Genomic DNA, 72089 nt, shown 5'->3' on the forward strand with positions numbered 1-72089 from the left:
ACTTCTTCTGCGTCGGCAGCTTCTTCTTCGTGACCAAGAAGGATGGGGGTTTGCATCCCTGCATCGATTACAACGGTCTCAATTCCATCACCACTAAGTACCACTACCCTCTCCCGTTGGTACTGGCCGCCATTGAACAGCTCCGTAGGGCCCTGTTTTTTTTACGAAGTTGGACCTGCGAAGCGCCTACAATCTTATCCGCATCAGAGAGGGGGATGAGTGGAAAACGGCCTTCAGCACCACGTCTGGGCACTACGAGTACTCCGTCAGTGTTTCAGTCGTTTGTGAGCGAGGTGTTTCGGGACATGATCTGGCACCAGGTGGTCGTGTATATCGACGACATCCTGGTCTACTCGGCCACCTTGGAGGATCACATCGCTCACGTCCGACTAGTCCTGAAACACCTAATGGATAACTTTAAGTTAAAGCGGAGAAGTGCCAGTTCCATTAGGTCGATGTCTCCTTCTTGGGATACCGGATCAGCCCGCAGGGGGTGAGTATGGATTAAAGGAAGGTTGAAGCAGTCAGGTCATGGCCAGTCCCAACCACCATAAAGGGGCTCCAACGGTTTCTGGGGTTTGCCAACTTCTACCACCGCTTCATTAAGAACTTCAGCTCCATCGCCTCTCCTCTCACCTCTCTCCTCAAAGGTGGTCCTTGTAAGTTGGTGTGGAGTCCCGCAGCCGATGAGGCCTTCCGCCTACTGAAGGGGCGTTTCACCTCCGCCCCGTTGCTGAAACACCCAGATTCTATGCTGCCCTTCGTGATGGAGGTGAATGCCTCAGAAGTGGGCATGGGAGCCATCCTGTCCCAACGCCAAGGTAACCCACAGAAATTGTATCCATGTGCATACCACTCAAAGAAACTGTCTCCTACAGAGAGGAACTATGACGTCGGCGACTGGAAGCTCCAGGAACCGCCATATGTGCTCCAGGAACCCGCGCCAAGCAAGGTGGGCCCTTTTCTTCACTAGATTCAACTTCACCCTGTCATATCGCCCAGGTTCTAAGAACATAAAAGGCGATGCCCTGTCCCACCTCTACGATTCGAGAAAGGTTCCGATCCTGAGTGCGCCAGTCATTCCACCCTCTCGAATCGTTGCTCCCGTGCTTTGGGACGGGGACATCCGCCAGGCTCTGGAGCGCACCTACGTCCCTACGGTAAGGGATCGGCTGTTGGCCTGGACACACACAACCCTCACCACTGGACACCCAGGAATCACCCACACCATCCAATCTCTCTCCGCTTAGTACTGATAGCGGGCGACCTCCTGCGCCAAGGTGGGCTATGTCAACTCCTGCTACGTATGTGCCCAAACCAAATTTCCCCAGCATGCTCCAGCAGGGAAACTCCTTCCCCTTCCCGTGCCTCAGCGGCCTTGGTCCCATCTGTCCATAGACTTCATCACTGGTCTCCCCCTTTCTGATGGTTTTACCACTATTATGGTTGTTGTTGACAGATTCTCTAAATCTTGCAGTTTTATCCCTCTCTCTGGTCTACCTATCGCTCTCCAGGTCGCTGAGGCACTATTCCAGCAGGTCTTCCGGCGCAATGGCCTTCCGGAGGACATCGTTTCCGACCGTGGTCCCCAATTCACGTCCGGGTATGGAGAGCCTTTATGGAGAAGCTGGGGGCTATGGTCAACCTCACATCCGGGTACTGACCTCAGTCCAACAGGCAGGTGGAGAGGATCAACCAGGAGCTGGGGAGGTTCCTTAGGAGTCAATGCCAGGACCGACAGGGGGAGTGGGCCCGGTTCTTTCCCTGGGCAGAGTACGCCCAGAACTCACTTCGTCACTCCTCCACAGGGCTGACTCCCTTCCAGTGCATCCTGGGATATCAGCCGTCCCTGGCTCCGTGGACTATGAGCCAGACCGAGGCCCCTGCAGTGAAAGTGTGGAGGTGTGGAACGCCGCCCACGTGAGGCTCCAGCATGCCGTCCGCCGTCAGAAGGATTAGGCGGGCCACCACAGTGAGGCTCCCATGTTCCATCCTGGTGATTGCATCTGGCTCTCCACCAAACCTCCCGCTCCGGCCTGCCCTGCCGGAAGCTGAGCCCCCAGTTTGTGGGGCCCTTCAAGGTCCTCCGAAGGGTCAATGAGGTAGCTTATCGTCTACAACTCCCTACCAACTACCGGATCTCACCCTCTTTTCATGTTTCCCTCTTCAGGCCGGTGGTTCCTGGTCCCCTGGCTGACGCCAGTCCCCCGAAACACCCCTCCACCTCCCCTGGACATCGATGGGACCCCCACCTATGCTGTTAGGTCCCTCCTGGACACCCAACGTCGTGGGGGTCGGCTCCAGTACCTGATGGACTGGGAGGGGTACGGTCCTGAGGAGCGCTGTTATGTCCCAGTGGCCGACATCCTGGACCCCAACATCGTCCGGGGTTTCCATCTCCGCCATCCGGACCGGCCCGCTCCTCGCCCTCGGGGCCGTCCTCCTGGCCGGCTTTGTCCTCCAGCTGGATCCGCGCGTCGGGGGGGGGGAGGGGTTTGGTACTGTCACGCCTACTCCCGCTCCCCCTGCTGCGGTGCTCGACATCGCCGGTCTACTAACCACCGGCCCTGGCAACCATCATTGCACACACCTGGACATCATTATTTCCTTGATTACTCTCCCTTTATTTATCCCTCAGTAGCCATCAGTCACTAGGTAGTATTGTTTTTATTCACGTTCTGTATGCTTCTCATGTTTTGTTTATCTGCATTTATCATTAACAAACTCACCTTCTGCACCTGCTTCTTGACTCCCTGGGTATACGTAACAAGTATAGGCTACATAGGCCTATACTGTATAATTCAATAATATTGAAATCAATTTCATGTTCATTCAATTGAGTTCTTTTTTGCTAATTGTAGGCTATGGTCTGTAATTTTGCCTCAATATATTTCATAATGTGTAACAACGTGCGCAATGATGTGCCAAATTTTGATTTAGTGCATTATTATAGGGTAAGCATTAGAATAAACGGCCTCAATATTTGCAGCCATAGGTGATGATATCTTTTTAGGAGCTGATCCATCATCAGTATTGTGGAATAATTATAATGTTATTTCTTTATAGTCTAAGATGTTGGAATTATTTTAAGATGGTCATACTATGGATCATTTAGCTATTTGATTTGGAATTTTAGAACCCCAAGGTTTTGAAGTGTCTGTCGTAAATCTAGGAGATATTTTTTTTAACTCAGGAAATATATATTTTTAACACATATTACCCCTTTTTGGGGTAGGCACAAAACTACCTCCATACTTCCATTAGGTTTTTAAAACCGGTACTGGTTACCTTCAGACGAGTCCCGTGACACTTGTGGGGGTCCTAGAGACATCTCCACTTTCCACAGTGGTGTCACATTAGTTTGTAGCCCTAACAGTTCAGACGCTAGCAGACAGAAGTTGGCACATCGACGGTACTGACTTCATACGACACTCCTGACACTTGTGGGGGTCGTAGAGCAAAACAGAGAACACCATCGTGTGAAGCGAGTCTCCCTTTCCATAATAATATAGGTCAAATCGTTCGGACACTACAGATGTTTACGTGAGAAGACCGATTTGGGGGATGTCTCATGGTCTGACAAACACTGCTCTAGCTTTGCCACCTTTCACCGCAGATGTGGAAGTGTGACACTGGCGGATGCGGTGGCTTGAGACACATCCAATGCAAAAACTGATATCTCTAGCTTAAACTGACAGATTTTTATGGGGATTTTTTTATCATGTAACTTAGATTGATGCACCGGTGCTTCAATCAATTCCATGGGGTTTTAAGGTAAGATGTGAATGGAGAAAGTTGATCCGAGAGTCAGTAGGCTATCGACACATGCCTCAACGTACCCTATGTGTAGTGTTTTGGGAAACGTACACTACCGTTCAAAACTTTGGGGTCACTTAGAAATTTCAATATCAACAGTGAAGAGACGACTCCGGAATGCTGACATTCTAGGCAGAGTTGCAAAGAAAAAGCCATATCTCAGACTGGCCAATAAAAATAAAAGATTAAGATGGGCAAAAGAACACAGACAGGATTACTGTTATACTATTCCAGGTATTCCTTAAAGAGGTAGGGTTTCAAGTGTCTCCGGAAGGTGGTCAGTGACTCCGCTGTCCTGGCGTCGTGGGGGAGCTTGTTCTACCATTGGGGTGCCAGAGCAGCGAATAGCTTTGACTGGGCTGAGCGGGAACTGTGCTTCCGTAGAGGTAGGGGGGCTAGCAGGCCAGAGGTGGATGAACGTAGTGCCATCGTTTGGGTGTAGGGTCTGATCAGAGCCTGAAGGTAAGGAGGTGCCGTTCCCCTCACAGCTCCGTAGGCAAGCACCTGATAATGGGCCTCTGTACGGCTATGTAGATGTTCCATTAAAAATCAGCCGTTTCCAGCTACAATAGCCATTTACAACATTAACAAATGTCTACAGTACACTGTATTTCTGATCAATTTGATGTTATTTTAATGGACAAAAAATGCTTTTCTTTTGAAAACAAGGAAATTACTAAGAGACCCCAGACTTTGGAACGGTAGTGTATGTTACATCTTCGGACGTTGTAGGAAAGATGCATCATTATAACACTCGTAAACCTAAATTCCATTGCTATTGGGAAACCAGGCCCTGGTCGAAACTCCTGGTTTGCAGACTACATCAGACATGCACGTCACATTATGCTGGCTTGCAAGTGATGTGTTATTTCTATTTGAATTCCAGCCAGAGTGAGGATATTCAACAATTTGAACTTTTAATCACACACAACCTGCATTTGGAATGACTGCAAAGGTAGGGAAGATTGATAAACGAGATCTAAACCATCTAAACTGGAACAACCGTCTCACTAACGGGTGCAGTAAGTCCAACTACTAACAGATTGGATGGATCAGTGGCTTGCGAAAATATTCACCCCCCTTGGCATTTTTCCTATTTTGTTGCCTTACAACCTGGAATTAAAAAATATTTTTTGGGGGGGTTTGTATCATTTGATTTACACAACATGCCTACCACTTTGAAGATGCAAAATATTTTTTTTGCAAAATATTTTTTCTTGTGAAATAAGACAAAAACAACAGAAAACTGGAGCGGGCATAACTATTCACCCCCCCAAAGTCAATACTTTGTAGAGCCACCTTTTGCAGCAATTACAGCTGCAAGTCTTTTGGGGTATGTCTCTATAAGCTTGGCACATCTAGCCACTGGGAATTTTGCCCATTCTTCAAGGTGAAACTGCTCCAGTTCCTTCAAGTTGGATGGGTTCCGCTGGTGTACAGCAATCTTTAAGTCATACCACAGATTCTCAATTGGCTTTGACTAGGTCATTCCAAGACATTTCAATGTTTCCCCTTAAACCACTTGAGTGTTGCTTTAGCAGTATGTTTAGGTTCATTGTCTTGCTGGAAGGTGAACCTCCGTCCCAGTCTCAAATCTCTGGAAGACTGAAACAGGTTTCCCCTCAAGAATTTCCCTCTATTTAGCGCCATCCATCATTCCTTCAATTCTGACCAGTTTCCCAGTCCCTGCCGATGAAAAACATCCCCACAGGTTGGTGTTCTCAGGGTGATGAGAGGTGTTGGGTTTGCGCCAGACATAGCGTTTTCGTTGTTGGCCAAAAAGCTCAATTTTAGTCTCATCTGACCAGAGTACCTTCTTCCATATGTTTGGGGAGTCTCCCACATGCCTTTTGGCGAACACCAAACGTGTCATCATCTCATCACCACCACTATATAGCCCTGGACTGTTCAGTCATTGTTGTGTGTAATGGTTAGCGTCGTTTTGTTTATTCGCTCCTTGTTATTCTCTTTCTCATTGTTAAGTAAACCTTTACCTTGTTGATTCCTGCGTCTGTGTCCTGCCTCTTCGTATCCTCAGTACTCGTCACAGAATTACAGACCACTCACGAAAATGGATGCAGCAGGTAATCCTCCTGGAGTTTCCCAGCACCTCGAGCAGCACCAGCAGCAGCTTGCCCAGTTGAACGCCGCCATGCAGGAAGTGCTACAAACTCTGCATAATCTGCCCAGCGCTCCGGTTCCACCTCAGGGAGTGGCGAGTGCACCCAGTCCACCTGTTCCCGTGCTATCAACAACTTCTGAGGGACCCCTCGCCCTACCGGAGCGCTATGATGATAAAACTACTAAATGGAGTGGCTTTCTGCTACAGGTTTCACTTTGTCTGGCACGTCAGCCTGGGGCATATCCATCTGACCAAGCCAGGATAGCGCTGGTGATTTCGCTACTTAAAGGAAAGGCACTGGATTGGGACATGGCAATCTGGGAAGGAGGTGAGGCCGCAGCGCTTCCCTACTCCACCTTCCTCGCTCGGTTCAGTGCGGTGTTTGATCATCCCACGGAGGGAAAGGACAGGGGTGAGCGTCTCCTCCAGCTACAGGGGGCCCGCGTCCGAATACGCTCTGAGCTTTCGCACGGTAGCGGCGTCTTCTTGCTGGAATGAGCGTGCTCTGCACACGGCCTTCAGGAGAGGCTTACGGGAGGACATCAAGATGGGAACTTGCATGTCGGGACGATGAGATGGACCTTGATACCCTCATCGCCACGTCCATCCATTTTGACGACATGTTGAGAGACAGACGGCGTTCCCAACACATCCCGGAGCCTCGACGCTCACGCCATCTGAGCTATGGAAGCCGCCCTGTTTCCGAGTCCTCACCCATGGAGGTGGGCAGCACCCCCTACACCACCACAGACCACAGATCTCCTGGCGGCTCCCAATCTAGGCGGTATAACTCCCGTCGCCGCTCCGTGAGTGTTACGTCATCTCCTATCACAAAACCATAGTTTTTAGTTCCCATAACGGTGACTGGTTATTCCTTCTCTTCCATTTCCACTGCAATGATAGATTCCGGATCAGCGGGGAACCTTATAGATAGGGAGCTGGTCTCTGAATGGGGGTTGCCCACCATGCCACTGCCTTCTCCACTACACGTCACCTCGCTGGACAATAAACCACTTGGATCAGGCACCATTACGCACGTCACTCTCCCCATCACCATCACTATTCCCACACTACCGGAGCACCACAAGGAGCTGTCATTCCACATCGTCACGTCACTACTTCACCGGATCGTCTTGGGATTGCCCTGGCTCAGACTACACAACCCCACTATCAATTAGATCACCAAGAGGATCACAGCCTGGACCACCTCATGCCGGAAGACCTGCCTGCCGGTGGTTTGTTGTTCCACGTCAGTGGAAAGTCCGGATTCCGCCCTCCAGCCCAACATTCCACGTGAGTACGCAGATCTCTCTGATGTCTTCTCTTCATCAAAGGCTATGTGTCTCCCTCCTCACAGGCCCTGGGACTGTGCCATTGACCTGCTGGAGGGACAACACCCCCGCACTTACTCCCTTTCCATGGCGGAGACTGAGGCCATGGAGAAGTATGTGGCGGAGACCCTGAAACAGGAGTTCATCAGACGCTCTACCTCTCCTGCCTCCGCCAGCTTCTTCTTCGTGGCCAAAAAAGACGGAGGCCGTGCATTGACTACAGGGTGTTGAACGAAGTCACCACAAAGTACCGGTACCCCTTCCCTCTGGTTCCGTCGGCCATTGAGCAGCTACGAGGGGCCCGGTACTTTACCAAGTTGGACCTGAGGAGTGCCTACAACATGATCCGAATCCGGGAAGGAGACGAGTGGAAGACGGCATTCAGCACTACCTCAGGCCACTATGAATACTGCGTCATGCCCTATGGACTCGTCAACGCACCTTCTGTGTTCCAGTCCTTCGTCAATGACGTGTTCCGAGACATGCTGAGTAGACAGGTGGTGGTGTACATCGACGATATCCTGATCTACTCGGCTACGTTCGAGGAGCACGTCAGGGACGTCAGAACTGTCCTACTCCGCCTCCGGGAACACAGCCTGTTGGTGAAGGGGGATAAATGCGAATTCCACCAACAGGCCATCTCCTTCCTGGGATACAGTATCAGTCCTCAGGGGGTGATCATGGAAAGAGAGAAGACGGACGCCGTCAAGTCATGGCCAGTCCACACCACCATCAAGGGCCTACAGAGCTTAATGGGCTTCACCAATTTCTACCGGCGTTTCATCAGGTCCTTCAACTCAATAGCCGCCCCACTCACCTCTCTCCTTAAGGGTGAGCCTCAGAAGCTGGCCTGGAACCCTGAGGCTGACGCTGCCTTCAAGAGGCTGAAGGAGAGGTTCACCACAGCTCCCATCCTAAAACACCCAGATCCATCTTGTCCTTTCATCCTGGAGGTGGACGCATCTGAGGAGGGCGTGGGTGCGGTCCTCTCCCAGCGGCAAGGTAAGCCAGAGAAAATGTATCCCTGTGCCTTTTTCTCTAAAAACTTACCCCCGCAGAGAGGAACTATGGCGTTGGAGACAGGGAGCTGTTGGCGGTGGTCCTCACTCTGGAGGAATGGAGACACTGGCTGGAAGGCACAGTCCATCCAATTCCGGATTCTTATTGACCACCGGAATTTGGAGCACATACGGGCAGCGAAACGGATGAACTCTCGTCAAGCCAGGTGGGCCCAATTTCTTACTCGCTTTCAGTTCATTCTGTCCTACCGCCCATGATCCCATAATGTGAAAGCTGACGCACTCTCCAAGATGCACCATACCGGAGAAAGGAAGGATCTGGGGGGACCTATCCTGCCCCCGTCTCTCATCGTTGCACCTGTCGTTTGGGATGTGGACGAAGACATCCGCCTGGCGGCTCAGGAGGACCCAGCGCCTGCCAACCCCCCTCTGGGGCACGTGTATGTACCCACCAGTGTCCGTGACCACCTGCTGATCTGGGCGCACACCACCCTTATGGCAGGGAACTCCGGTATTACGCACACCCTGAATTCTCTATCACAAAAATACTGGTGGCCCACCTTGGCTACTGATGTCTCTTGCTATGTCAACTCCTGTTTCGTATGTGCCCAAACGAAGACACCACGGAACGTCCTGGAAGGCAAACTAATTCCTCTACCAGTGCCTCAGTGACCTTGGTCACACCTGTCCATAGACTTTGTCACCGACCTCCCACGTTCTGACGGCTTCACCACAGTGATGGTAGTCATAGATCGGTTCTCAAAATCATGCCGTTTTTTGCCACTAACTGGTCTTCCTTCTGCTCTCCAGGTCGCTGAGGTCCTGTTCCAACAGGTCTTCCAGCACTATGGACTTCCGGAGGACATCGTCTCGGACCGTGGCCCCCAATTCACCTCCCGAGTGTGGAAGGCTTTCCTGGAGAAGATCGGGGCCACGGCCAGCCTCACTTTCGGGTATAGGCCTCAGTCAAATGGGCAGGTGGAGCGCATGAACCAGGAGCTGGGGAGGTTTCTTCGTTACCACTGTCAGGACCGGAAGGGTGAGTGGGCGAGGTTTCTTCCCTGGGCAGAATATGCCCAGAACTCCCTTGTTCACTCCTCCACAGTGCTCACTCCCTTCCAATACGTCCTGGAGTACCAGCCGGCCTTGGCCCCTTGGACACCCAGCCAGACCGATGCGCCCGCTGTCGACGAGTGGTTCCGCAGGGCCGGACAGGTCTGGGACGCCGCCCATGACCGTCTCCAGAGGGCCATTCGTCAGCAGAAGGACCAAGCTGACCGCCACCGCAGTGAGGCTCCCGTATTCCAGCATGGTGATCGTGTCTGGCTGTCCACTCGACACCTCCCTGCAAGAAACTAAGCCCCCGGTTTGTGGGGCCATTTAAGGTCCTCTGGCGGATTAATGAGGTGTCTTACCGGCAGCTCCTTCCCAGTGTCTCACCTACTTTTCATGTGTCTCTCCTCAGGCCGGTGGTTCCTGGTCCTCTGGGGGATGCCGTCCCCCGGGGTACGCCCCCTCCACCCCTGGACATTGACGGGAGTCCGGCATATGCTGTGAGGGACCTGCTGGACTCCAGGTTCCGTAGGGGATGGCTCCGTTACCTGGTGGACTGGGAGGGGTATGGCCCTGAGGAAAGGAGCTGGGTTCCGGCTGAGGACGTTCTGGACCCCAACCTATTTCGGGACTTCCACCGTCACCGTCCTGACTGGCCCGCTCCTCGTCCTCGAGGTCGTCCTCATGGCCGTCGACGTCCTTCGGCGGGAGCCGCGTGTCCAGGGGGGAAGGGTACTGTCACGCCTCCTCCCGTTGCTCCCCTCCGGCGCTATGATTTGCCGGTCTACTGAGCCACCGGTCTGAGTGCACCACCTCGGCAACACAGGAATGGAAACCCAATGCACCCTAATCACCTCCAGCGCACCTGCACCTCATCATCTCATCACCACCACTATGTAGCCCTGGACTGTTCAGTCATTGTTGTGTGTAATTGTTAGCGTCATGTCGTTTCCTCGCTCCTTGTAATTTTCTTTCTCATTGTTAAGTAAACCTTTACCTTGTTGATTCCTGCGTCTACGTCCTGGCTCTTCGTATCCTCAGAACTCGTAACATGGACAGATACTCCAATCTCCGCTGTGGAGCTTTGCAGCTCCTTCAGGGTTATCTTTGGTCTCTTTGTTGCCTCTCTGATTAATGCCCTCCTTACCTGGTCCGTGAGTTTTGGTGGGCGGCCCTCTCTTGGCAGGTTTGTTGTGGTGCCATATTCTTTCAATTTTTTAATACTGGATTTAATGGTGCTCCGTGGGATGTTAAAAGTTTCTGATATTTTTTTATAACCCAACCCTTCTCCACAACTTTGTCACTGACCTGTTTAGAGAGCTCCTTGGTCTTCATGGTGCCGCTTGCTTGGTGGTGCCCCTTGCTTAGTGGTGTTGCAGACTCTGGGGCCTTTCAGATCAGGTGTATATTATTATTATTATTATTTAATTTTTTTAACCTTTATTTAATTAGGCAAGTCAGTTAAGAACAAATTCTTATTTACAATGACGGCCTACACCGGCCAAACCCGGACGACACTGGGCCAATTGTGCGCCGCCCTATGGGACTCCCAATCACGGCCGGTTGTGATACAGCCTGGAATCGAACCAGGGGGTCTGTAGTGACGCCTCAAGCACTGAGATGCAGTGCCTTAGACCGCTGCGCCACTCGGGAGCCCAAATATACTGAGATCATGTGACAGATCATGTGACACTTAGATTGCACACACATATTTCCTGGAAATCCTATATGGCATAGAGAACATTTTATATTAGGTAAGCCAGTTGAGAACAAGTTCTCATTTACAACTGCGACATTGCTGTAAACCTGCTCAACTCTCAGTATATCACAGCATTATACGGGTCGTTCCACAAATAGTGCCTTTTATGTACACTCAATTTAACAGTTGGATCACGTACATCTACGCTCTAACTAAACCATGTTAAAAATTCCTATATTAGTATTTTTGTTTTGGGTCGTTTTCACTAGAAACTCCCATTTTGGAATGTCCCACTTAGTTTGTCCGACTTCTAGGAAGATTTTAACCCATGTAACTTCAGACTTTCCCCATGTTTTCACCATGTAAAGTTAGTTTACATGGTTATTGTGTTGCTTGGACATAGTATTTTCTGAAGATTATTAATTATTTCATGTGATAAGTGATTCATTTACATTTGTCCCTCAGGTTTAAGGTCAACCCTGTTACAGTACGTAAACTGAACTTGTATTTTTTAAATTATTCTTTCAAAAGAAACATTGAACATCTAATAGTCAAATTATAGTGTTAAAGCAGGTGAATTTATTCTACTATTTTTGGCCTTTTTCTGGTATTTTGTGGTGGAAAACTGAGCGTGTCGAGCATAACACGTCAACCCTGTTACCCATAAATAGAAAGTCTAGAAATGTTTTTACACATTAAATGTTTTTGTTGACCCTCCCTATTGCACACAACAAGCTTCCATTCCCCCTTTCACAAGGGAAGGTATGGCTAATTTAAGATGAAATCGTCAACCTGTTACGGTCAACCCTGTTACTTTGTCACCTTTTATAGTCATTGAACAATTGCTAGTTTCCCGGAAAACGGCCCTTTTCATCCTCATGCTAGGTAGCAGAAGCTACAGCAGCCATTTTGGAATGTCAGTGTCAGCCATTCAGCTCCTTTGTTGTTCAAGGCAACGTGCCATTCCATTATGGCTGCTGTGGCTACTGCTAGCTATTATGAGGACAAAAACGGCACTAGCAGTCTTTCAATCCTCTCGGTGTAACAGTTGGGATAATGGGACAATTCAGAGTACAACGCATTTCTCATCCCTGGATTGGGCTACATTTTCATAGCTATATCTCTCGCCGGCTCTGCAGCCTTAATCTACACAGGAAGCCTGTCTAACCGTAGTGCAGATGTTAGCAAGCAGGTCGAATCTGTTGACTAATAAATAACCTGCTTTTATGTTTTTCCAGAATATTTAAAGGGAGAGTTGCTCACCCAATTATTACGTTTTACATTTTAGTCATTTAGCAGACGCTCTTATCCAGAGCGACTTACAGTTAGTGAGTGCATACATTTTCAAGTTTGATCATTGTCTTCAAGAGCATGAAACATAATGGACACCAAAAATAACTTTGTCAAACAGTAAACATTGATGATTAGGAAGTTGTGCTTACCTCTCTATTCCAGTCGACAAAAGGGTGGAAATGAGCCTAGGTACCTCAAGTCAAGAGATGAGACACAAACCCCAAACCTGATCACACACTGTTTTATATTTTCTTTATTGCTGTTTAAATGCCAAAGACAGATCTTTCTACACTGCAGCAATGCCTTCTTCAGTAGGATGTTGCTTTGGTTGGACATTGAATAGGTACAGAAAGAGGCTGGACATAGCTTCAAGAGTACAAACTAGAGGATAAAGGCTAACAATTATGAAGGATGGTTTAATGTAATTTATTTTCATTTATACAACAGGTGGGTCTAATCCTGAATGCGTATTGGTTAAAACCGCATTCCAGCCGGTGTCTATTCCACAAGTTACCACCGGCTAAATCGATGACGTTAAAATGCCTATTTACTCTGTTCCATCTGACTGGGCAAACCACTGTCTCATCAGCCCAGCCAGGCACTTTATAAACTTGATCTCCACTATAAAAAGTATATAGACATTATCTCACATTTCTTTTAGACTAACATTTAGTTTTCAACAGCAGAGATTTGTATAAACCTTGCTGTCTGTCTCTCTGACATTTGCAACATTGTTAAAATATTGAAATTCAATCACCTCCTGTCCCATAGTAATGAACGTGTCGGGACGAGACAGACAGGCAGGCAGCGTTTTTCAGCCAGTCGAAATCATGAATCAGCTGGCATCATATTTATGGATATATACAAAAAAATGTCAATTGAAAAAAGGTACAACGAAACGCAGCTAATTTGCTGTCTTTCCAGCTTCAGTTTGAAGTGATTGTGTTACTGTAGCTGTGTTGTTGGCTAGCTCCCCTGAACAACAGTGTCCTGATGAGTGAACACATTTTCTATGCCAGGCGAAATTGCGCCTCATTAGCTCATTGTTATGGATGAATCCAAATAAATGTCACAGTTATATAAAAATAGGTTTAAAATAATGTTATGCGTGTAGCATTTAACAGAGTCAGTTGCAAGAGGAGTGCATTGGGTCGTTATTAATAACTGTGTAACTCAAATAAATGATTAGACAGACATTATTTTAGCTGCTTTTTGACGTAACTAAGTTAGTAGTCGGCTAGCTAGCACGCAAGAGATAAGAACGTTGCCAGCCAGTATGGCAATGGAACACTTAGAACTAACGATACAGAACAAAATAGATTCAGAACAAAAAGACTGAACGACTGGGTCACAAAAAGACTGAACAACAGTGTCCTGACGAGTAAGCACGAAATCGCGCCTCATTAGCTCATTGCACTTTTTGATGTGAACGTAAGTTAGCCGTAGTTGGCTAGCTGGCAAGCAAGGGATAAGAACGTTGCCAGCCAGTATGGCAATGGAACATTTAGAACGAACGACTGGGTCACTTCCATAGATACAGAACAAAAAGACTGAACGACTGGGTCGTGTCCATTGATACAGAACAAAAAGACAGTAAGACTGGGTCGCGTCTCTAGGAACCCTAGATTTGTGTCGGGACTATATCTTGTGGAAGGATGAAATAGTATGAATAAATTCATCAAAATAACATTTTTAATGAAAATATGTAAATAATTATTTGAATATGTTGGTAACCCGTTGTATAAAAGTGATAATGCCCTCGAAGCCGGTGTTTGGAGGATATATTGGCACGATTTTCTGGCCCGAGACGAATGCCAATATATCCTCCAAACACTGGCTTCTCGTGCATTATCACTTAATTTACCTTTATTTAAGCAGGGAGTCCCGTTGAGCTCCAATGTATATTTCTCAAGGGAGCCTTTGAGAAATTTACATACACTACCAGTCAAAAGTTTGGACACACCTACTCATTCAAGGGTTTTTCTTTATTTTTACATTGTAGAATAATAGTGAAGACATCAAAACTATGACATAACACATATGGAATCATGTAGTAACCAAATAAGTGTTAAACAAATCAAAATATATTTTATATTTGAGATTCTTCAAATAGCCACCCTTTGCCTTGATGACAGCTTTGCACACTTTTGGCATTCTCTCAACCAGCTTCATGAGGTAGTCACCTGGAATGCATTTCAATTAACAGGTGTGCCTTCTTAAAAGTGAATTTGTGGAATTTATTTCCTCCTTAATGCGTTTGAGCCAATCAGTTGTGCTGTGACAAGGTGGGTGGGGGGGGGGGGTTCAAGTCAGAAACACAGAGTTCAAGTCACAGACACATCTCAACATCAACTGTTCAGAGGGGACTGTGTGAATCAGGCCTTCATGGTCAAATTGCTGCAAAGATACCACTACTAAAGGACACCAATAAGAAGAAGAGACCTGCTTGGGCCAAGAAACACGAGCAATGGACATTAGACCGGTGGAAATGTGTCCTTTGGTCTGGAGTCCAAATCAGAGATTTTTGGTTCCAACCGCCGTGTCTTTGTGAGATGCGGTGTGTGTGAACGGATGATCTCTGCAGGTGTAGTTCCCACCGTAAAGTATGGAAGAGGAGGTGTTATGGTGTGGGGGTGCTTTGCTGGTGACACTGTCTGTGATTTATTTAGAATTCAAGACACACTTAACCAGCATGGCTACCACAGCATTCTGCAGCGATACGCCATCCCATCTGGTTTGGGCTTAGTGGGACTATCATTTGTTTTTCAACAGGACAATGACCCAACACACCTCCAGGCTGTGTAAGGGCTATTTTACCAAGAAGGAGAGTGATGGAGTGCTGCATCAGATGACCTGGCCTCCACAATCTCCCGATCTCAACCCAATTGAGATGGTTTGGGATGAGTCGGACGGCAGAGTGAAGGAAAAGCAGCCAACAAGTGCTCAGCATATGTGGGAACTCCAAGACTGTTGGAAAAGCATTCCAGGTGAAGCTGGTTGAGAGAATGCCAAGAGTGTGCAAAGCTGTCATCAAGGCAAAGGGTGGCTATTTGAAGAATCTCAAATATTACATTTTGATTTGTTTAACACTTTTTTTGGTTACTACATGATTCCATATGCGTTTTTTCATAGTTTTGATGTCTTCACTATTATTCTACATTGTCAAACATAGTAAAAATAAAGAAAAACCCTTGAATGAGTAGGTGTGTCCAAACTTTTGACTGGTACTGTACATTTAAAAACATTAACGTGTGTGTGTGTGTGTGTCAATCATAGACGTCTATGCTTCACAAGTTTGGACAGCACAGTTCAGTACAGTGAAACACAGTACAGTAGAGCAGTGGTTCCCAAACTGTGGGTCGCGGCAAGGGTCCAGGTGGGTCGCGGGATTACATTTTTTCTGCATTGCAATTTTAAAAATGTTTTATATATTTTTCGGGATGGAAAAACACCTTTAGTGTAAACCTAAATGACTAAAACCAAATAGAAAGTATGTAGAAAAGATAATGGACCTATATATATATATATATTTTTTTAAATACCCTATAATCTTTGAGAATTTACATTCAACAAGGTAAAAGCTAGACAATCAGGCCCTCGTTGATTTTGTTATGATAATTTAGCATAAGAACACATTTACATTTACATTTTAGTCATTTAGCAGACGCTCTTATCCAGAGCGACTTACAGTTAGTGAATACATATTTTTTTATACTGGCCCCCCGTGGGAATCGAACCCACAACCCTGGCGTTGCAAACGCCATGCTCTATCAACTGAGCTACATCCCTGCCGGCAATTCCCTCCCCTACCCTGGACGACGCTGGGCCAATTGCGCGCCGCCCCATGGGTCTCCCGGTCGCGGCCGCCTGCGACAGAGCCTGGATTCGAACCGGGATCTCTAGTGGCACAGTTAGCACTGCGATGCAGTGCCTTAGACCACTGCATTAGCCATGTCAAAATACTTAGAATTGTAGGAAAGTTGCTTAAAAACAGATTTTTTTCTCTCTCATTATGGTAAAATATATAGAATTGCAGGAAATTGGCTTTAAAAATGCAAAATTTTATTTCAGCTCCATGACAGGATGTGTGGAATTGCAGGAGATTAGCTTTGAAACTGCAACATTTTCTCTCCGCTGCAAGGATGATATTGTTTACTTGTTCTTTGGTCTGTGGTGCGATGTGGGTTCGTTTCCCACGGGGGGCCAGTATGAAAAAATAATAAAATAATAATAACATGTATACATTCACTAACTGTAAGTCGCTCTGGATAAGAGCGTCTGCTAAATGACTAAAATGTAAATGTCTGTGTATGTTTCTTCACCGCTCAACGCATATGGTGGGTCGCTACTCAAAAGACACCTCAATTGGTGGGTCACAAAGCAAAAAAGTTTGGGAACCCCTGTAGTAGAGTACAGTACAGTAAAGAAAAGTAAAGTTGAGTATAGTTCCATACAGTAGGCCTACAGTCGAGTAGAGTTCAGTACAGTACAGAACACCAGAGTACAGTATAATGTATTGTACTATACTCTACTGTAATTAACTATAGTTTACTGTACAATACTGTACTGAACTCTACTGTGATGTATTGTACTCTACTGTGCTGTACTGTGATGTCCAAACTTGTGAAACATAGACGTCTATGATTGGTTCAGATTTGGTCTGGTCCGGACCAACCAAATGTGGTCTTGTTTGGGGCAGAGCTCATTAGAATAATAGCCAGTGTGTAGAATAATACCCATATTATATTGCATATTTCTACCTGTGTACCTGTTTAGGATACATCACCATGAAGAGAATGACATTCATCCATAATTATGCATTTCTGTGTAGTATAGGGGACCTACAGTGAGGGGAAGTATTTGATCCCCTGCTGATTTTGTACGTTTGCCCACTGACAAAGAAATGATCAGTCTATAATTTTAGGTTTATTTGAACAGTGAGAGACATAATAACAACAAAAAATCCAGAAAAACGCACGTCAAAAATGTTATAAATTGATTTGCATTTTAATGAGGGAAATAAGTATTTGACCCCCTCTCAATCAGAAAGATTTCTAGCTCCCAGGTGTCTTTTATACAGGTAATGAGCTGAGATTAAGAGCACACTCTTAAAGGGAGTGCTCCTAATCTCAGCTTGTTACCTGTATAAAAGACACCTGTCCACAGAAGCAATCAATCAGATTCCAAACTCTCCACCATGGCCAAGACCAAAGAGCTCTCCAAGGATGTCAGGGACAAGATTGTAGACCTACACGAGGCTGGAATGGGCTACAAGACCATCGCCAAGCAGCTTGGTGAGAAGGTGACAACAGTTGGTGCGATTATTACGGAAGAAACACAAAATAACTGTCAATCTCCCTCGGCCTTGGACTCCATGCAAGATCTCACCTCGTGGAGTTGCAATGATCATGAGAACGGTGAGGAATCAGCCCAGAACTACACGGGAGGATCTTGTCAATGATCTCAAGGCAGCTGGGACCATAGTCACCACGAAAACAATTGGTAACACACTACGCCGTGAAGGACTGAAATCCTGCAGCGCCCGCAAGGTCCCCCTGCTCAAGAAAGCACATATACATGCCCGTCTGAAGTTTGCCAATGAACATCTGAATGATTCAGAGGAGAACTGGGTGAAAGTGTTGTGGTCAGATGAGACCAAAATTGAGCTCTTTGGCATCAACTCAACTCGCCGTGTTTGGAGGTGGAGGAATGCTGCCTATGACCCCAAGAACACCATTCCCACGTCAAACATGGAGGTGGAAACATTATGCTTTGGGGGTGTTTTTCTGCTAAGGGGACAGGACAACTTTACCACATCAAAGGGACGATGGACGGGGCCATGTACCGTCAAATCATGGGTGAGAACCTCCTTCCCTCAGCCAGGGCATTGAAAATGGGTCGTTGGGTATTCCAGCATGACAATGACCCAAAACACACGGCCAAGGCAACAAAGGAGTGGCTCAAGAAGAAGCACATTAAGGTCCTGGAGTGGCCTAGCCAGTCTCCAGACCTTAATCCCATAGAAATGATGTGGAGGGAGCTGAAGGTTCGAGTTGCCAAACGTCAGCCTCGAAACCTTAAAGACTTGGAGAAGATCTGCAAAGAGGAGTGGGACAAAATCCCTCCTGAGATGTGCGCAAACCTGGTGGCCAACTACAAGAAACGTCTGACCTCTGTGATTGCCAACAAGGGTTATGCCACCAAGTACTAAGTCATGTTTTGCAGAGGGGTCAAATACTTATTTCCCTCATTAAAATGTGTTTTTCTGGATTTTTTTGTTGTTATTCTGTCTCTCACTGTTAAAATAAACCTACCATTAAAATTATAGACTGATCATTTCTTTGTCAGTGGGCAAACATACAAAATCAGCAGGGGATCAAATACTTTTTTCCCTCACTGTATGATGTAATGTGTAAATCCACTTCTTACTGGAGTTCAATAACCAAAATATTTTAGGGAAACTCAAGGTGTCATGTTATAGCTGACACCCCATTATTTCTGCAGACATCTTTGAATCTTAATTTGGAGCAGATATTTATCATATTTATTTATATACAGTCATGGCCAAAATTGTTGGCACCCCTGAAATTTTTCCAGAAAATGAAGTATTTCTCACAGAAAAGTATTGAAATTACACATGTTTTGCTATGCACATGTTTATTTCCTTTGTGTGTATTGGAATAACACAAAAAAAAACAGGAAAAAAGCAAATTTGACATAATTTCACACAAAACTAAAAAAATGGGCCGGACAAAGTTATTGGCACCCTTTCAAAATTGTGGATAAATAAGTTTGTTCCAAGCATGTGATGCTCCTTTAAACTCACCTGGGGCAAGTAACAGGTGTGGGCAATCTAAAAATCACACCTGAAAGCAGATAAAAAGGAGAGAAGTTGACTCAGTCTTTGCATTGTGTTTCTGTGTGTGCCACACTAAGCATGGAGAACAGAAAGAGGAAAAGAGAACTGTCTGAGGACTTGAGAACCAAAATTGTGGAAAAATATCAACAATCTCAAGGTTACAAGTCCATCTCCAGAGATCTAGATGTTCCTTTGTCCACAGTGCGCAACATGATCAAGAAGTTTGCAACCCATGGCACTGTAGCTAATCTCCCCTGGACGTGGACGGAAGAGAAAAATTGATGAAAGGTTGCAACGCAGGATAGTCCGGATGGTGGATAAGCAGCCCCAAACAAGTTCCAAAGAAATTCAAGCTGTCCTGCAGGCTCAGGGTGCATCAGTGTCAGCGCGAACTATACGTCGAAATTTGAATGAAATGAAACGCTATGGCAGGAGACCCAGGAGGACCCCACTGCTGACACAGAGACATAAAAAAGCAAGACTACAGTTTGCCAAAATGTACATGAGTAAGCCAAATTCCTTCTGGGAGAACGTCTTATGGACAGATGAGACCAAGATAGAGCTTTTTGGTAAAGCACATCGTTCTACTGTTTACCGAAAATGTAATGAAGCCTTCAAAGAAAAGAACACAGTACCTACAGTCAAATATGGTGGAGGTTCAAAGATGTTTTGGGGTTGTTTTGCTGCCTCTGGCACTGGGTGCCTTGACTGTGTGCAAGGCATCATGAAATCTGAGGATTACCAAAGGATTTTGGGTCGCAATGTAGGGCCCAGTGTCAGAAAGCTGGGTTTGCGTCCGAGATCATGGGTCTTCCAGCAGGACAATGACCCCAAACATACTTCAAAAAGCACCCAGAAATGGATGGCAACAAAGCGCTGGAGAGTTCTGAAGTGGCCAGCAATGAGTCCAGATCTTAATCCCATTGAACACCTGTGGAGAGATCTTAAAATTGCTGTTGGGAAAAGGCACCCATCCAATATGAGAGACCTGGAGCAGTTTGCAAAAGAAGAGTGGTCCAAAATTCCGGGTGAGAGGTGTAAGAAGCTTATTGATGGTTATAGGAAGCGACTGATTTCAGTTATTTTTTCCAAAGGGTGTGCAACTAAATATTAAGTTAAGGGTGCCAATCATTTTGTCCGGCCCATTTTTTGAGTTTTGTGTGAAATTATGTCAAATTTGCTTTTTTCCTGTTTTTTTTGTGTTATTCCAATACACACAAAGGAAATAAACATGTGCATAGCAAAACATGTGTAATTTCAATACTTTTCTGTGAGAAATACTTCATTTTCTGGAAAAATTTCAGGGGTGCCAACAATTTTGGCCATGACTGTATTTATCAACAAAACAAAATCTCAATCACGCTAAGTCGGGGCAGTCTGCACATTTTAAAGTTGGTTTCATGTTAATAGCTTAAGCATTTTAAGCGCTAGAGCTTGCAGAAGAAATTAAATAAGAGTACGAGTGGTCTTGCTTTCAGCAAGCACACCATAGAGTGTTTTTTGTAAGACAATGAAAGCAGTCTGTTAGGTCAGATACAGCCTAACCTAACGAGAAGAAAAAAAAACAGTTGGGGTAGGTTATTTTCTGCACTGTTCAACCAATCCAGTAAATGTGGAGGAGGAGTTAAGATGGAGTGTCGACTTGTTAATGTCCAAAAGTGGAAGTCCCGTCTCAGGCTCTCTTTCCATTTCCCCTGAAAACCGGAACGTCCAGTTGTTGTGGACTTGGCAGAGGCTAGATAGAGCCTGGTCCATATTGGAGGCTATAGAGTATTATTGTTGATCCTAGATCTGTTCCTATATAGGCTGTTTCTACTCCGAGCCCCCCAGTAGTGCTGAGAGCCAGTCCGGCAGGTGAGCTGGGTCCTGTAGTAGGTCCTGTAGAGCTGAGGTCAGTTTACACTGGGAGAGGACCACAGCTAGCATCACAGCTCCCCCGGACAGGGTGATCAGCCAGGGGGACAGAAGGACCCGGGGCCTGGGGGGCTCTGGCTCCAGCCTGCAATAGAATAAAAAAATAAAAAATAAGAGATGATATTCTATTGATTCCCAAGGGGAAATTAATCTGCCCTTCTACCCTTTGGGCTACCTACCTGGTTCTGAAGGGCTGGGCTACGCGCTCCCACTGAGTGAGGATTGCCTGTCGGGCCCCGTCCCACTTTCCTGGCCCTCTCAGACGGTACTGGTAAGGGGTGCAGGGCCCCAGCAGCACACGCAGCCCCACACCAGGCTCCCTCAGCAGCAGCCCTAGGATGTTGGGACGAACCCCCACCTGCTCAGCCAGGGAGTCCAGGTATGGTATATAATCCACCTGGAGAGCTGCCTGTCTGGGACACGGGTAACTGAGAGAGAGAAGGGGAGAGGACGGAGGAGAGGGAGAAAGAGAGAGAAGTTGGGAGGAGAGAGAAGGCGTTTGTGACCTCTAGGCCTTAATTTCACGCTGAACAAAAGCCTAGGCCCTAGATTTGGGAATTGACAAGTCTGCAGGTCACAGCAAAGGTAATCACTCATGACAAAGCAAGGCTAATGGCTACTGGTATTGAGGCAGCTCTTCTTCATGTTGTTTACCTCTTCATGTTCCTCTTTGTCTCCATCTCGATTTTGGACAGCATCGTTTTCTGTGGTGGGAGCTGGGTCAACCCTTCAACAAACAACCATGAAGAATTCTAACTTTGCTGTGTTTGCCAGGTGTGTGTATTCAGACAGGTCTGTGTCGTTCCAATGTGTGTGTGTGTTTAGACCTAATCTCTTGTGGACAGACTATGTAAGATAAATGGTATTGTAGTTTGTAAGATTTTCGTGTTTGGGTTGCCAAGATTAGTTTAGACCAGGTATGTGTGTACCTGCGATGACCCTTGCGACCCAGCGGGCCTGCATCTCCACTGCAGGAAAGATGGGTCCTTTAGTCTGGAACAGACCCATGATGGCCAGCGTGGGGCGCTCGAGAGCTGGAGGGAACACCCGTCTGGAATAAAATAACACAACCACTTTTACCTAAAGCAATTTACAGTTAATTATACAGTATGACACCATTTCCCCTCTTGGATCTATCAAGTGTTGATCTATCTTCTGTATCTTAAAGGAGCAAATCCTAACATTCACTTAGGGACAGTTCAAAATTTACTGGGAGGGGGAGGGAGGGGATGGGTGGGCTGGTCCAAATCAAAGTGTCATAAAAGAAATGCACCCCCCTCCCCAACATAGAAAATATATTCATATGACCCTCTCCTTGTACTGTAAAATAAATTGCACACCCTCCCCCCTCATACTCATTAACCTCTACGGGATTGGCGTCCCGTGTACGGGACGGTTGAGCTAACGTGCGCTAATGTGATTAGCATGACTGTTGTAAGTAACAGCAAACTTTCCAGGACATAGACATGTCTTATATGGGCAGAAAGCTCAAATTCTTGTTAATCTAACAGCACTGTCCAATTCACAGTAGCTATTACAGTGAAAAACTACCATGCTATTGTTTGAGGAGAGTGCACAACAACAAAAAACTCATCAGGGCAACTGGTTTGATACATTAACCTCTGAAGGTAAATAATGTACTTACATTCAGTAATCTTGCTCTGATTTGTCATCCTAAGGGTCCCAGAGATAAAATGTAGCATAGTTTTGTTTGATAAAATCCATTTTTATATTCAAATGTAGGAACTGGGTTCTACAGTTTGAACCCCTGCTGTCTCTGGCTCCACACCTACCCCGCCCGGCCATCTAGATGTGTGAAAGTTAGTGAATAAGCAAATGATCCATCATGTATGACATTCCTGGGAGTGTGTAAACTTATATTTTGTATTACCATATCATTGTTGTATGTTCTCTATAGTTATGTATTTGAAAATGTATCAATTGACCAATTCGGCACATTTGGGCAGACAAAATAGTCCAGTATTGCAATGTTTCACTGGATCAATCTGAAACTTTGCACACATGCTGCTGCCATCTAGTGGCCAGAATCTAAATTGCACCTAAACTGCAATATTATAATGTGGCCTTTCTATTGCATTTCAAAGATGATGGAACAAAAAAATAAATAGAAAACGCATGTTTTTTTGTTTGTATTATCTTTTACCAGATCTAATGTGTTATATTCTTCTACATTAATTTCACATTTCCACAACCTTCAAAGTGTTTCCTTTCAAATGGTATCAGGAATATGCATATCCTTGCTTCAGGTCCTGAGCTACAGGCAGTTAGATTTGGGTATGTCATTTTAGGCGAAAATTGAAAAAAAAGAGTCTGATCCTTAAGAGGTTAAGCTCAGCGCTAGTTCATACAGGGAACCCAAGTATAGGCTTCAGCGATGCATCAGCTGACGTTGCACTAATCATATTCTACAAACACTTCCTACCTTAATATGGCGGTCTAATAAGCTTATCAGTTTTACTCACTCATTCTCTGCTATCTCTCCTGCTGTTGGTTGCTGGATAGTATGCAGTTGCATTTTCTTGCACGCACCCACCCATCACCCTAGCCTCCACCTGTGTGGTTCTGTGTTTCCTTCCTGCACGGAGATTGGTACAGCGTACCTTGCTCACTGCCTGAAATTATTATTAACTTAACATGATGCATACTCTGGAGGTGAGCTATTGATTGTGATTTTTCTGTAAACTATGAGATAAACAAAGTTAATTACACACATGACAAACAAGGAGTCATAATTAAACATTGGTACATTGCTGTTGCTAGGCAATAACTTAGTGAATTCCTCTCACTAGGTTTGTGTGTGTGTAAGATGGGCATCTGCCCTGTCATTGGGTCAAATTCTACAGTTGTCTTATGTTATCTGTGACTGCAACCAGACTATGACCCTGTGGCTCTCCTTAGGCATATCCCTGGAACGAGCAAGGGTTGAACAGAGTTCAGGCTAAACCTTTGTCTCTCCTTGGCTATCTTCTTGTCACGCCCTGACTCAGGGGACTCGTATATGTTGAGTCAGGGTGTGTATGTTCTATGTTGTATATTTCTATATTGATATTCTAGTATGTCTATTTCTATGTTGGCCGGTGTGGTTCCCAATCAGAGGCAGCTGTCGCTCGTTGTCTCTGATTGGGGACCATACTTAGGCAGCCTATTGGCACTAGTGGGTTGTGGGATCTTGTTCCGTGTGAGGTATGTTGTTTGTGTACCTTGGACTTCACGTTTCCTTTGTTGTTTTGTCGTGGTGTTTATCAGTATAATAAACATGTACGCATATCACGCTGCGCCTTGGTCTGACCCGTCTGTAAACGAACGTGACACTTCTTGATTGATTACAGCATGATGAGGTGGGGTTTATGTATGTTTGAAAGATTAAGTATGGACCTGTCATGTCCAACAATCAATCTTCAGGTCTCTTCAGGTCAAGCCCGGGAGAGTTGAACAGAGTTTAAACTGAACATTTAGTAAAGACAGAATGCACTTTAAACTTCACACAATATAAAAATGTTCAGTAGGAGTAGGAAAAAAGGTGCTTGTGCACTGATAAGCACACCAAGCACAACAAAGACAGCATTAACGACAAGTAATAAAATAAAGACGGCACTTCTAAAAGCCTATTTCACACCATAGCCTGCTGAATTTGCAAGATAACTTTTCTTTCGTTTTGATTTTAGTGCAAATAAAAATGCAGCACTGTCTCACCCATGCACGTGCAGTTACAAGCCTGCTAGAGTTCAGTTAGAGGCAGGCAGACAAGCAATATCCACCAGCGTAGTACGGATAAGCTGGAATGTGAAACTAACTGAAGCTGGTTAGCTTTAAAAACCCTGAGTAGATCTATCTTGCTTCGTAGGATATCCCTCTGGACAAACTATCCACCTATACAACTATTGTCACTTTGAATGGTGGCTAGAGGGCAGGATAGACAGACTGATAGACTATATTGACCTGTGGTATAGTTAGCGTGTGGAAAAGCGTAGTGCATATGGCAGGGCTATTCAACTATATTCTTACAGGGACCAGATGTAAAAAAAAGGTTAATTGCAGGGGGGCCGGACATTTTCCACATGCGATTATTCTTTGGAAGAACTGTATTAAAAAGCAATGCACACACACCAATAAAGCAGTTTTCTTAAAATTAAATGTTGCTAAAAGTAACTAGGAAAGAAGTGGAGGGCCCTCAGCCAACGTGAGTCGAGGTGCAACCCCACCAAAAATTGTAGCTTTAAGGAATGGGCTCATAATATTTTGTAGCATAAACCATTCAAACGGTAGAGCCAAATTCATATAAAGAAACAATTATCAACATGCCACATAGGCGCTAGAAACGGATAGAAACCACACTATAGACAACTACAATAGTGCTCGTCATTTTGTCACTGAAAGTCGGATTTTAGCAGGGATTTTTTTGCAGATATTTTATTAATGGTCAAAGGGCCAGTCTATATTAATAAACGGGCCGGATCTGCCGGATCTGGCACGCAGGCCGCCAGTTGAATAGCCTTGGCATAAGGGAAGTACTAAAACACCTTGAAATAAAAATAAAATATAGGGGAGGCGCATGCAAGCAGATGAGGAAATTTGGCTAGGATGGAAGAAATGATATAGTAAAACCTGCAAAAGGGTGAATGCACTACCCTCCCCTGTGCCCAATAAAAAAAACACACAACCCTCCCCTATTTGGGACCACCAGACTAAATTTCAAACTGTACCTAAAGTCGAAATGTAACTTGCTCTATTGACATCAATTCATGACTGAGCGAATATTAGACTTAAGTGGAAGTAAGGATTTGACCGTCTGTCCAGGCCAGTATTATAAAGCACCTGTACAGCGTGAGCTCCCCCCCAGGTCCTGGACATAGTGACGGGGGCAGGAAGGAGAAGGTCCCATTGTATCCGGTACAGAAGACTACTGCATCAATGTCCTCCTCCGCGGTTCCATCCTGGAACAGCAGTCTGGACCCCTGGAACCCTCTCAGGTCTGGCTTCAGCACTACTGCCCCCTGCAGTATACGGCCTGGGAGGTCATCGTTGATCAGCGGCTTCCGCTCTAGCAGCCTGGGAGGACAGAGAGAGAGAGAAATGAGAGATCGTTTTTTCTTAGTTTTTCATATTTTCAAATGTTGCCATAGTGCATTTGCATATTTGTCACACCTATGTTTCGGGCTGTAGTAGGGTGCTGGTCACCGGTGTGTTGGCTGTAGTAGGGTGCTGGTCACCGGTGTGTTGGCTGTAGTAGGGTGCTGGTCACCTGTGTGTGGGCTGTAATATGGTGCTGGTCACCTGTATGTGGGCTGTAGTAGGGTGCTGGTCACCTGTATGTGGGCTGTAGTAGGGTGCTGGTCACCTGTGTGTGGGCTGTAGTAGGGTGCTGGTCACCTGTGTGTGGGCTGTAATATGGTGCTGGTCACCTGTGTGTGGGCTGTAATATGGTGCTGGTCACCTGTGTGTGGGCTATAGTAGGGTGCTGGTCACCTGTGTGTGGGCTGTAATATGGTGCTGGTCACCTGTGTGTGGGCTGTAATATGGTGCTGGTCACCTGTGTTTGGGCTGTAGTAGGGTGCTGGTCACCAGTGTGTGGGCTGTAGTGGGGTGCTGGTCACCTGTGTGTGGGCTGTAGGCCGTAGAGGCGGTGGTCGTATCGGTGATTAAGGGTTCTCTCTGCAGCCCAGTTGACCAGCGCTCTGGGCAGCAGGGAGGTCAGCAGGGCGGTGAGCCGCGAGATGGCCATCATGTCCAGAGGGAGACCGCTACTGGACATACGAGCTATCACCCACGCCCCCTTACGGGTACTCAGGAAGGTCTAGGGGGGTGGGATGTAAGAAAGAAAGGGAAATGGGAGAACAGAGAAATAGAGAGACAGACATGAATGGCCAAACTCTCTTTATAGTATGAGAACCACTGGGTTTGAACCTGGGTCGCTTTTGTACCTCAAGAAAGTATTAGCTTAAATATGTCCTCCTGTGACAGGTGAGCCCCACCTTCTCTGCAGCCCGGCTGATCTCCACAGCGATGTCCCCTCCAGAGTTCCCGATCCCCACCACCACCACCCTCTTCCCCCGGAATGCATCAGCATCCTTATACGCCCAGCTGTGTAGGCAGCGGCCAGGGAACGACTCATGGCCTGCATGGGAAACAACACTCAGGTGGTTGAAGAGGTATTGTACCTGTTGGCTACACACATCCAAAACACTTCACAGATGTAAACATATGCCATAGAAAAAAGGGGGGGGAAAAACACACACAGGCTTGACGAGGACCTTATGGTCAAAACGTTGACACTTCTATGGGTGTATCAAAACTGTATATAGAGTATAGTGTATAAATAGTGTTTAGATTGTTTATAGATAGTGTATAGTGTTTAGATGCTTTAAACTGACCTGGGAACTGGTCTAGCGGTGAGACAGGGTGTGTGTAGTGTCCTGAACACACCAGGACCCCGTCAAAGACGTGTCTCTCCTCCTGTCCCTCCCTGTTCTCTGTCACCACCTCCCACTGGCCTGAACGACTGAAGTCTGGCCTCTGTCTCACGGTCAGCACGCTGGTCTGAAACACACACAGTAACAGATCATAGAAAGTCGTGTAGAGTCTAAATGACTTGGACAGGTCCTTCATCAGGGGAAGGAGGAGAAGAGAGAGGGAGAGAGAGAGAGGAGAGATAAAAGACGAGAAAAGACGAGAGAGAGTATTGACCTGGAAGGTGATGTGTCTGAGGAGGTCAAAGTGTTGAGCGTAGAGCCTGAAGTACTGCAGCAGCTGGGAGTGCAGCATGTAGTTGGGGTAGTCAGCTGGCATAGGGAAGTCACTGAAACACATCATCTCCTTGGAGGTGTTCACCACCAGGGATCGGTAGATACTAGTGCGGCCCGGCTCAGGGGTTTCCTGTGGACACACAGACACAAGGGTATGTCTGAAATGACACTATTTCCTATAAAGGGCCTTTTTTTCCTCCCATAGGGCTCTGGTCAAAAGTTGTGCCCTATACCCTGAGTAAGGTGTCATTCCAGATGCACCCAGGAACACTGTTGGTGATGCACAGTTACGAGGGGTGCATCTCTATAGTCCAAAATGGCTTCCTTTCCTCGTCTCCTCACCTTGAACCTCCACAGCCCCCCGATGTCATCACTGCTCTCAAAGCAGGTGGGCTCCAGACCCTCATCCAGACAGCTCTTGATGCTGGTCAGACCTGAGGGACCCGCCCCGATCACTGCCACACGTCGGGTCATACTACCTGACTGTCTGTCTTTCTGCAGAGGATTGGAGACACAATAGAAGGCTGATGTGAGAGACGCTCTAATTCAGTTTCCACTGACTGAGCCTACAGAGAAACCATTGCATCACCCCATTGATCCCTCTTATCTTTCCTCCGTCTGCAGTGGCAGGTTAAACCAACAAATGCCCAACTCACTCTACCAACAGAATCACTCCTGAATTTTTTAAAATATAATTTAATAAACCTGAATAAGAATGTCAACTCATCAAAATCAGTTGACTCTCAACCAGCGACTGTACTCACCTGCTCCATAGACTTTGCTCCCTCTCGGCTGGAGTAGTTTTGACTGGAACTGTGTCAAATGCAGGTCATCGTTTGGTGCTCTGTGTCATTTCCCCAGGTTAGATTAAGGGAGGCATTCTTGGAATTACCATATCTGTAGTCAGACACCCGTCTGGTCCCCAGGCAAATATTTCCAAATGGATTCTTGGAATAACTGGATCTGTAATCTGTAGTTAGACATTCTTTTAGGTCAAATTTTCTAATTCCTTGAGGATTTTAACTTTTCCCTGAGCTGATAGCCCTGTCCTGCACACAGACTCTGAGCAGCATATTAGCAGAGTAAAGTTCATAAATCAGGAAGTGAACCAAAAGCAGGGTAGGGGAGTGTCCTAAAAGTTAACCCTTTACTGACACACATAAACCCTGAGGGTTGTTACTAGCCTACAGAGATCAATTTAATCTACTTGAGGGGAACACCTGAAATTAATTTACATGAGTATGAACTCATCTCACCATCCACAATGTTGCCTTTAACGTGTTTTGACAGAATCCTCTAGAAGGGGTGGACATGTAAGATAAAGTGCTGACAGCATGGAGTTATAATTGATTTATTCATTTTTCTTTCCACACAGAAACATTGGGAATAAAGATGAGGTGAAGTGGCATTAAAGGCATGCTCTGGTACTTTGGCAACTAAGAAAGTATTTTTTAAACCTCTCGCTTTGGGCTGGATGTGTCACTGTGTAGTTCATACATGCATAATCTATGAGCAGAATTACAGTTTTACCTCAATTAGCCATGAAATTCCTAGTTTGAAAGCAACTGTTTTCTTGAAGCTGTGCCGCACCATTTTCCCTACTTTTCCCCCCACTTGGGCCAGCGCCCTAGCAATTTGGGTTCTAGCCTCGCATTTGAGTGACAGCTAGCAAGAGGCCTGCCCAGCGTTATCCAAAGAGGTTACAGGGCGGTCCCAACGGCTCAGTGGACACAGCAGAGAGAGAGAGCAATGACGTGGTGCAAATATATGCACATATGTGATGTAGTACGCAATTGTCAGGGACCACTTTTGGATCCTTACTTTCACTTTCAGAACTACTGGCTAAAAAGTATACAAGTACCGAAGAATCTCTTCAAAGGTTTGTCTTTCTACCCAGTTCTCATATACAAATATCATAGACACATTCCATTTCCAGTATACTCTTTGATAGTCTTGACTCCAATAATAAACTTCTCAGCAAATGTTTGTAGATCATGTAGTACAGGAGAGGAAGGGGGAAGGGGGTGGTTGTGTCTGGTGGTATTCAGGCTCTCTGTGTGTTGTTGAGAGAGGAGAGGAGGCAGTGGAGGAGGGGTGGAGGTGTGGGTGGACGTTGTAGGGTTCGGGTGAGAGGAGTGTGGAGGGTGGTGTTAAAGCTTTCTGGGTGGTGGCGGTAGAGAGGGGGTATAGGTTGAGCTAATAGGGTTAGAGTGAGAGGAGGGTGGTGTTCAGGCTGTCCTCGGCTGAGGTTGGAGAGAAGGTAGGTGAGGGAGAAAGGGGGATAGGGGTTGAGGTAATAGGGTGAGGGTGAGGGTAGGCTTCGGTGTACAGGGATATTTGGAAATAGCCAGGGGATGGTTTTTCAATACCGTCAACACCATTGAAACTATTTATTTGATGTTTTTCAATAAATGGTAATATTTGTAGATACTTTTTATGTAAATACCTGCAGTCAACTTGTGCAATACATTAGGAGATAAAGCAGATCATGTTCTTCATTTCACCTGTCACATTATTTTACATCATGAAGCTTACCGTAGTTCCCCAGAACAGTTGAACCATGTGTTTGTTTGCAAATAGCACAACTGGAGAAAACGGGAGCAGTGTATTGAGTGGGGTCGCTGTCACGGACGTTGAAGGACGGGTCAGACCAAGGCGCAGCGTGAAATGCATACATGTTTATTACAAAGAATAAACACACGAACAAAAACAACGTAACGTGAAGTCCTCAGGCACGGCACAACACAACTGATGAGTGCCAACAGGCTACTAAAGTATGATCCCCAATCAGAGACAACGAGCGACAGCTGCCTCTGATTGGGAATCACACCCGGCCAAACATAGAAATACACAACCTAGAATGCAACATAGAAATACTAACATAGATATCCACACCCTGACTCAACATACTAGAGTCCCATAAGTCAGGGCGTGACAGTACCCCCCCCCCCCCAAAGGTGCGGACTCCGACCGCACAAACCTTACATAACAGGGTAGGGTCCGGGTGGGCATTGCGCCTCGGAGGCGGATCCGGCTCCGGGCGTGACGACCACATTCTCTCAGCCTCCCCGTTGCGCCCCATGTCTGGTCTGGACCTCGGCGCGCTGCTTCCCCTCTCCTTCCTCCCACGATGTACCAAGCCCTGTCTGGACCCTGGTGTGGGAGACCCCGAACCTGGAGAGGGGCTGACGTCTGGGTCTGGACTGGAGCCGCTGACCGGAGCTGAACTGGGCACCGGTGGAGCGGACTGCTCTGGCTCCGGACTGGAGCCGCTGACCAGAGCTGGACTGGGCACCGGTGGAGTGGACTGCTCTGGCTCCGGAGTGGAGCAGCTGACCGGAGCTGGACTGGACCCCGGTGGAGCGGACTGCTCTGGCTCTAGAGTGGAGCAGCTGACCGGTGCCGGACTAGGCACCAGTGGAACGGGCACGGGCCGTGCCGGACTGGACACACGCACCACTGGTCTGGTGCGAGGAGCAGGCACGGGCCGGTCCAGACTACGAACACGCACCACTGGCTTGGTGCGAGGAGCCGGAACGGGCCGGGCCGGACTGGGAACACACACCACTGGCTTGGTGCGGGGAGCAGGAACGGGCCGGGCCGGACTGGGAACACACACCACTGGTCTGGTGCGAGGAACAGGAACGGGCAGGGCCGGACTGGGAACACGCACCACTAGTCTGGTGCGAGGAGCAGAAACGGGCCGGGCCGGACTGGGGAGGCGTTCTGGAGGTCTGGAGCGGAGAGCTGGCACAACCCGTCCTGGCTGGATGCCCACTTTTGCACGGCACGTGCGTGGTGCTAGCACAGGACGCACTGGACTGTGCCGGCGCACTGGCGACACAGTGTGTAGCTCCGCATAACAAGAAGCCTGCACGGTCACACGCTTCCTAGCGTGAGTACGGGGAGTTGGCTCTGCTCTGAACCCAGGCTCTGCCAACCACCCCGTGTGCCCCCCAAAAAAATTATCTTGGGGCTGCTTCTCAGGCTTTCGTCGTGACCGCGTCCTCTTGGGTCACCGTTTCTCCTCTCCTGCCTGGGCTTCCTCCTTCGCCCAGGGTCCTCTACCGTTTACTCTCTCCTTCTCCACCCACATTCCTTTCAGGGCCTCCATCTCTTATCTCACCCCAAGTCCATGATCTCTGCTCCACTACCTGTGTCCAGGGTGTCTGCAGCTCCTGGGCACACTGCTTGGTCCGTGTTTGGTGGGATCTTCTGTCATGGACGTTGAAGGACGGGTCAGACCAAGGCGCAGCGTGAAATGGATACATGTTTATTACAAAGAATAAACACACGAACAAAACAACGTAACGTGAAGTCCTCAGGTACAATACAATACAACACAACTAATGAGTGCCAACAGGCTACTAAAGTATGATCCCCAATCAGAGACAACGAGCGACAGCTGCCTCTGATTGGGAATCACACCCGGCCAAACATAGAAATAGAAATACACAACCTAGAATGCAACATAGAAATACTAACATAGATATCCACACCCTGACTCAACATACTAGAGTCCCATAAGTCAGGGCGTGACAGTCGCGTTTTATATTGAAAGTCAACAGTGTCTTTTTTGCTTCAACAGACTGATCAGGGATGTGCATCAACAGTTTTCCTTCACAGAAAATACATTAGTGCAAGACATTTGTCTGAAAATAGCTTCATTTTCATCAGATGACAACAGAAGTGCAACGCTATTTGGCTGGCAACCACACAAGTAAATTAGCTTACAATGAAAAAGCATGGGCTTTTTTTGCTAAAATGATGCAAGGCCATTATATTTCTAGTGTTTATCATAGAAATAATGTAGCCAGCTACATTTCCTAATGTTTGGTTTAAAGGTAATCTTGCATTTTACCAAGTAGGCTGGCTACACCGAGAAAAGTACGTAGAGGTCGCATTAGTGCAGAATTCTGTGTTTTTCACGCATACATTTTTTATGGAACGCGTAAGAAATGTCTTGCTGCGTTTATAAACACAACTCTAAAATGCTTCTTATTGTAATTTCTGCTCAGCATCAGACTAATAATGTGCTCCAGTTACACTTCTCCACTTGGATGAGAATACACCTTATTCAGACACCTTGACTTTTTCCACATTTTGTTACATTACAGCCTTATTCTAAAATGGATGAAATAAATAAAAATCTCAGCAATCTACACACAATACCCCATAATGACAAAGTGAAAACATGTTTAGACATTTTTGCAAATGTATAAAAAATAAAAAACAGAAATACCTTACTTACATAAGTATTCAGACCCTTTGCTATGAGACTCGAAATTGAGCTTAGGTACATCCTGTTTCCATTGATCATCCTTGAGATGTTTCTACAAGTTGATTGAAGTCCACCTGTGGTAAATTCAATTGATTGGACATTATTTGGAAAGGCACACACCTGTCTATATAAGGTCCCACAGTTGACAGTGCATGTCAGTGCAAAAACCAAGCCATGAGGTCAAAGGAATTGTCTGTAGAGCTCAGAGACAGGATTGTGTCGAGGCACAGATCTGGAGAAGTGTACCAAAACATTTCTGCAGCATTGAATGTCCCTAAGAACACAGTGGCCTCCATCATTCTTAAATGGAAGAAGTTTGGAACCACCAAGACTCTTCCTAGAGCTAGCCACCTGGCCAAACTGAGCAATCGGGGGAGAAGGGCCTTGGTCAGGGAGGTGATCAAGAACCCGATGGTCACTCTGACAGAGCTCTAGAGTTCCTCTGTGGAGATGGGAGAACCTTCCAGAAGGACAACCATCTCTGCAGCACTCCACCAATCAGGCCTTTATGGTAGAGTGGCCAGACGGAAACCACTCCTCAGTAAAAGGCACATGACAGCCCGTTTGGAGTTTGCCAAAAGGCACCTAAAGACTCTCAGACCATGAGAAACAAGATTCTCTGGTCTGATGAAACCAAGATTGAACTCTTTGGCCTGAATGCCAAGCATCACGTCTGGAGGAAACTTGGCACCATCCCTATGGTGAAGCATGGTTGTGGCAGCATCATGCTGTGGGGATGTTTTCAGCGGTAGGGACTGGAAGACTAGTCAGGATTGAAGGAGTAGCTTCCATCTGGCCACTCTACCATAAAGGCCTGATTGGTGGAGTGCTGCAGAGCTGGTTGTCCTTCTGGAAAGTTCTCCCATCTCCACAGAGGAACTCTAGAGCTCTGTCAGAGTGACCATTAGGTTTTTGGTCACCTCCCTGACCAAGGCCCTTCTCCTCCCGATTGCTCAGTTTGGCCGGGCGGCCAGCTCTAGGAAGAGCCTTGGTGGTTCCAAACTTCTTCCATTTAAGAATGATGGAGGCCACTGTGTTCTTGGAGACCTTCAATGCTGCATAATTTTTTTGGTACCCTTCCCCAGTTCTGTGCCTCGACACAATCCTGTCTTGGAGCTCTAAGGACAATTTCTTCGACCTCATGTCTTGGTTTTTGCTCTGATATGCACTTTCAACTATGGGGCCTTATATAGACGTGTGTGCCTTTCCAAATCATGTCCAATCAATTGAATTTATCACAGGTGGACACCAATCAAGTTGTAGAAACATCAAGGATGATCAATGGAAACAGGATACACCTGAGCTCAATTTCGAGTCTCATACCAAAGGGTCTGAATACTTATGTAAATAAGGTATTTCAGTTTTTTGTTTATAATAATTTGCTAAAATTTAAAAAAAAACTTTGTCATTATGGGGTATTGTGTGTAGATTGCTGAGGATTTTTATTTATTAAATCCCTTTTAGAATAAGGCTGTAACGTAACAAAATGTGGAAAAAGTCAAGAGGTCTGAATACTTTCCAAAGGCACTGTAGATACATACAGTGGGGTACGAAATTATTGACACTTGATAAAGATTAGCAAAGAAATAATTCAAATACTGAGCTATATTATAAGTTAATTTTTATTTTATACTAATACAATTGCTCAGAGAAAGAGATTTTGTTTAGTAAGCAATACAACAACAAAAAAAGTGATACCCTAGTTTTCAATACCTCACCTTGTGAGGATAACAGCACTGAGCCTTTTTCTAAAATGTTTTATGGGTTGGAAAACACATTGGGATGGATCTTAGACCATTCCTCCATTCATAATCCTTCCAGATCCTTGATATCCTTCATCTGCGTTTATGGACTGTCCTCTTCAATTCAAACCACAGGTTTTCAATGGGTTTCAAGTCCAGAGAGTGCAAAATGTTGATTTTGTGGCCAATTCATTTGTGGATTTTGATGTGTGCTTGGGGTTATTGTCTTGCTGGACGATCCACTTGCTGCCAAGTTTCAGAATCTTGCCTAAAACAAATGAGGGAGAGGAGAGAAGGACGGACAGGTAGAGAGGTTAGAAGAACTAGAAAAAAAGCATAATTTAATATTATGGAATATGGCAGGAGAGTGGACAGATGTTCTTAAATGCTATAATTAATACGTAATGCTGAAGATAAGGTTACAGCCATTGCGTCTCTCCAGGTCGTTGAGTTACATATACTGTATATCTGACTATCTGACTTTTGAATGATAACTACAGTATGTCACTACCAAACCCTGCAAACATTGGCTAGTTTGAAATTAGGCTAAACATTAGAAAAAGCATAGACCTAACTCACACACCGATTGTACTACTAGGTGTATGGAGAAGAACTGCTGAATAGAAAAGAAACTCCAGCAGACTGGTGATCTTATTCTGTACAGAATTGCTGGATCTTTCTTTTTTACCAAAGTTTCAATCTCAACAGACTTTCATCTGTTTAAATCAAACATGAAATCTAAATCGCATTAAAGTTATCCTACCTCTGTCACACTCTTCAATTTAGACAAAAGGTTTTTCCATCACATTAAGTATCGTACCAGAAAGTCTACAGATTCTTTATTCCACTGTAATTAGTCTACATTTTGCATAAATGTGTACAGTGCACATACAATTTCAATAAAATGTCAATGGTTTAAAAAAATCTGGATTAATCAATATAGTGAAGCAGTGTCTAAAGAGTCTTACCTTAGCGTCAGCAGGTGAGAGCTGTGAGTCGGTCAAAAGGCTTAACACAGCACTGCCTTTTATACCGAGTCAACACAGTGACCCTGTTTTTATCATCACCAAACAAGGCCTCGATCAAACTTGTACTTGTACTTTTTACCCCTTTTTCTCCCCAATTTCGTGATATCCAATTAGATATTATAGTCAGAACAAATATCTGGCTACTCTTCACAACATATCTGGTCATTTCCATGAAACAGATTCTACCATACTACAGATTCTAGATCAGATGTAACCCAAACAATTCAGCAGAATAGCATCAAGGTACACTTTATTTTAAATTCAACTCATTTTTAGTTCTCAGGTACTCCTATGAAGCCTCAAAAGTATGTGGACACCCCTTCAAATTAATGGATTTCTCTATTTCAGCCACACCGGTTGCTGACAGGTGTATAACGTCGAGCACACCGCCATGCAATCTCCATAGACAAACATTGGCAGTAGAATGGCCGTACTGAAGAGCTCAGTGACAGGATGCCACCGTTCCAACAAGTCAGTTCGTCAAATTTCGGCCCTGCTAGAGCTGCCCTGTTCAACTGTAAGTGCTGTTATTGTGAAGTGGAAACATCTAGGAGCACACAAACTCACAGAAAGGGACCGGCGAGTGCTGAAGTGCGTAGCATGTAAAAATCGTGATGAATCACGATTCACTATCTGCCAATCCGACGACGAATCTGGGTTGGGCGGATGCCAGGAGAACGCTACCTGCCCCAATGCATAGTGCCAACTGTAAAGTTTGGTGGAGGAGGAATAATGGTTTGGGGCTGTTTTTCATGGTTTGGGCTAGGTCCCTTCGTTCCAGTGAAGGGAAATCTTAACGCTACAGCATACAATGACATTCTAGACGATTCTGTGCTTCCAACTTTGTGGCAACAGTTTGGGGAAGGCCCTTTCCTGTTTTAGCATGACAATGCCCCCGTTCACAAAGCGAGGTCCATACAGAAATGTTTTGTTGAGATCGGTGTGGAAGAACTTGATTGGCCTGCACAGAGCCCTGACCTCAACCCCATCTAACACCTTTGGGATGAATTGGAACATTGACTGCGAGCCAGGCCTAATCGCCCAAAATCAGTGCCTGACCTCACTAATGCTCTTGGGGATGAACGGAAGCAAGTCCCCACAGCAATGTTCCAACATCTAGTGGAAAGCCTTCACAGAAGAGTGGAGGCTGTTATAGCAGCAAAGGGGGGGGGGGACCAACTCCATATTAATACCCATTATTTTGGAATGTATGTTGTCCTAGATGTCATTTTGTCCTAGATAGCAAACTATAAACCACTTGTTGAGTCAAGGTCACAACTTTTCATACTGTATTTTTATATATATATACTGTATTTATAAAAAATATTTGCAGTGCAATCATTCTGGAGTATACCTCCAAAACCCATAGAATAAACAGTCACATTTGCAACCATATACAGTTGAAGTCGGAAGTTTATATACACCTTAGCCAAATACATTTAAACTCAGTTTTTCACAATTCCTGACATTTAATCCTAGTAGAAATTCAGTTTTAGGTCAGTTAGGATCACCACTTTATTTTAAGAATGTGAAATGTCAGAATAATAGTAGAGAGAATTATTTATTTCAGCTTTTATTTCTTTCATCACATTCCCAGTGGGTCAGAAGTTTACATAAACTCAATTAGTTTTGGTAGCATTGCCTTTAAATTGTTTAACTTGGGTCAAACGTGTCAGGTAGCCTTCCACAAGCTTCCCACAATAAGTTGAGTGAATTTTGGCCCATTCCTCCTGACAGAGCTGGTGTAACTGAGTCAGGTTTGTAGGCCTCCTTGCTCGCATACGCCTTTTCAGTTCTGCCCACACATTTTCTATAGGATTGAGGTCAGGGCTTTGTTATGGCCACTCCAATAACTTGACTTTGATGTCCTTAAGCCATTTTGCCACAACTTTGGAAGTATGCTTGGGATCATTGTCCATTTGGAAGACCATTTGTGACCAAGCTTTAACTTCCTGACAGATGTTGCTTCAATATATCCACATAATTTTCCTTCCTCATGATGCCATCTATTTTGTGAAGTGCACCAGTCCCTCCTGCAGCAAAGCACCCCCACAGCATGATGCAGCCACCCCCGTGCTTCACAGTTGGGATGGTGTTCTTCGGCTTGCAAGACTCCCTTTTTCCTCCAAACATAATGATGGTCATCACGGCCAAACAGTTCTATTTTTGTTTCATCAGACTAGAGGACATTTCTCCAAAAAGTACAATCTTTGTACCCATGTGCAGTTGCAAACCGTAGTCTGTCTTTTTTATGGCGGTTTTGGAGCAGTGGCTTCTTCCTTGCTGAGCGGCCTTTCAGGTTATGTCAGGACTAAATTTACTGTGGATATATATACTTTTGTACCTGTTTCCTCCAGCATCTTCACAAGGTCCTTTGCTGTTGTTCTGGGATTGATTTGCACTTTTCGCATCAAAGTACATTAATCTCTAGGAGACAGAACGTGTCTTCTTCCTGAGCGGTATGGCGGCTGCGTGGTCCCATGGTGTTTGGAAATTGCTCCCATGGATGAACCAGACTTGTGGATGTCTACAATTTTTTCTCTGAGGTCTTGGCTGATTTCTTTTGATTTTCCCATGATGTCAAGCAAAGAGGCCCTGAGTTTGAAGTTAGGCCTTGAAATACACCCACAGGTGCACCTCCAATTGACTCAAATGATGTCAATTAGCCTATCAGAAGCTTCTAAAGCCATGATATCATTTTCTGGAATTCTCCAAGCTGTTTAAAGGTACAGTCAACTTAGTGAATGTAAACTTCTGACCCACTGGAATTGTGATACAGTGAATTATAAGTGAAATAATCTGTCTGTAAACAATTGTTGGAAAAATTACTTGTGTCATGCACAAAGTAGATGTCCTAACCGACTTGCCAAAACTATAGTTTGTTAACATGAAATTTGTGGAGTGGTTGAAAAACTAGTTTTAATGACTCCAACCTAAGTGTATGTAAACTTCCAACTTCAACTGTACAGTCAACCCATTATAATATAACGCGTAAGATGAATACGGCATTATGTACATACATTTTGACATTACACTTCATTAATTTGACATTACAGATGAAAGATTATACAATAACACAACAATAGATTAAAGTTATAATTCAGTGTATCAAGCTGGTGAGATCATGTGAAGTGGCATTTGTGTCTGCAGACTTTATCTTGGACTGTACAGAGGTGGAGATGCCCAGACTAGTGGGGCACAGTTCCAAACAGACTACTAGCTCCAACCCCTGAGCCCATAGGGCTCTGATCAAAAGAAGTGCATTATGTAGGGAATATGGTACCATTTGGGACACACAATTAGCCTATACTGTAGATCTAAAAAGTCTAAACTTTAAGCTGGGTGGAATGTCAGCCATATTGCTTGGATTGGGCATTACATTTTCAGACATTCCTTAGTGAGTAGATAACACAATAAAAACAGAAGAACAGCAATGCGTTATTCCTTATTGCGATGTTAAGAGAACCATGATTGCTTTTGGCTGGGTACAGGAAGCAGTTTCTGGGGAAGCCACGCCATTGGTCGAATCGTACAAATTCAAGAACCACTGACTGGTTAGCTCTAGTCTCTACTACTGGATTATACAGCATGTCTCAAATAGATCAGAGAGTAACTCAATGGGTTATTTACAACAGTCAGAGAAAGAGAGCCGCTACTGATGTAGACCATCCCTCAGAGAACAGTACATGAAGACTAATCAAGATCAGCTGATCATGTGTAGGTACACTCACTGCATGGCAACGTATGACCAAATCCTCCACTGTAAAAGACTTCAACAAATGCATGTTTGGTTTGGAATCATACTTGTGCCTGGATGCTACATAAGACTAGATGAGTGAGGGGAGGTAGAGTTCCAGGGGAGAGAGGGGTGGGGAGTCAAGGGAGGAGGTAGTGGTTCATGTATAGATCAATAGTGAACAGCAACTGAAGAACGGAGAATAGGTAATTGAGTCTGACTCTTCTCCTCTGTGCACAGAGAGAGAGGAAGAGATAGACAGAGCAAGAAAGAGACAGTAAGAGAGACAGAGAGAGAACGAGAGAGAAAGAGAGAGAAAGAGAGAGCGAGAGATTTAATAGAGTGGATGAAAGGCGGTGAAAATGAGAGACAAGGCTAATAAGCTGTCCTCCATATCTAATCAGAGCGGTGTTCGAGTGGTTGGTCTCAACACACACCTCTTCCCGGTTTCTCTCAGCTACAGCAGAACCCAGTCAACTGACAGGAGATGAGAGAAGGACAGGACAGAGAGAGAGAGAGAGGAGTGTTGATTTCAGAGTTGAAGAGAGAGGAGAGAAGGAGAGAAGAGGGACTATTATTCATCCGAGTCAACAAAATAGTGTTGATTAGTGTCTGTGCAGGATATTTACAATGTGTCATCAACAACAGCCAAATGACAACAACGGCCACAGCATAAAATGGCTGCTGTCTGTGTAAACACACAGAAACACTTTGTGAACACCCAGGACAGCTGAGAACTCTTTGTATGGGTCTCTCACGCCTGCCTCACATGCAAATTGCACCAGAGAATGTACATTCATAGAGAGGGGAGGCCATGGCCTATGGTGCAGGTGCACCAGCAGTCAGAGCAGAGGGCAGTTTAGCAGTAGGGCAATTAAGGACAGGGTGCAAAGCACTTCGCCACTGGATCTGCCCCACACCCAACCATCAGTCTGGGCACGCACCATGGTTACACCATTACTACAGCTGGCATCACTCAGGGGTTAAATCTGGACAAACATTAATGATGGTCCTTAGACTGGTGCTCTTGTCTACGCCAACACACAAACAGTAAAATGTCTGTGTGTGTCAGTTACACCTGTAAACAAAACCATACAGCAGGAAACAGCAAACTTTCTTTGACATTCACTGTGTGATCTCTATTCGAAAGGCAAAAAAGGCTATTCTACTTTATCTCTGGGCAAGAAGTATAAAACCTGCCCCCTCTCCCATCTTCCCTCCAACCACTGACAACCTGTTGCAACCCTGGCTGTTGCACAACTAATCAGACAGTTACCATAAAGCATCAACTCTCCATGCTGATATGAAGATGACCACTTTCTCCCTCCAGGATCACGTCTCAGAACCCTGGATAAGGGGAGATGACGTGGTCTGGTCAGCCTAGCCAGAGGTTTAACACATTAAAAGGTTATGAAATAATCAACTACAGGTTTGATGTCTGCGTTGCTGTTAAGTTGTTGGGAAACCTGATCTAGAGTGAAAACCATGCTTTCGTCTCTTGTTAAAAAATCATCATCAGTTAATTATTATTGAGCATGCAGTCATCTGTAGAAAACTTGAATTATTTCTCAAGACCCTCAATAACCCATTCAGGGTAATTATATTTCACAGTGAGAAATAAAAGACAAACCATTCAATTTTTCAGCCTTACAAGTTTAAAATAAGTCTATACAAAATTAATCCTCCATAAAATATGATGCTCTTTTCAGAGCGACCCGCAGACACCATAATCAATTTAAGTTGTAATCTATAGCAGTCATTCTCCCCTCTAAGAGAACACGGCACTCTGACACACACACACACACACACTCTCTCATCACTGCAGAGCCCCAAACCTCCAAAGCTGGAAGAAGAACAGAAGACTGTATTGGGGGCAACACAACCCCCCGGCTTATTACACCACATTAATATTCCACACACACTCTCTTTTTTAAACAGCGAATTACAGTAGAGTGGAAAGTGTTCCAGGTCTTTGCAGCAGTGCTGTGATGCAGTGTGCAGGAGCATCCTGCTCCTACTGTAGGTGCTTCTGATTGCAGTTCCATGTGGATGGATGATTGGTGGGTGGCAGCCTTTGTTGTTGCTGTTGTTTGTCTTGAAATGATGAGTTACCACAGTGTCAGTACGGGGCAGGATCAGTCAATGTTTCAAACATACTGAGACAGGGTCTCCCACCATCCACACCCTCTTTAACCCTCCTCAATCTCCCCTCCTCCTCCTCACCCCTGGATGAGTCCCAGCAGCCCCTGCAGGCCCAGTGATGACACCCAGAGCATCTCCACCAGGTTGTACTGCCAGTAGCCCATTAGGAAGCCAAACAGCACATCGGTCACGTTGTGTCTGCCCAGTAGCACCCGGCTCAGCCCCACCAGACCAGACCACAAGAACACCAGCACCCTGAGGGGGGCGGCCAGGACCAGGTGGGCCAGCAAGAAGCGGGCACACATGGCTGCGCGGGTGGCGTGCCCCGAGGGGAAGGAGAAGCGGTCCACGGAGAAGGTGGCGAACATGTCCATGCGGTTATGGGACGGGCGACGGCGACGGACGACAGCTTTCACGATGCCGACCAGGATCAGGTCTAGAATGAGGGCTGAGGGGAGGGAGGAGAGAGTTGGGGGGAAGGGGGTGGTGCGAGAGGGAGGTGAGGTGGGGAGAGAGGATGCAGAGTGGGGAGGGAGATGAGAGAGAGATATCACAGACAGTCAGCAAACAGTAGGCCTACACAGCACGCAATTGTAAAACAAACAAATATATATGCGCACACACTAATGAATAAACAGACACCCAGCATATAGCATTAGCAGCAACACACATTGCACACACTAATAATATCCCATCATCTTTCCACCCAAATAAAAATAACTAGGACAACTATTTTCCCCCTGGGACAAATAAAGTGGATTGATTGAGTGTCATCATCTCTCTCCATCCTACAAACCATAAAGGGATAATAAACAAGCTGTGGCTGATAATAAAGTCATCTTGATTCTAGCAGACATCACTGGGAGACACCATTAACCTCCACACCAGTTTGATCCTCAGCTCTTCCCACATATCACGCCGTCTCACACACACATTCTGTCACATACACACACAAGCTCAGTGACAGCTTTGGCCTTTTGCCAGAGAGGGAAAGAGAGAGCGAGTGTGTGAGGAGAGAGAAACGAGAGAGGGAAAGAGAGAGAGTGCTGCAGTCTTTTCATCCTAGAGGTGTCCTTCTCTGGGCTATAAAAGAGCAGCTGTCTTTGGCTCCTGCAGCCCCTCCGGCTGCATCACACATGACAGGGACCTCCTCTCCGGTCTCTCTGCCTGCATCACACAGCAACAGACTACCACGGACTACCACTCAGTTGGCACACACTGCTACTGTACTGATCAGACCCAATATACTGCAGGGTCGTTCCATGTCATTTCAGCAAACTATGACACCCAGCATCTCAGATTGTTCTGAAATTGTTTCTGTAGTTAGAAACAGATAAGATTAGCATTCCTGCAACATTATTTTGTTGAAATATAATTTGCTCTCTGAGAAATGAAGCTAATGGATTGTACCCAAATTGACCATTTTAAATGATAGGATTCAAATAATATTCAATAAATATAGTACATAACATCCAATTTGGACAAAAACAATGAGTAAGACATGAGGATTCCAAAGAATTGGTCAAAAGCCACCCATGGACTCCCCACAGCAATCCCAACAACGAGTATGCAATATCAGTTCTCCGTGTTCTCTGAGTATTGTTTCTTCATCCCACGTGACGCATTCTCAGTGAATTTTATATATTTTTTCCCTGTTCAGAGAAATTAGTAATTGAAGTTGTTAGGTTTATGTCCCATCCTACATCCTGATATTTAAAGTATCCCTCCCAATGTTAAAGGGATAGTTCACTCAAATCACAAACGGTACGTCAGCAACCCATGCTTTGGTTTTGTTTTCCTGGTCACTGTTTCAAATGCTAGTCCATGGTACCTATATTAGCATTTTCATTGGATTTGTGCCACAAATGCTAAAACGTTTGCATTTGAAACAGTGGCAAGGTAAACAAAACCATTTGAAGCATGGGTTGCATTTTGTAATTTGGGTGAACTATCCTTTTAACATTGAGCAGGAACAGCACTATCTAGTGATCCGAACCTGGTAATATCAGGATGTAGAATGGAACATAAACCTGACAGCTTGAATGACACATTTTTCTGAACGGGGGAAAAAAAAACATCCCCAAATTCACTGAGAATGCATTACAGAAACAATACTCCGAGCCGCAGCGCCATACTACTTGTCAAACATAGAGAACTGATACTGTATCCTCGTTGGCATGGGGGGTCCGTAGGTGGCTTTTGACTATTTCCTCATGTCTTACTCATTGTTGGAATTTTTGGGGGTCCAAATCGCCAATTTGGCTGCAATTAATTCGCTTAATTTCTCAGAGATTACATTTGACATTTTAGTCATTTAGCAGACGCTCTTATCCAGAGCGATTTACAGTTTTTTTTTTGTGAGTGCATACATTTTAATACTGGCCCCCCGTGGGAATCGAACCCACAACCCTGGCGTTGCAAACGCCATGCTCTACCAACTGAGCTACACGGGACTATAGAGATCTATTTATATTTCAACAAAATAATGTTGCAGGAATGCTAATCTTATCTGTTTGTAACTACAGAAAGGATTTCAGAACAATCTGAGATGGTGGGTGTCGGAATCATCTTTCTGGTGCTTTTTAAGTTGAACGACCCTGAACACACTGCAGAGGACATCTGTCTGTCTCTCTGTATGTCTGTCTGTTTCTCTCTCTCTCTCTCGGTCTGTCTGTCTCCCTCATCCCCGGACCACACCACCACTACACAGCAACAGGGGAGATTGTCTGTCGCTTCTAGAGTGTCTGACTGTTCATAGAGCTGGAAGACTCCAGATGACAACTCTCTGCCTACTCTCCCTATGTGTATTCTAGCATTAGCATTGTTAGTGTATGTGCGCACATGTTTACTCAGTGTGTGTGTTTGTGTGTGCACATCTGGCATCAGAAGAGTGTGTGTGTGTGTTTACTGAGGTCCCTGAGTCAGACATCTGAGTTCTAGGTGGCTGTCTGGCTTGGCAACCAGTGTCTACACCACAATCTACTGTAGTATTCTGGCTAGGCCTAATCCCAATAATCTCCTAAATCTTGCCTCAAGAGGAGAGAAACCAGTGGAGGAGAGGAAACAGTGGAGGAGAGAAAACAGTGGAGGAGAGGAAACAGTGGAGGAGAGGAAACAGTGGAGGAGAGGAAACAGTGGAGGAGAGGAAACAGTGGAGGAGAGGAAACAGTGGAGGAGAGGAAACAGTGGAGGAGAGGAAACAGTGGAGGAGAGGAAACAGTGGAGGAGAGGAAACAGTGGAGGAGAGGAAACAGTGGAGGAGAGGAAACAGTGGAGGAGAGAAACCGGTGGAGGAGAGGAAACAGTGGAGGAGAGGAAACAGTGGAGGATGAACGGTGGGATGACAGTTACAGGTGAGAAGGAACTGGCACCGAAGGAAGGAAAGGAAAAACAGGAAGAGTAAAAATAAAATATTGTGGAGGGATGGGTGAAATTGGTGTATAGTGTGTGTGTGTGTGTTTCAGCTGTAAGGCTGGACTGGGGTTGATGAGGGGACGGATGCATGCTAATTAGGATAAGGGATGTGCGGGCCAAATCCTTTCCTCATCAGACTTATCTGTACTGATATTCATCTGAAAGCACAAGATGGGTGGATGGGTACCAAGGATGTGCTTTCATCTTCCACCGGTTCTAACATTATTACAGAAAGAGGAGAGAGGAAGAGGAAACCATTTCAGAATATTTCTGTAGGCTACCCACAGATCTAATAAAAACACCAACATTCATTATTTAAATGTTGAGTATGGCGTCCTCCTGGCAGGGTGGGTGTGTGAGTCAATGTGTATCTGCTGTAAAAATGGCTGGGGATAGGGATAAATGTCAGGATGCATGACAATAAGAACAGGAGGTGGCATTCTATGGAGGCAACATAATAGGAGCCTTCCGGCTATGTATGGGAGGCTTCCTGTTAGTATTAGGCTACTATGAATAAAACAATTAATATGATATCATATTTACCCATGAAGAGGTTTAGCATAACCTCCTGTCCTGCTGCACTGTCAGCCTTGTACAGGCCGTAGGCTGTCCCAACCAGCCATGGTATTCCATGGCCAGAAATCTCTATAAGTTTCATTAATGGTCTAATGCTACCCCATGAGGAATCTTCACAGGCACACACCCCCAGCCGCTTGGAAAGCCACAGGTCTATGGCGAGGAGGGAGCTGAGGGCTATCCCGATAAATGAAGGGTTGAGCCGCATACAATCCTCTTCGGGCATGCCTGTGTTGGACGAGGTGGAGGACCCGGAGCCCCTTCGCCGGGTAGGGCTCTCAGAGGACCGCAGTCTGGCTGCGGCGGTTGGGTCGGAGCCCTGCCGTTGGATGAGAGTGGGTGGAGGGGTTCGGTTCAGCGACATGAACTCGTAGCGTCCGTTGCCGTTGGTGCTGCCACTGAGACCCGAGCTTCCACCTGCGCTGCGATTTGCGCTGTTTTTGGCTTTAGGAGAAGGCATTTTGTTCCGTTTCTGTGTATTAAAATGAGGTGTTATTAAATCGAAGGGGACGTTTGTCAATTGTGAAAAATGAAGGTTTTTGTGCCGCTCAACTAATCGATTCACAGGTGACAATTTCTCTAACGTCCGCGACCAGGTTCCTGAATTCCCATCTTTGTTTTTCCTTATGCAAAGCACACTTCTTCTATGGTATTTTGGCTATCGCACAATTTAATGTGCATCCTGCCACCTACTGTGCGGGATGGAAAAAGGATTCACAAAAATTGAACAAAATATATATACTATATATATATATATATATATATATATATATATATATATATTACCAAACTACCAATTAATAAATAAACTAAACCAAATCAAACAACTTTTCTGTTAAAAAATAAAACAGATCTGATCCCTACACAGGCTCAAGGGGAACCTGGGAGGGCGGGTCTTCTGGCACCAGTACCCCTTGCAAGTCTTCAGATGTAAAGTCCCAAAAACTTTTCTGCCGCAGCCACAGTAATGTCCAGTTTCTTAGACTTCTTTGAGACTTGTGCTGTACAGTTTATAACTGTGGCAATTAAGGCCACAAAATCCACCTTTTTAACACACAGGGTATCTTTTGATTGGCAGCAAACATTTACTATAGGCTGTGGTGCGTCCACTACCATATCTTCACTAGTATCACTTGTTTTCTCAATTCTTTTAATTGCCTCAGCATAGGGGATTCGATTGACTGCTCTAACTTTTGCCACCTCAATCTCCTTCACCCTTACAGGGCACTTGGGTTCATGATCCCCACCACAATTGCAACACCGTCGTCCTTTCTCCACATCATTCTTCAATTTACTCTGTCCATCTGCACACACTTGAAACATGGACAAATCCTTTACAATACCTACACTGCAATGGTTTGGGGACGAAATCTCTTACAGTGAATCTTACATAACCAAGCTTCACATGCATAGGTATTTGCTCTTTATCAAAAAACAACAGGACCGACAGACTTTATTATTTTTCTCCATTCACCCATCGGGTCAGATGCCGGGCACCAACCACAACAGGAACTTTCATCAGATATTCAACTTGAACATCCGTCGTCACCTCTGAGACTACTCCTTTGACGGGTGCTCGACTTCGAAATTTAAAACACAAAACTTCTGTTGTTCGGATTCTTTTGAGGCTCACTGCAATCTTCCTCTGTTCTTCAGAAATACAATTCATCAAAATAAAACCACTCCTGGTCACTCTGACAGACTCCACTTTTCCCAGTGCATACTTCACCATTTTCAACACCTCAAACAGGTTTCCCACATATTCATCCTTAGTCAACAAACGCATCCCAACAAGAAGCGATTCTTTATCATTCATACACATATCCTCCACTCCAATTTTAGACCCTTTCCTTTTTGTTCCAGTTTTCGCTACTATTATTGTCCATTCAGAACATTCATCTTCACCAACTTTGCTCGACGTGCTGCTTGATTTGAACTCAGCATCCACTTCTGCCATATTTTTCCTAAACCGTGCAAAGCACACTGGGAGATTTTCTCTCATTGAAAGCTGTGTGAGTCAAGATCACATGGTTGAGAGTGAAGCCAAAGCAAGAAAGGGCATGAAAATTGTAGTAACCTGACTACCCATTAAACTAAAAACTTAAATTAATAGCCGGGCATTTATTTGCTTAAATCACTGAACACAACAGGTGCTTATTAGAGACAGGCTTCTATTTGAGCCAGGCTTCTATTTCCTTAATGCACACAGCTTTTGCTCATTTCCATAGTTAAAGAGTGTGCCCTAAAAAACAACTAATCCCTTTGAAAACGGCATAATGTGGCATCGATATGAGACAGAAACATTCATTCTATTGTCAAAACTGAACACAAAGTGTAAATAGGATCATTTTGGTAATAAAGTCAGTCTTGTCTAAAATTGAGTTTGGAACCTCAGTGCGTCACAACGAGTAAATGTAGGTTGGTTTTGGATTACAATTATGTCAACAAATCATGCCCCCTTTTGCCAAGCTCCACGTGCAAATCGCCCCTCCGCCCATTTCCCTTCATTGAATGGGGCTCTGTTGTTTCATTGTTGTTTCATCCAACCAATGCGTTCTGAGCCATTTGAGACTGAAAAGCCCTATACAGATTCACCATGCAATGCATGCTTCCAGCATGATGCACAGCCAACATCTATGGTTTGCATGACCTGCCGAAGGACCCTATCATGCGGGATAGGTGGTCGGAGTTCGTTGGTCCCCAGTAGTGGTGAGAATACCAATAGCTAGACCATAGACTGCTCGTTATGTACAGTGCCTTCGGAAAGTATTCAGACCACCATTTTTGTTTACGTTACAGCCTTATTCTGAAATTGATTAAATTGTTTTTTCCCCCCCTCATCAATCTACACACAATAAGCCATAATGACAAAGTGAAAACAGGTTTTTAGAATTTTTTGCAAATGTATTACAAATAAAAAACAGAAATACCTTATTTACATAAGTATTCAGCCCCTTTGCTATGAGACTCGAATTTGAGCTCAGGTGCATCCTGTTTCCATTGATCATCCTTGAGTTGTTTCTACAGCATGATTGGAGTCCACCTGTGGTAAATTCAATTGATTGGACATGATTTGGAAAGGCACACACCTGTCTATATAAGGTCCCACAGTGGACAGTTCATGTCAGTGCAAAAACCAAGCCATGAGGTCAAAGGAATTGTCCGTAGAGCTCCGAGACAGGATTGTGTCGAGGTACTGAACTGGGGTTCCAAAAAATTCCTGCAGCATTGAAGGTCCCCAAGAACACAGTGGCCTCCATCATTCTTAAATGGAAGAAGTTTGGAACCACCAAGACTCTTCCTAGAGCTGGCCACCCGGCCAAACTGAGCCATCGGGGGAGAAGGGCCTTGGTCAGGGAGGTGACCAAGAACCCAATGGTCACCTTGACAGAGCTCTAGAGATCCTCTGTGGAGATGGGAGAACCTTCCAGAAGGACAACCATCTCTGCAGCACTCCACCAATCAGGCCTTTATGGTAGAGGCCAGACGGAAGCAACTCCTCGCTAAAAGGCACATGACAGCCCGTTTGGAGTTTTCCAAAAGGCACCTAAAGGACTCCGACCATGAGAAACAAGATTGTCTGATGAAACCAAGATTGAACTCTTTGGCCTGAATGCCAAGCATCACATCTGGAGTAAACCTGTCACCATCCCTACGGTGAAGCATGGTGGTGGCAGCGTCATGCTGTGGGGATGTTTTCAGCGGCAGGGACTGGGAGACTATTCAGGATCGAGGGAAAGATTAATGAAGCAAAGTGCAGAGAGTTCCTTGATGAAAACCTGCTCAGGACCTCAGACTGGGGCGAAGGTTCACCTTCCAACAGGACCACGACCCAAATCACACAGCCAAGACAACGCAGGAGTGGCTTCGGGACAAGTCTCTGAATGTCCTTGATTGGCCCAGCCAGAGCCCGGACTTGAACCCGATCAAACATCTCTGGAGAGACCTGAAAATAGCTGTGCAGCGACGCTCCCCATCCAACCTGACAGAGCTTGAGAGGATCTGCAGAGAAGAATGGGAGAAACTCCCCAAATACTGGTGGGCCACGTTTGTAGCGTCATACCCAAGACGACTTGAGGCTGTAATCGCTGCCAAAGGTGCTTCAACAAAGTGCTGAGTAAAGGGTCTGAATACTTATGTAAATGTGAATCTTTTTTTTTTCCTTTATACATTTGCAAACATTTCTAAAAACCTGTTTTTGCTTTGTCATTATAGGGTATTGGGTGTAGATTGAGGGGAAAAAGAATTTAATCAATTTAAGAATAAGGCTGTAACGTAACAAAATGTGGAAGAAGTCAAGGGTATGAAAAATGTATGCACTCACTAAAAAACTGTATGTCGCTCTGGATAAGAGCGTCTGCTAAAAGACTAAAATGTAAAATGTAAGGCGTCTGAATACTTTCCGAATGCACTGTATCTGGTTACAGTGCCTTCAGAAAGCATTCATACCCCTCGACTTATTTCATATTGAACCAGGATTTCCTCTAGGATTGTGCCTTATATTTATAGCTGTATTCTGTTTATTTTTATCCAAACAAAAACTCTCTAGTCCTTGCCGATGACAAGCATACCCATAAAATGATGTAGCCACCACCATGCTTGAAAATATGATGAATGGTACTCAGTGATGGGTTGTGTTGGATTTGCCCGAAACATAACATTCTGTATTCAGGGCATAAAGTAAATTTCTTTGCCACATTTTTAGCAGTTTTACTTTAGTGCCTTGTTGCAAACAGGATACATGTTTTGGAAACTTTTCACTCTGTAATTTAGGTTAGTATTGTAGAGTAACTACAATGTTGTTGATCCATCCTCAGTTTTCTCATATCACAACCATTAAACTCAATAATTGTTTTTAAATCACCATTGGCCTCATGGTGAACTCCCTGAGCAGTTTCCTTCCTCTCCGGCAACTGAGTTAGGAAGGACGCCTCTATCTTTGTAGTGACTGGGTGTATTGATTCACTATCCAAAGGGTAATTAATAACTTCACCACGCTCAACGGGATATTCAGCGTCTGCTTTTTTTATTTTTAGACATCTACCAATTGGCGCCCTTCTTTGTGAGGCATTGAAAAACCTCCCTGGTCTTTGTGGTTGAATCTGTGCTTGAAATTCACTACTCGATTGAGGGACCTTACAGATAATTATATGTGTGGTACAGAGATTGAGTAGTCATTCAAAAATCATGATAACCACTATTATTGAACACTGAATGAGTCCATGCAACTTCTTATGTGATTTGTTAAGCACATTTTTACTCCTGATCTTATTTAGGCTTGCCATAACAAAGGGGTTGAATACTTATTGACTCAAGATATTTCATTTTTTAAATTAATTTAACCCTCCCGTTGTCCTAGGGTCAAAATGACCCGCCACTGTGTTGAACCAACTTTATTTAATTTTTATATTTTGGGGATCATTTGTGAGAAGGAGGCAGTGAGACTTTAAAGAAAGTATCACTGCCTCCTTCTCACAAATGATCAAAAAAATATAAAAATTAAATAAAGTTGGTTCAACACAGTGGCGGGTCATTTTGACCCTAGGACAACGGGAGGGTTAAAAAATGTTCTACAAACAGAATTGCACTTTGACATTATGGGCTATTGTGTGAAGTTCAGAGACACAAAATGTTATTTAATAAATTTTTAATTCAGGCTGTAACACAACAAAATGTGGAAAAAGTAAAGGGGTGGGAATACTTTCTGAAGGCACTGTATGTATATTTTGATAACCATTATCACTATCATCGCTAGCATAGCTGACGTTAGCTAGCTAGCTACATAACTAGGTAGCTACCTAGGTGGCTAATGTTAGCCTACCTCAAAACAACTCGGATTTGGCTTGGAAACACGATAACATTTAAAAAAAAAGGCAAATAATACGTAGGAAAACCTTTTGTCATAAAATGTGATGTTGCCAGATTAACTTTAGATGCAGTATAACTTCAGCCAGGTAACTAAGATTGAGGGGACCACCATATTTTAGCTAGCTGACATTAGCATTGCTAGCTATGTTTTACTAACTTTTCTAGTAACATTAATGTCAACATTGCCATCACTCTAAAGTAAATTTGACGACATCATAATATGGCAAAGCTATTTCCTACTTATTATTTGCCTACTTTAGCAATGCCATCGTACTGTATTTCCATGCCACTCTAAATTAGTGTAATTTAGATGAAACAATCACATTAGCCTCCGAGGTGCAACCTATGTCTAGGGCACAAATAAATATTGGATGCAGCTATGGTGGAACTAGCTAACTCATGTCTGACTACAACAGTGTACTAACTATCAGCAACAAATTCAAACCAACACAGGGCAATAGCAAAACATGTCACAGTTGGTTGCATAGTGTAACGGCATCACCGGCCTGAATCGAATCCAATCTGGAGCCAGTCAGTCTACATCTGTAAAGCCTAGAATTAGCTTCCAAACGAGATTACATTATTTCTCAAGCTATGTTTATAATTGAGGGATGATGATAATTGTTGATCCTGTTTTTCTGTTAGACAAAGTGCACAATTGGGTGCCAGAGTGATCCTCTGTTCATGAGCGGATGCCGGGACCTGCCAGAAGAAGCAAAGGTGGTAATCATAACAAGTCCAGCAATGTGATTGCAATGGTTTAGCGACCTCCAAAAATAATTTAATTTACTATTCACTTGCTATTTTCACAGCTTGTCAGGCAAGACCTTAGAATAAAAGTGTGTCATGCGACACAAGTACCCTTGTGACAATTCCTCCTTTGTTGCCATTCCTCCTTTGTTGCCAGAGTCTCCCTCGGCTTTCTATGAAAAAGACACACCATCATGAGGCCTCTGATAGTGACCCAAGTTCCTGCCCTGATGGCAAAGAAGGCTTAATCAACAACGACCGGTTATGTGAAATGTGAAAAGTTGTATTCAAAAGTACCCGGCCTGATAAAATAGTAGGCTAATTCCCCAGCCAAGCAGATGCAACTAGTAGAGTCAATATGGCTGTTAAGTGCATTAGCAAAAAGCTTTGTCCTTTATATAGAATAAAATGCAATTTACCACTTGACTGTCTATTATATCACCCTGTCAATAGGCCCTCCCAGTCAACACCACCTCATAAGATTGCCTGCTGCAGTTGTTCAAGAGATGTCCAGTTTGCAGCCGAACATGCAGCATAGAGAAGACCTGCAAAGGGCCCTCATCAGCATTTCGCAGACCTGCCCTCACTGTGAGCATTCCTATGAATGGAACAGTCAGCTACACTATATATACGAAAGTATATTGACTACCCTTCAAATTAGTGGATTTGGCTATTTCAGCCACATATGTTGCTGACAGGTGTATAAAATCAAGCACACCACCATGCAATCTCCATAGACAAACATTGGCGGTAGAATGGCCTTACTGAAGAGCTCAGTGAGTTTCAACGTGGCACGTCATAGGATGCCACCTGTCCAACAAGTCACCTTTCCAACCACTCAATTTCTGCCCTGCTAGAGCTTCCCCGGTTAACTGTAAATGCTGTTATTGTGAAGTGGAAATGTCTAGGAGCAACAACGGCTCAGCCGCAAAGCGGTAGGCCACACAAGCTCACAAAACAGGACTGCCAAGTGCTGAAGCAAGTAGCATGTAAAAATGGTCTGTCCTCGGTTGCAACACTCACTACCGAGTTCCAAACTGCCTCTGGAAGCAACGTCAGCACAAGAACTGCTCATCGGGAGCTTCATGAAATGGGTTTCCATGGCCGAGCAGCCACACACAAGCCTAAGATCACCATGGGCAATGCCAAGCATCGGCTGGAGTAGTGTAAAGCTCGCCGCCATTGGACTCTGGAGCAGTGGAAACGCGTTCTCCATCTGGCAGTCCAACAGACGAATATGGGCTTGGTGGATGCCAGGAGAACGCTACCTGCCTGAATGCATAGTGCCAACTGTAACGTTTGGTGGAGGAGGAATAATGGTCTGGGGCTGTTTTTCATGGTTCGGGCTACCCCCTTAGTTCCATTGAAGGGAAATCTTAATGCTACAGCATACAATGACATTCTAGACGATTCTGTGCTTCCAACTTTGTGGCAATAGTTTGGGGAAGGCCCTTTTTCCTGTTTTAGCAAAACAATGCCCCTGTGCACAAAGCGAGGTCCAAACAGAAATGGTTTGTCGAGATCGGTGTGGAAGAACTTGACTGGCATGCACAAAGCCATAACCTCAACCCCATCGAACACCTTTGGGATGAATTGGAACGCCGACTGCGAGCAAGGCCAATTCGCCCAAATCACCCATCAGTGCCCGACCTCACTAATGTTCTTGTGGCTGAATGGAAGCAAGTCCCTGCAGCAATGATCCAACATCTAGTGGAGGCTGTTACAGAAGCAAAGGGTGGACCAACTCCATATTAACCCCATGATTTTGGAATGAGATGTTCGACAAGCAGGCGTCCACATACTTTTGGTCATGTGGTATACATGTTGGCAAGTATCCGGCCAGCAACGTTCACCTGTCAGCGGGAACAGCTTTCACAGGCTCATCATTTGTACAAATACAGAAGGTAACCCACTTCATTATTTTGATACATTTGATAACCCAATTGTGAAACAATTTATGTAAACTGACATTATTCTCTATTTCTTAGGTGCATATAATGTCCAGGGCATAACCTAGCCTGGTGGAAGCAGCCTGATCGCTGTGTTCACCATTCTATTTCACTTCACATTTTATGATATCTGAAGTGAAATAGAAAGGTGAATGCAGAGATAAGGTTGGTTCCACCAGGCTAATCATAACCACCATTGATAATGTAATCAGTGCTCTGTGTGTGAGTGAGTGTGTCTTTGTGTGTGACCGACCAGTGTCTTTGATGAGCGGCCAGGAGCTGATCTACGCTGCTATGCACATCAATGGTGCTCTGGCAAAGACCTCACCTTCAGCCTCACCTCTTGCCTGCTCACCAACTGTTGTCGATGGGGAGAACAGAATTAGTTACGTTTAGTCTGACTTGTTAAAACTTCAACATAGTATATGTTTGTGTGTCAGATATCACTTATCCCTAACTGCCATTGGTAATAGAACAGTGACGGTGTGTATGTCTATGTGTTCACAGATGCATGAGATGCAGAGAGACCTGGCACTCAAACACATCCACAATGAGGTGATTACTAATAGTACAGTACAGCACAAATGTCCAGTAATAGCAACACCCTTTTCATTCCATGTGTCACTGCTGAAGTCTGGCTCAACTCTGCCTATTTCTACAGATGGACTGGAGGTGCTTCTGCCAGATGGCAACCTCAGTCGTTTGATGGAGAGACCATAATTGGGTAGGATTAATCTGACCTGTGTCGTGGAAATTCTAACCAAGTGGGAGAGACAGTGATTTCTTCAAACGATTAATCTTTATTTAATTAATTATTGCGATAATGGAGCTGGTCAACAAACCACACGTAGGTGATTCATTGAGAGCCCGACAATACAGAGAACGCAAGGGGTTTATATAGAAACCCCCAAACTGCTTAGTCAAGGTTGATTCCGTCCTTCCCTGGCGCACCTGGGCTCAACAATCACTTTGTGTCAACCTTGTGGTTGAGTGCACCGGGTGTGGTTTACCCCACCCTGGCTTAGTTTCTCAGGAAGAGGATGCTTTTTTATTTTATAAATTTTTATTTAACCTTTATTTAACCAGTTAAACCAGTTGAGAACAAGTTCTCATTTACAACTGCGACCTGGCCAAGATAAAGCAAAGCAGTGCGATAAAAACAACAACAACACAGAGTTACATATGGAATAAACAAAACGTACAGTCAATAACACAATAGAAAATCAATATACAGTGTGTGCAAATGTAGTAAGTTATGGAGGTAAGACAATAAATAGGCCATAGTGCAAAATAATTACACTGGAGTGATAGATGTGCAGAAGATGATGTGCAAATAGAGATACTGGGGTGCAAATGAGCTGTCACGAGAATTTCTATCTCTAATTAATCAAACAATGCTCTGAATAATTCCCAGAGGGTGTAAGGCTCTGGTTTAATCATGAATTAAACAAAGGTCCACAACCGGCAAGAATGATCTGTATGTTTAATCATGGAGAGCTCTGCCGCCAAAAAACACATATACAGCTTTTATACCACTTCACACAAAGGCACTTTGCTCCGCCCACCTTTAGGAGGCCTTTAACCAGTTTCTCAGTCCCCTTCATCCTGGAATGTTTATCTCAGCAGTTTCTAACTCACCCCCTCTGTTAGTGGGTTTATAATGATAACCCTAACACAGTTCACACAGTCATCATCAGTATTGGGGTTAACAATTTTAGTCATAATCATAATTCCTCTATCATGAGCAAAATAAATATCAATGTAAATAACAATATGGGGATGAGGTAGTTGGGTGGGCTAATTACAGATGGGCGGTGTACAGGTGCAGTGATCGGTAAGCTGCTCTGACAACTGATGCTTAAAGTTAGTGAGGGAGATAAGTGTCTCCAGCTTCAGAGATTTTTGCAGTTCGTTCCAGTCATTTGCAGCAGAGAACTGGAAAGAATGGTGGCCAAAGGAGGTGTTGGCTTTGGGGATGACCAGTGAGATATACCTGCTGGAACGCATACTACGGGTGGGTGTTGCTATGGTGACCAATGATCTACGATAAGGCTGGGATTTGCCTAGAAGTGATTTATAGATGACCTGGAGCCAGTGGATTTGGCGATGAATATGTAGTGAGGAACAGCCAACGAGAGCGTACAGGTCACAATGGTGGGTAGTTGTCACGATCGTCAGGGAGAGACCAAGGCGCAGCGCTGAATGCGAACATTATATATTTATTTAGAATGATCACACGATCAAAACAACAATGATAACGTGACGTCTACAGTATAACACAAATCAGAACAAGAAACCACAAACACAAAGTGAAAGACAGACAGTTAAATATGGCTCCCAATCAGAGACAACCAGCTGACACTCGTTGCCTCTGATTGGGAGTCACTCAGGCCAACATAGATAGACAACGACTAGAACCTAAACAAAATAAACACCCTGGCTCAACATACGAGAGTCCCCAGAGCCAGGGCGTGACAGACCCCCCCCAAAGGCGCGGACTCCGACCGCGCCAACCAACCACAACAGGGGAGGGACCGGGTGGGCACTCCGCCTCGGCGGCGGATCCGGCTCGGACAGACCCAGGCACGGGTTGTGCTGGACTGACGACGCGCACCCCTGGCTTGGTGCGTGGAGGAGGAACGGGCCTTACCAGGCTGACGACGCACACCGTAGGCTTGGTGCGTGGAGCAGGGACAGGCCGGACTGGGCTGACGAAGCACACCACTGACTTGGTGCGGGGAGCAGGAACGGGCCGAGCCGGGCTGACGAAGCGCACCACTGCCTTGGTGCGGGGAGCAGGAATGGGCCGGACTGGGCTGACGACGCGCACCACTGACTTGGTGCGGGGAGCAGGAATGGGCCGGACCGGGCTGACGACGCACACCACTGACTTGGTGCGGGGAGCAGGAATGGGCCGGACCGGGCTGACGACGCGCACCACTGACTTGGTGCGGGGAGCAGGAATGGGCCGGACCGGGCTGACGACGCGCACCACTGACTTGGTGCGGTGAGCAGGAACGGGCCGCGCCGGGCTGACGACGCGCACCACTGACTTGGTGGGAGTGGCAGGAACAGGCCGGACCGTACTGGGAACACACACCACTGGCCCTACATGGGCATCAGGAACAGGCCGGACCGGACTGGCAACACACGCCAGTACCTCTCGCCGTGCCTCTACAACCTCCTTCCCCCTGGTGACCAGTGACTCCCGTAACCTGGCGGCCTCCTCTGCCAACCCGCTGGACCGCTCTATCGCGGCCTCCTGCTGCCCCGATGTCGTGAGCCCCCCCCTAAAATTTTTCTGGGGGTCTCTCCTCCCCGTGGGCCAGGCCTCAATCGTTCTCGCCCAACTCTCGCTCCTCTGTCTCCAACTCCCGCCATTCAGCTCCTCAATGGGCTTGACCCAGTCGAAGCTCTTCCTCAACTGGTCCCAAGTCCACCCTCTCTGCTCCTCACTAGGCTTGACCCAGTCGAGGTTGCCACGGAGATCTGCTAGCGATGGCTCCTGGACACGCTGCTTGGTCTGGTTTTGGTGGTTTCTTCTGTCACGATCGTCAGGGAGAGACCAAGGCGCAGCGCTGAATGCGAACATTATAGATTTATTTAGAATGATCACACGATCAAAACAACAACGATAACGTGACGTCTACAGTATAACACAAATCAGAACAAGAAACCACAAACACAAAGTGAAAGACAGACAGTTAAATATGGCTCCCAATCAGAGACAACCAGATGACACTCGTTGCCTCTGATTGGGAGTCACTCAGGCCAACATAGATAGACAACGACTAGAACCTAAACAAAATAAACACCCTGGCTCAACATACGAGAGTCCCCAGAGCCAGGGCGTGACAGTAGTATATGGGGCTTTGGTGACAAAACGGATGGCACTGTGATAGACTACATCCAATTTGCTGAGTAGAGTGTTGGAAGCTATTTTGTAAATGACATCGCCGAAGTCAACGATCGGTAGGATAGTCAGTTTTACGAGGGCATGTTTGGCAGCATGAGTGAAGGAGGCTTTGTTGCGAAATAGGAAGCCGATTCTAGATTTAACTTTGGATTGGAGATGCTTAATGTGAGTCTGGAAGGAGAGTTTACGGTCTAACCAGACACTTAGGTATTTGTAGTTGTCCACATATTCTAAGTCAGACCCGCCGAGAGTAGTGATTCTAGTCGGAAGGCGGGTGCAAGCAGCGTTCGATTGAAGAGCATGCATTTAGTTTTACTAGCATTTAAGAGCAGTTGGAGGCCACAGAAGGAGTGTTGTATGGCATTGAAGATTGTTTGGAGGTTTGTTAACACAGTGTCCAATGAAGGGCCAGATGTATACAAAATTGTGTTGTCTGCGTAGAGGTGGATCTGAGAGTCACCAGCAGCAAGAGCGACATCATTGATATACACAGAGAATAGAGTCGGCCCGAGAATTGAACCCTGTGGCACCCCCATAGAGACTGCCAGAGGTCCAGACAACAGGCCCTCCAATTTGACACATTGAACTCTATCTGAGAAGTAGTTGGTGAACCAGGCGAGGCAGTCTTTTGAGAAACCAAGGCTATTCAGTCTGCCAATAAGAATGCAGTGATTGACAGAGTCAAAAGCCTTGGCCAGGTCGATGAAGAGGGCTGCACAGTACTGTCTTTTATCGATTGCGGTTATTATATCGTTTAGGACCTTGAGCGTGGCTGAGGTGCACCCATGACCAGCTCGGAAACCACATTGCATAGCGGAGAAAGTACGGTGGGATTCGAAATGGGCGGTGATCTGTTTGTTAACTTGGCTTTCAAATACTTTCGAAAGGCAGGGCAGGATGGATATACAGTTGAAGTTGGAAGTTTACATACACCTTAGCCAAATACATTTAAACTCTGTTTTTCACAATTACTGACATTTAATCATAGTACAAATTCCCTGTCTTAGGTCAGTTAGGATCACCACTTTATTTTAAGAATGTGAAATGTCAGAGTAATAGTAGAGAGAATGATTTATTTCAGCTTTTATTTCTTTCATCACATTACCAGTGGATCAGAAGTTTACATACACTCAATTAGTATTTGGTAGCATTGCCTTTAAATTGTTTAACTTGGGTCAAACGTTTCGGGTAGCCTTCCACAGGCTTCCCACAATAAGTTGGGTGAATTTTGGCCCGTTCCTCCTGACAGAGCTGGTGTAACTGAGTCAGGTTTGTAGGCCTCCTTGCTCGCACATGCTTTTTCAGTTCTGCCCACAAATGTTCTATGTTGGCCTGAGTGACTCCCAATCAGAGGCAACGAGTGTTCAGGCGTTTGGAAATTCAGGCGTTTGGAAATTGCTCTGAAGGATGAACCAGACTTGTGGAGGTCTACAATTCTTTTTCTGAGGTCTTGGCTGATTTCTTTTGATTTTCCCATGATGTCAAGCAAAGAGGCACAATTACTTGTGTCATGCACAAAGTATGTCCTAACTGACTTGCCAAAACTATAGTTTGTTAACAAGAAATTTGTGGAGTGGTTGAAAAACGAGTTTTAATGACTCCAACCTAAGTGTGTGTAAACTTCAGACTTCAACTGTAGGTCTGTAACAGTTTGCATCTAGAGTGTCACCCCCTTTGAAGAGGGGGATGACCGCGGCAGCTTTCCAATCTCTGGGGATCTCAGACGATACGAAAGAGAGTTTGAACAGGCTAGTAATAGGGGTTGCGACAATTTAGGCGGCTAATTTTAGAAAGAAAGGGTCCAGATTGTCTAGCCCAGCTGATTTGTTGGGGTCCAGATTTAGCAGCTCTTTCAGGACATCAGCTATCTGAATTTGGGTGAAGGAGAAGCGGGGGGTGGGGGGCATGGGCAAGTTGCAGCGGAGGGTGCAGAGCTGGTGGCCGGGGTAGGGGTAGCCAGGTGGAAAGCATGGCCAGCCGTAGCAAAATGCTTGTAGAAATTACATTTACATTTACGTCATTTAGCAGACGCTCTTATCCAGAGCGACTTACAAATAGATTCTCGATTATCGTAGATGTATCGGTGGTGACAGTGTTTCCTAGATTCTCCATGGACTTTACAATGTCCCAAAACTTTTTGGAGTTAGTGCTACAGGATGCACATTTCTGTTTGAAAAAGCTAGCCTTTGCTTTCCTAACTGATTGTGTATATTGGTTCCTGACTTCCCTGAAAAGTTGCATATCGCAGGGGCTGTTCGATGCTAATGCAGTACGCCACAGGATGTTTTTGTGCTGGTCAAGGGCAGTCAAGTCTGGGGTGAACCAGGGGCTATATCTGTTCTTAGTTCTGCATTTTTTGAATGGGGCATGCTTATTTAAGATGGAGAGGAAAGCACTTTTGAAGAACATCCAGGCATCCTCTACTGATGGAATGAGATCAATATCCATCCAGGATACCCGGGCCAGGTCAATTAGGAAGGCCTGCTCGCTAAAGTGTTTTAGGGAGCGTTTGACAGTGATGAGGGGTGGTCGTTTGACCGTGGACCCATTACAGACACAGGCAATGAGGCAGTGATCGCTGAGATCCTGGTTGAAGACAGCGGAGGTGTATTTAGAGGGTAAATTAGTCAGGATGATAACTATGAGGGTGCCCATGTTTACAGAATTAGGGTTGTACCTGGTAAATTCCTTGATAATTTGTGTGAGATTGAGGGCATCTAGTTTAGATTGTAGGACGGCCAGGGTTTTAAGCATATTCCAGTTTAGGTCACCAAGCAGTACGAACTCTGAGGATAGATGGGGGGCAAGCAATTCACATATGGTGTCCAGGGCACAACTGGGGGCTGAGGGGGATCTGTAGCAAGCGGCAACAGTGAGAGACTTATTTCTGGAAAGGTGGATTTTTAGAAGTAGAAGCTCAAACTGTTTGGGCACAGACCTGGATAGTATGATAGAGCTCTGCAGGCTATATCTGCAGTAGATTGTGACTCCGCCCCCTTTGGCAGTTCTATCTAGACGGAAAATGTTGTAGTTCGGAATGAACATTTCTGAATTTTTGGTGGCCTTCCTAAGCCAAGATTCAGACACTGCTAGAACATCAGGGTAAGCAGAGTGTGCTAACGCAGTGAATAACTCAAACTTGGGGAGGAGACTTCTGATGTTAACATGCAAGAAACCAAGGCTTTTACGGTTACAGAAGTCAACAAATGATAGCGCCTGGGGGGTAGGAGAGATACTGGGGGCTACAGGGCCTGGGTTAACCTCTACATCACCAGAGGAACAGAGGAGGAATAGAATAAGGATGCAGCTAAAGGCTTTAAGAACTGGTCTTCTAGTGCGTTGGGTACAGAGAAAAGGGGCAGATTTCCAGGCATTGTAGAATAAATTCAGGCATTATGTACAGACAAGGATATGGAAGGATATGAGTACAGTGGAGGTACACCTAAGCATTGGGTAACTATGAAAGAGATAGCATCACTGGAGGTACCGATTGAGCCGGTCTCTGCGTGTATGGGGGGTGGGACAAAGGAGCTCTCTGAGGCTGGTTTAGCTGAACTTGGGGCTCTACAGTGAAATTGTATAATAAGAACTAACCCAAACAGCAATAGGCTTGGCATATTGACATGGGAGAGAGGCATAACGCAATCACAGGTGTTATTCGAGAGGGCTAAGGCAACAACTGGTAATGTTGACGAAAGTTTGGGCTGAGGCTAAACAGATAAACAGGATGGGGTTCCGTGTAAAGGAACAGTCCAGCAGGCATTAGCTGTGTAGTTGAGTGATCATAAGGTCCAGTGAACAGCACTAAGTAAGTCCGGGAGCAGATCGTAGGCTGCTAAAGCACAGGTGAGCAGGAGGCACGGCTGTTGATTGCGCGTGCTATTGGGCCGGGGCTAGCAGATGGATCTTTATGGTCGTCGCAACGGGAAGCCTGTTGAAACCACATCAGACGATTACGTCGGCAGACCAGCCGTGATGGATCGGTGGGGCTCCGTGTCGACACTAGGAGGTCCCGTCCGGTTGACAGAGAGGTAGATAGCCGGGAGATGGGCCTGTGCAGACTGGCCGATAATTGTCCAGGCTAGAGCTGGCTGGTAGGTAGTGCAGGCCACGGACAGTTGTGAAGACCGCTAATGGTGGCTAATAGCAAGTAGCTAGTTAGCTGGCTAGCTGGCTAGTTTCAGCCGTAGCTTCTTGATAAAAATAAAGAAATAATAGATTCCGTTCCATTTTGGGTGAGGTGTGTTGCAGGAAAAGTATATTTAGTTAAAGGATGGAAAGTGAGATAGAGAAATATATAAGAATAAAAGATAAAAAACTAAAAAAACTGGCTATTTACACGAGGACACAACACAATACACGACCGCACTACTACGTAATCTTGGATATCTTAGAACAATAACAAGTCTGTTTCTGCTCCTTGAGCTATCTATGGTTGCCAGATGTGTCCTTGGCTGTACGCTCAGAATGGCTGTGGGGAGTGAAAGTGGGAGAGAGGAACCAACCCTGAGGCAGGGGAAGTGGTGAAACTATCTTGTAGTTTCACCCCTCCATATGTGCAAAGCAATATGCCTTCTTTATTCCTTTAAGCAGAGAGCTCTTTACCATTACTAAGCTCCTATACTAAATCAAATCAAATCAAATCACATTTTATTTGCCACATGCGCCGAATACAACAGGTGTAGACATTACCGTGAAATGCTTACTTACAGCCCGTAACCAACAATGCATTAATTTTTTTATAAAAAAGTAAAATAAAACAACAACAAAAAAAAAGTGTTGAGAAGTAAAATAAAATAACAGTAGGGAGGCTATATACGGGGGGTTTACGGTGTAGAGTCAATGTGCGGGGGCACCGGCTAGTTGAGGTAGTTGAGGTAATATGTATATGTGGGTAGAGTTAAAGTGACTATGCATAAATAATTAACAGAGTAGCAGCAGCATAAAAAGATGGGGTGGGGGTAGCCATGATTAGCTGTTCAGGAGTCTTATGGCTTGGGGGTAGAAGCTGTTGAGAAGCCTTTTGGACCTAGACTTGGCGCTCCGGTACTTCTTGCCGTGCGGTAGCAGAGAGAACAGTCTATGACTAGGGTGGCTGGAGTCTTTGACAATTTTGAGGGCCTTCCTCTGACACCGCCTGGTATAGAGGTCCTGGATGGCAGGAAGCTTGGCCCCAGTGATGTACTGGGCCGTACGCACTACCCTCTGAAGTGCCTTGCGGTCGGAGGCCGAGCAGTTGCCATACCAGGCGGTGATGCAACCAGTCAGGATGCTCTCGCGCTGCCTGGCCATGCAGTCATGGGTGAACAGGGAGTACAGGAGGGGACTGAGCACACACCCCTGAGGGGCCCCCTTGTTGAGGATCAGCGTGGCAGATGTGTTGTTACCTACCCTTACCACCTGGGGGCGGCCTGTCAGGAAGTCCAGGATCCAGTTGCAGAGGGAGGTGTTTAGTCCCAGGATCCTTAGCTTAGTGATGAGCTTTGAGGGCAATATGGTGTTGAACGCTGAGCTGTAGTCAATGAATAGCATTCTCACATAGGTGTTCCTCTTGTCCTGGTGGGAAAGGGCCGTGTGGAGTGCAATAGAGGTTGCATCATCTGTGGATCTGTTGGGGCGGTATGCAAATTGGAGTGGGTCTAGGGTTTCTGGGATAATGGTGTTGATGTGAGCCATGACCAGCCTTTCAAAGCACTTCATGGCTACAGACGTCAGTGCTACGGGTCGGTAGTCATTTAGGCAGGTTATCTTAGTGTCCTTGGGCACAGGGACTATGGTGGTCTGCTTGAAACATGTTGGTATTACAGACTCAGTCAGGGACATGTTGAAAATGTCAGTGAAGACACTTGCCAGTTGGTCAGCACATGCTCGGAGTACACGTCCTGGTAATCCGTCTGACCCTGCAGCCTTGTGAATGTTAACCTGCTTAAAAGTCTTACTCACATCGGCTACGGAGAGCGTGATCACACAGTCATCCAGAACAGCTGGTGCTCTCATGCATGTTTCAGTGTTGCTTGCCTCGAAGCGAGCATAGAAGTGGTTTAGCTCGTCTGGTAGGCTTGTGTCACTGGGAAGCTCGCAGCTGTGCTTCCCTTTGTAGTCTGTAATAGTTTTCAAGCCCTGCCACATCCGACAAGCATCAGAGCCGGTGTAGTACGATTCAATCTTAGTCCTGTATTGACTCTTTGCCTGTTTGATGGTTCGTCGGAGGGCATAGCGGGATTTCTTATAAGCGTCTGGGTTAGAGTCCCGCTCCTTGAAAGCGGCAGCTCTACCCTTTAGCTCAGTGCGGATGTTGCCTGTAATCCATTGCTTCTGGTTGGGGTATGTACATACGGTCACTATGGGGACGACGTCATCGATGCCCTTATTGATGAAGCCAGTGACTGATGTGGTGTACTCCTCAATGCTATCTGAAGAATCCCGGAACATGTTCCAGTCTGTGCTAGCAAAACAGTCCTGTAGCTTAGCATCTGCGTCATCTGACCACTTTTTTATTAACCGAGTCACTGGTGTTTCCTGCTTTAATTTTTGCTTATAAGCAGGAATCAGGAGGATGGAGTTATGGTCAGATTTGCCAAATGGATGGCGAGGGAGAGCTTTGTATGCGTCTCTGTGTGTGGAGTAAAGGTGGTCTAGAGTTTTTTTTTCCTCTGGTTGCACATTTAACATGCTGGTAGAAATTAGGTAGAACGGATTTAAGTTTCCCTGCATTAAAGTCCCCGGCCACTAGGAGCGCTGCCTCTGGATGAGAGTTTTCCTGTTTAGTTATGGCCTTATACAGCTCGTTGAGTGCAATCTTAATGCCAGCATTGGTTTGTGGTGGTAAATAGACAGCTATGAAAAATATAGATGAAAACTCTCTTGGTAAATAGTGTGGTCTACAGCTTATCCTAAGATACTCTACCTCAGGCGAGCAAAACCTCGAGACTTCCTTAGTATTTGATTTTGTGCACCAGCTGTTGTTTACAAAGTCCAGCATTCACATCCAGCAATAATAATTATTCTCCTCTTTGACTGTGCATTTTGTCAGTTCTTACTTTCGCCACTAGAGGGTTATTCTGGGGGTCTGTACTCTGTATTCCCGAAGTTGTTGACTGTTTTTGTGCTTGCCAGTTAGCTAGCAGTTCTCAGCTGTTAGCAGCCAATAGCTAGCTAGCAGTTTCTTACTGCCGATAAAAAACGGATGATTGACATAATTTTTTCCAGTCATTACTGAATTATTTAATGTAAGAAATAAAACATTAAACCTCAAAAGTAAATTAATGGTAATTAGTGGTAACCTCGTAAACAATTCATTTAGACCCGGCGTTTATTTGAAACAGAGGTTTATTTGCTGAAATGTGTGCCGTTGCCGGCTATTAAAAGGGACAGGTGGCTATTTGAGACTGCGTTTATTTGAAATTTTACGGTAGTCTAAATGTGTGTAGGCCTTATTATGAACAAAACTTGTTTATTGAATATGATTGAATATGCATAGTACTTATTATAGCCAGATGTTGGTTTTGCTATACTATGATGTCAGAGCCAATAATAGGCTAAGCTTGCAAGACATTTTATATTAGGGCTAGTAGCCTAATCTTAATAAAAATGTAACTATATAAAAATGAATTAGGGAAAATAAATAGTAAACTTTACACAAGTCACCTGTGCCTCATTGAGCTCCGATTGGTGGGGATGAGTTTAAGTAAAAAATGTTAACCCCTCCCCTTTTGTCCATTCATTCAGGGTCCTGTGTAGCCAAAGCCTAGCCCAATAAATCCCCCCGTTTGAAGCTGGTGGACCAAGTAAAAGGCTCAAGCACAATTCTCCGCCATGTTACGGGGAATTGGGATGTAGGGGAGATTTGTTTTCAATGCAGCCTAGCGCCACAGATAGAACAATGAGACAGATATTTCACCGGATGTACAAATATGGTAGTGAGAGGAAGCCCAGTGGCCGGCAGTGGTAGAAGATGGAAGGAGATGGATTTTGGCCGACATTCTGCATATTTTCTCATCAATGAAACATCGATGAAACAGTTTTATTTTCCGAAAACTAGAATATGTTATGAACAGAGTGGACTAAGTTTTGTAGACTTTACCCTTTGGCAAAGTTTTCAAAAATCGCGTTGTTTAGAAGGAGTGCAAATGCAAATTGAGTTACTGCACACGCGCACATCACAGAGCAGGCGTTCCATAACGGAAATATGTAGATGTATGCTAGAACGGGCCAATAGGATCTCGCTAGCTCGTGCTTGGTTCTGCCCACCTCCTTGCTTGTTCTGCCCACTATGACTAATTTGTTTCCATTGGAAACGACAGGCTTTCGTCTATCTTGGTTAACTTATAAAAATTGCTGCTGCAATTGTCGTAGTAAATATATTTGTCGTAGTGAATATGGAATGTGATATGTTGAGTAAGATGTTGTGCTAAGATCTATTAAGGTCAGGAGCTTGTTTTGTATAAATTCTGTTCCTATCCAAGAACAATGGACAAAGGGTCCTATCTTGTCACCAGGTGGCCAAGGACAACACCCACGCCATAGGCCTCTCAGTTGTTCCATCTCACGAGTTTCCCTTGAGACACACAGACATCATCACTGTTGACACACACACACACACACACACACACATCATCACTGTTAACACACACACACACACACACACACACACACACACACACACACACACACACTGTAACACACACACACACACACACACACACACACACACACACACACACACAAAATCCCCTCTTTTAGGCTGAACATTTGAAGACAGAGAACTCTACTCAGAGCCAATGCAACAGTGACACTAGCCTGGAGGGGACCTCGCCCAACTCACCAGGACCAATCAGAAGATCAGAACTACTAGATTCAACCTACATCATTTATTGCATAAAATGTCTGCACACAATGTTTCGGGGCTCTCTTCAGATAGCTCCCTACGAGTTTGACGAACGAGTCCGTGCACGCTTTTCCAGATATCTTTACCTCTGAATAAACTGCCTTTATTATACCATATCCACCCTGTCCAAAGTCTCTACTTGGTCTCAGTTCTCCAGTAAACTTGTGATATCAACACAATTCACTTAGCTTTCCACATAAGGGAGGAATTCTGTAATTTTCATTTTTTACCCCTGTACAGTGGGTGGCGGTAATGCACCATAAATATTGGATGCCACCCGCCGTGAAACTCTACCGAAGAAGAAGAAGAAGAAGAACACTACCCCGTCACTTAACGGCGAAAAGAGAACCATGCCTGGGATACTGCTAGGAGACGTGTTCCCTAACTTCGAAGCCGAGACAACCATCGGCAAGATCAAATTCCATGACTTTTTAGGAAACTCGTAAGTGCTACTTTTGTAGGCTAAAGAAGTCGGTGTGATTGCGTACTCAATTGCAAACAGTAGCCTAATAATTTACTGATTGTGTGTTTGTGTAACATTGGATGTACAGACAATAACAGACTTGGCTGAACGTCCATTGCCACGAGCTCAGCGTGAAATTTGTCATACACGGAAGAATTGCAAACAGTAGCCTAATAATTTACTGATTGTGTGTTTGTGTAACATTGGATGTACAGACAATAACAGACTTGGCTGAATGTCCATTGCCACGAGCTCAGCGTGAAATGTGTCATACACGGAAGACACAAGCGTCATATAACATGATGGTAATTATAGACGCTAAGCACCGGTCCAGGACCAGTTTCATGTAACGCCGTAGTCCATGTCATATGGAAAGCGAATTTGAACAACATTACTGGGCTGATAAACAACGGTTTGTTACAACATATGTTGTCCTCAATTTCCATTGAAATAATGTAAGACACTCGTAAAATTAGATTTGTATATAAAGAATTCCTGTTTTTAACATATACACACTTGACTGTGCCCCGGTTTCCGGATAGCGATGTTTATTTTATTTTTGGTAGATTTTTTTTGTTTAAAATTTTTTGTTTTACAAAACGATACAAAGTACAAATTACATATAAGGCACAAATATTCATTATACAAATGATCAGCAATCAACAACTGACATGTCTAACATAAAACAAAACACAGGTAAAAACAATAAAATACTTTAAATACATATTTGTTTTTGAAAAAAATAAAGTGCAATTGTATTCACTCAGAAAAATATCATAATGATTCAAGGAGATGCTAGTAACTGTGAATAATGTCTAAACAAGATGGTTAAATTAAATCAGACATTTTTGTAATTTTGTTATGGAATTCAGGAATTTATGTTTGTGTATAAAGTATTTGGCAACGAGAAAAAAGTATATGGTCTTGTTATCATTGCAATAGTAACATATGATATCCTTCATGTCAAAAACAAGGGTAGTGTTCAAAAAGCTAAATATGTTTTCTGCAAGGTTTTCCCAAAACTCTATCACAGATTTACATTCATAGAACAAGTGTGTAAGCAGAAAACGCAGATATCATCAATGTCAACAAATTTGGATAACATAGAATTACATGTGTATATACACTACCAGTCAAAAGTTTGGACACCTACTCATTCAAGTTTTTTTTTTTTTTTTTTTTACAATTTTTTACATTGTAGAGTAATAGTGAAGACATCAAAACTATGAAAGAACACATATGGAATCATGTAGTAACCAAAGAAGTGTTAAATAAATCAAAATATATTTTATATTTAAGATTCTTCAAATAGCCACCCTTTGCCTTGATGACAGCTTTGCACACTCTTGGCATTCTCTCAACCAGCTTCACCTGGAATGCTTTTCCAACAGTCTTGAAGGAGTTCCATATATGCTGAGCACTTGTTGGCTGCTTTTCCTTCACTCTGCCGTCCGACTTATCCCAAACCATCTCAATTGGGTTGAGGTCGGGGGATTGTGGAGGCCAGGTCATCTGATGCAGCACTCCATCACTCTCCTTCTTGGTAAAATAGCCCTTAGACAGCCTGGAGGTGTGTTGGGTCATCAAGGTAAAGGGTGGCTATTTTGAAGAATCTCAAATATAAAATACATCTTGAATTGTTAAACACTTTTTTTGGTTACTACATTATTCTATATGTGTTATTTCATGGTTTTGATGTCTTCACTATTATTCTACAATGTAGAAAATAGTAAAAATAAAGAAAAACCTTGGAATGAGGTGGTGTATCCAAACTTTTGACTGGTACTGTATCTTATGCAGAATCTTAAAGTGCACTTCCTTACATTTGTTTGGTATACAGTATTTGTAAGGCATCAACCAAGCTTTTTTCCAGACAATGTCAGAAATAAACATGTTCCCAACAAAACTTCCGCTAGGTGTAAATTGGTTCCGTGAATGGAAAATGTGTTTTTATGTATTTGTTACAAGATTTCTCAAGTAAACCCATGCCTTCCAGGCTGAGTTCTGGATAAACTCTGTGATCATCACCAAAGCTAAGATGAGTTTTCATTAGTGTAGTTAGACCGCTGTGAATGGCGTTGATCACATAAATAAATTCCGAAAGGTATTGGAAAAACATTTTTCTATATTTTAGTCATTTAGCAGACGCTCTTATCCAGAGTGACTTACAGTTAGTGCATTCATCTTAAGATACAGTAGCTAGGTGGGACAACCACATATCACTTCTGCTTCTGTACTCAAGAAAGTAGCTATCAGTAGTCAGAGCTAGATTAAAACTAAATGTTTCTAAATGTGAAATCGTATGTTTATATGACTGATAAAGAAATAGAAAATATTCATTTTAAAGGACTGTGGTAAATATTTAGGAATACATCTATCTAAAAATCACTTAATCAGACAATATAATAATTTCTCTCCTAAAATTAAGAACCAAGAATATATTTAATAATCTATCTATACTTGGGAGAGTGCTTCTGTCCAAGGCAGAGGGATTGTCTCGCTTTGTGTACATTTACATTTTACATTTTAGTCATTTAGCAGACGCTCTTATCCAGAGCGACTTACAGTTAGTGAGTGCATACATTATCATTTTTTATTTTGTACCAACCGCTGTCTTCATTTGTAAATTCATCTACCTGTAAAGAGATCAACAAGACCTTTCTTGACATCATCTGGAAAAATAAGTCTCTCAAACTGAAAAAGTCAGTTCTCTCAAATAAGAGGTCTGGAAATGTTGGATTTTGTTAACATAAATTACATTTTCAAGATCAATTGGTTGAAAATATGTTTGGTCAATACAGAATCAATTTGGTATTTCATTCCAAACAATGTGTTTAATAAGTTGGGAGGTCTTCCATTTTTACTGAAATCGAATTATCTTCCTGAAAGATTACCCGCCAAATTGGCTAGGTTTCACCAACAAGCTTTAATGTCCTGGAAAATATTTTCCCAGAATAAGACTCTTTTGTGGAATAATTCAGACATAATTGTAAGGAATAAGTCATTGTTCTACCCTAGCTGGCATTAAAATAATATTAACTTTGTTCTTGATGTGTTCGACAACTAGGGGTAATATTCTTTCATATGAACAATTTATAACATGCAAATATTGAGGCGGCTTATTCTAATGCTTACCCAATAAAAATGCACAAAATCACAGATTTGGCACATCATTAAGCACGTTAGGCTACACATCATTAAATATATTGAGACAAATTACAGAAAGTAGCCTACACGTAGCAAAATAGTGGTGAGGAGGAGGAGCTCCGGACCCTTCTTGTCTGGAAGTAATTTAGCCATTCATTGTAGTCATTGTGATCTGTAGAGTTGCTGTTTTCTCGTGTCTAACTATCGTATTTGTTGATTTAAATCAGACTTTATTAATATGAGTAATCCAGGAATGAGTGAGAACTTGAGAAAATAGCAACTCAACAGATCACACTGACTAAAATTACTTCTGGACACTAAGGGTCCGCAGAGCTCCTCCTACTCACCACTCTATGATATACTTCGCCACCGTCATTCTATGACATATCTCGAACCAGTCATAACTATTCAATAAAACAATACATAATTGAAATGTATTTCCAGCGACTTTTTTAGTTACATGATTGTACAGTGCATTCGGAAAGTATTCAGACCCCTTGACTTTTTCCACATTTTGTTACATACATTTGTTTTCGCCCCTCAATCTACACAAAATACCCAATAATGACGAAGCTAAAACAGGTTTTTAGATTTTTTAGCAAATTATTCCAAAACCTGTATCCTGTTTGCAGGATTTAGTCAAGGCACTAAAGTAAAACTGCTAAAAATGTGGCAAAGAAATTAACTTTTTGCCCTGAATACAAAGCGTTATGTTTGGGGCAAATCCAACACATCACTGAGTACCACTTGTCATATTTTCAAGCATGGTGGTGGCTGCATCATTTTATGGGTATGCTTGTCATCCTCAAGGACTAGGGAGTTTTTTAGGATAAAATAAATGGAATACAGCTATAAGCACAAGGTAAAATCCTAGAAAACCTGGTTCAATATGGAATAAGTCGAGGGGTATGAATACTTTCTGAAGGCACTGTAACCAGATACCGTGCATTCGGAAAGTATTCAGACCCCTTGACTTTTTCCACATTTTGTTACGTTACAGCCTTATTCTAAAATTGATTAAATTGTTTTTTCCCTCATCAATCTACACACAATACCCCATAATGACAAAGTAAAAACAGGTTTTTAGAAAATTTTGCAAATGTATTAAAAAAAAAAAAAAAAGGAAATAACACATTTACATAAGTATTCAGACCATTTACTCAGTACTTTGTTGAAGTACCTTTGGCAGCGATTACCGCCTTGAGTCTTCTTTGGTATGACGCTACAAGCTTGGCACACCTGTATTTGGGGAGTTTCTCCCATTCTTCTCTACAGATCCTCTTAAGCTCTGTCAGGTTGGATGGGGCGGTTCAAGTCCAG

General features: G+C 44.7%; 3 protein-coding genes across 4 annotated transcripts in view; 1 reads left to right on the forward strand and 2 right to left on the reverse strand.

Moving 5' to 3' along the window:
- Positions 1-20563: 20563 nt before the first annotated feature.
- Positions 20564-28932, reverse strand: LOC121540196 (flavin-containing monooxygenase 5-like). Of its 2 annotated transcripts, XM_041848882.1 has the most exons (11): positions 28635-28932; positions 28213-28365; positions 27812-28000; positions 27499-27664; positions 27100-27242; positions 26722-26921; positions 25943-26176; positions 22036-22157; positions 21761-21833; positions 21286-21534; positions 20564-21191 (listed from the first exon to the last, which is right to left on the reverse strand). In XM_041848882.1, exons 1-11 carry the CDS (start codon positions 28641-28643, stop codon positions 21005-21007), a joined length of 1725 nt encoding a protein of 574 aa, XP_041704816.1. In that variant the 5' UTR covers positions 28644-28932; the 3' UTR covers positions 20564-21004. The 2 variants fall into 2 exon arrangements, with proteins under 2 accessions (XP_041704816.1, XP_041704817.1); XM_041848883.1 differs by lacking the exon at positions 28213-28365.
- A 10259-nt stretch (positions 28933-39191) lies between these two features.
- Positions 39192-46400, reverse strand: LOC121540197 (phospholipid phosphatase 6). The gene is made up of 2 exons (XM_041848884.2): positions 45757-46400; positions 39192-42247 (listed from the first exon to the last, which is right to left on the reverse strand). The coding sequence occupies exons 1-2, from the start codon at positions 46247-46249 to the stop codon at positions 41877-41879; spliced, it is 864 nt and encodes a 287-aa protein (XP_041704818.1). The 5' UTR covers positions 46250-46400; the 3' UTR covers positions 39192-41876.
- A 21071-nt stretch (positions 46401-67471) lies between these two features.
- Positions 67472-72089, forward strand: part of prdx6 (peroxiredoxin 6) — an 11758-nt gene continuing 7140 nt past the window's right edge. Inside the window, exon 1 of the mRNA XM_041848886.1 lies at positions 67472-67601. Coding sequence (XP_041704820.1) covers positions 67510-67601 — 92 coding nt within the window. The 5' untranslated portion in view covers positions 67472-67509. The remainder of the gene's footprint in view (positions 67602-72089) is intronic.

This window comes from Coregonus clupeaformis, chromosome 26 (assembly GCF_020615455.1).
Source record: "Coregonus clupeaformis isolate EN_2021a chromosome 26, ASM2061545v1, whole genome shotgun sequence".
NCBI classification, from domain to species: Eukaryota; Metazoa; Chordata; class Actinopteri; order Salmoniformes; family Salmonidae; genus Coregonus; species Coregonus clupeaformis.

What these genes read in the sequence shown, in the direction of transcription:
- LOC121540196 (XM_041848882.1), bottom strand. An exon ending in GGGGGCTGTGGAGGTTCAAG is followed by an intron (nt 28,001 to 28,212) that starts GTGAGGAGACGA and finishes GTGTGTCCACAG; the next exon opens with GAAACCCCTGAGCCGGGCCG. An exon ending in GGGGAGCTCACGCTGTACAG is followed by an intron (nt 22,158 to 25,942) that starts GTGCTTTATAAT and finishes ATTTTATTCCAG; the next exon opens with ACGGGTGTTCCCTCCAGCTC.
- LOC121540197 (XM_041848884.2), bottom strand. Translation starts at nt 46,249, where the DNA reads ATGCCTTCTCCTAAAGCCAAAAACAGCGCAAATCGCAGCGCAGGTGGA. An exon ending in TATGCTAAACCTCTTCATGG is followed by an intron (nt 42,248 to 45,756) that starts GTAAATATGATA and finishes CCCTCCCCTCAG; the next exon opens with CCCTCATTCTAGACCTGATC.